Here is a 72,089-nt window from a genome sequence, read left to right as displayed (position 1 = left end):
GTTGTCACTGCTGTGGCTCAGGATCACCCCCTGGCCTGGGAACCTCCTTCTGCCAAAATAAATGAATTTAATTGAATTAAAAACAAGACAAATAATTTTTAAAAAGAGACGCTATCCGATCCGAGGACTCCATCCTCATGACTTCATCTAAAAGTAGTCCCCTCCCACAGGCCCTATCTTCAAATGCCATCATGCTGGGGGGCGGTGTGGGATGGTGACAGTTTCAGTCCATGAGTGTGGGGAGCCATAGTTCAGCCCACAGCTCTGAGCAGAGAAGATAATGGTTTATAATGACCGTCTGGCTATTTGTCCAGCATTCTGCTCCAGTACAAGCACCTAGGGTCGCAGGACTGTAACAGCAGAAGGTGTCCTGCACATGCAGATCTGTGTCTTGTCTGGGTGGATGTGAGGGAAATGGAAAGTTGAAGAGAGTTGAGAAATGAGGGGGAGAGACAGGCAGAAGCCAGTTCATGAAGGGGTCCTGCCTTCACAAAAATAGTATGGATTTTATCTCCTGAATGAAAAGATAGATTCAATGATACAGTCACATGGTTGGCTGTCAGCTTTAAGAATTATAAAAATGTTCACCCTTCTGATCCCACATTGGGGAATTTTCCTGAGAAAATAATCTGGAAGATTAAGAGAGGTATGTACACAAAGATATTTACTACATTATTTACAATAATAAAATTGGGAGAAACCCACAAAGGACTACTTAGGGAGTTACTCAGTGAACCAACAAATACTTCCTGAATATAAAGTGACAATTAAAACAGGGAAGTCCAGATTAAGAGAATGGAAAAATCTGTGAAGTAGGTCAAATAAACAAAATGTAAAATTATAACTGCATAATGGTACAACTCCATAAAATAGGGACAAAAGGTGGACAAAACTAGCAGTAAATCCAGATGAAGATGACAACAGACTACCTCTTAGGTTTGGTGCCATTATGTGCCACCGACGAATCATGTCTACAGAAGCTGCTGCCATTTTTGCAAAAAATAACAAAAACCCCCCACGACCCGTCTTGTAGAAGGGAATCTGCTCGGCTTGTCTGCAGTCTCAGCCTCACAGAGCAGCCTTTGTTTGTGGCCAGCCTGAACAGACACTTGGCTTTCAGTGACACAAGTGAATTGATGAAATATTTGGGGTCAATACAGTGGAAAGAAGGATGCGTTTTATAATGAAGCACAGAACAATGTGGTAGCCGGGGGAAGCAGGGTGAAGGAGGAAGAGGATCTGACCTGTTCAATGAACTACACGCTTCAGGCCAAAGCATCCATTAGGTGCCATGTTGAGGATGAGAAATAGGGCTCTTGTGTATAAATAAGCCAAGGGGACCCTGAACAGCATGACGACGGCGGAGCAGAACGTGGGCTCACCCTCCCTGCAAACAAGTCCCGGAAAGAAAGAGCTGGATACGGCCGCAGTGAAGACATTACTGGGTTTTGCCGTGATAGATGATGGGTAAGATGTTTCCCCAAACTGGAGTTGTAGAATTTCAGAGCAAGAAGACGGGTTGGGTGATTCAGCAAAGGTCACACAGTTGATATATATAGCACTGAAGTAGAAACACTTATAGGGACCGAGTTTTAACTCCAGAACAATCACTTTCTTGCTATGTCTCAATCTTATGCTCCCTTGAAACCCCCACTCCACCACAGCGTGCCAAGGGCTATTAATCCCCCCCTACTACCAGGGAAGGGTCTTCGTTGCCAGCTGGCCAGCAAGTGGTCCATCCCTAAAATCCCATTTGATTATCTAATTGATTAATTTATTGGCCATGCCCACGGCATGTGGAAGTTGCCAGGCCAGGGATGGAACCCACACCACAGCAGTGACCCAAGCTGCTGCAGAGACAATGCTGATGCTGTATCTTTTTTTTTTTTTTTTTGCGTTTTAGCACCTCCCTGGCAGCATATGGAGGTTCTCAGGCTAGGAGTCGAATCAGAGCTATAGCTGCCAGCCCATATCACAGCCACAGCAATGCCAGATCCAAGCCACGTCTGGGACCTACACCACAGCTTACAGCAATGCCAGATCTCCAACCCAATGAGCGAGGTCATGGATCGAACCCGCAACCTCACAGTTCCTAGTCAGATTCGTTTCAGCTGCGCCAAGAAGGGAACTCCACAGTGCTGTATCCTTAACCCACTGCACCACCAGGTAACTAATTAAATTAATAATTTAATTACATTATTTTTAATTAAAGTACAGTTGACTGACAATGTCGTGTTAGCTTCCGACGTCCAACCAAGTGGTTCAGTTACTTTTTTTTTTTTTCTTTTTACAGTTGCAGCTGTGGCACATGGACGTTCCTGGGCTAGGGGTCAAATTGGAACTACAGCTGCCAGCCTACACCACAGCCACAGCACCACTGGATCCAAGCCATATCTGTGACCTACACTGCAGCTGTCAGCAATGCCTGATCCTTAACCGACTGAGGGAGGCCAGGGATCGAACCCACACCCTGTGGACACTACGTTGGGTTCTCAACCCACCGAGCCACAGCAGGAACTCCAAAGTGGTTCAGCCATACAGATTCTTTTTCCATTATGGTCGATTACAAGATATTGAGTATAGTTCCCTGTACTATACGGGAGGACTTTGTTGTTTACCTATTTTACACATAGTAGGTTGTATCTGCTAAATGTATTCTAATTTATCCTTCCCCCTTTGGTAATTATAAGTTTGTTTTCTATGTCTGTGAGTCTGCTTCTGTTTTGTAAATAAGTTCATTTGAATCATTTTTTAGGATTCCACATATAGTGATATCACACGGTATTTGTCTTTCTCTGTCTAGCTTACCTCACTCAGTATGATCTTCTCCAGGTCCATCCATGTTGCTGCAAACGGCACTATTTCATTCTTTTTTAAGGCTGAGTCACTAAACTTCCATTTCAGGGTCGGTTTCCCAGGACCACTTCCAGTACCAAATGCTTTGGACTGAGATTGCTGTGAACGGGCGCTGAGGCAGAGGGTTGTGTGTTGAAAGTTTGTCAGGGAGTGTTTCCGGGGGACACACCTGTTGGAAGCAAGGATGTCAGGAATGGCGGAGGGAGAATCTGGGAAAACTGTCACTGTGGTGAGCTGGGGCGGGTGGGAACCAGTGACAGCAGACATGCTCCGGGAGTAGTATTTCTGGCACTAGGGAGGTGAGAGGGCTAACAGCAACTAGAAGACAACGGCACTGATGCTGCAGAACACCGGCGATGTGGAGGAAAGAGCAAACAGGCCCCGGATGAGATGAGGAGTCGGGCTCTCATTCTGTGGCGTGGATTGGGGCAGACACGTTGACAGGCTGGAGCGGCAGTGGCTGCTTCCCGATTATGCTGGCTGCCCCCTAGACCAGGACAGTGGCACTACTGAGCTGCAGCCAGCAGCTCTCCTGGCAGTTCGGGTCAGCAGTGTGGCTTTGGTACTGGTTCTGGAAGCTCAGGCCAGCTTCATTTTCTCAACCCTCGCAAGGATTCTGCAGTTGAACACTGGGCAATTCCAACCACGTCTGTCTGAATTCAAAACCCAAGTTCTGTCCTCAACACCATGTAGTGACTAGGAGAACTGAGCTTTCCTACCCAGAATGAACTAAATCAAAGGGAGGACACATGGCTGGAGAAGAGGGCTGTGGGTAAGGAAAGGAGGCAGTGCAAAAAACAAAAGCAGCCATTTGGACATAAAATACCAGGGCTCAAGTCCCTAACTCTACACCATATGAGCTGTGTGATGTCCGGCAAGCTACTCAACCTCTCTGTGCCCGGTTTAGGAGTGAGCTCTCAGAATCTCCCGCTCCTGGCTCCAATCTTTGGTTCTGTTTGATGGAGAGTGAAGTTGCTTCTTGCCTCATGTTTGCAAAACGGCTTTTCACAGCTCTGGCCATGGTGTCCTCCCCTAACTGTGTCAAGACAGGAAGAAAAGCCAGAGAGTGGGTGGGAAAGAGGGCTCTTTAATTCCGAGGCAGCTGTCTCCAGATACGCTTCAGCAAATGTGTCCTCAAGTCTCCTTGGTCAGGACCAGGGACATGGACACCGGCAGTTTTGTTGGAGTCGGAACAGACCACGCTTACCACTATCTTGGAGCTTTTTGGGGGCAGTCTCTCTCCTTAGAATGTTCTTTCTCCAGAGGTGTTTTTTGGTTTTTTTTTTTTCTTTTTGTCGTTTTAGGGCTGCACCTGCAGCATATGGAAGTTCCCAGGCTAGGGGTCCAATCAGAGCTGCAGCTGCTGGCCTACACCACAGCCACAGCAATGCCAGATCCTTAACCCACCGAGTGAACCCATGACTTCCTGGATACTAGTCGGGTTCATTACTGCTCAGCCACAGCGGGAACTCCATTTCTCCAGACCTTGGAATGGCTTGTGCTCTCATTTCACCTTGGTCTCTGCTCATGTCCCATATCTGACTTCCTTAACCTTCTCATCACTCACTATGTCCTTACTCCAACCTCGTAATTTTTTTACAGTGCTCCTCGGTTGATTGCCTGTTCATTCACTTGGCTTCTTGAATATACACTTACGAGAAGGTAAAGTCCACAGTGCAAGGACTGTGACACACTCACCAGCACATCTCTGTGCCTAGAGCAGTGCCTGGCCCCCAGAAGCGCCTCTCGTGGAAGGACACACAGGGGATGGATGATCCTGCCAACAGCCGCTGAGTCATGGGAGCACAGAGGAGGTGCCACCACTGTGAGGACAGAGGAAACAGAGGCTGGGGACTGTCCGGCGGCTGGTCTGAGCTTTAGCGTAACCACCGTGAGGTCTCTAGGATTTGTCCTCCACCTAAGACACCTGGTCTAAGAGCTCGGAAATCAGGCTTCCTGTCCTGGCTCTGTGGACAATTTCCTGTGTGACCTTGGGCAGATTAGAAAACGTGAATTTTCGAAGCCTTGTTATTTCAATCACGTGAATAAAGGCAAGGGCGTTTTTTTTTTTTTAATCTTCCAAGTCCTCACCAGCCTTACCTTTTTCTTAATATCAAGTTCACACTGGTTTGTTAATCACTGTCGTATTTGCGTTCTGCGTTGGAACAAAGAACGCAGGAAAGGGTAATCAAGACGCAGACATGCATCCCAGGGTCTCCTCCCCCTTACCAGCCAAGTCTGTACTGGACTCCCTTTTTCTCCCTGGCAAGGGACCCGGTCACTCCGTGTTTGCTAGACAGCTGCGGCCTTGTCCTTGCTAGTTCTCTCATCTTGGGCAAAACATGGGGCTACTCTAAGCTTCAAATCTTTGCTGTGAAGATGAAGTGGGATAACACAAATAAGACAGCTGAAATTGCTTGTTGCTTGGCAATTGTTACAGTGAATACTGGGCACATACTGACAAAAGGGCCGTGATGGTGTTAGGCTTTGATGATTGCTCTCGGAGACTCCTATATTAAAAATACTGTTTGGAGTTCTCCTGTAGAGCAGCAGGTTAAAGGATCTGGCATTGTCACTGTAGCAGCTTGGGTCGCTGCTGTGGTGTGGATTTGATCCCTGGCTTGGGAACTCCCACATGCCACACGTGCGGCCAAAAAAATCCAACCAACCAAACAAACAAAAAAGAGTGCTTAAGTGTGGAAATACAGTAAAAACAGGATTTACGTTATTTTTTTCTGAAAAAAAAAATTATTTAAATATGCAATCTCGGAGTTCCTGTTGTGGCACAGCGGAAACCACCGACTAGGAACCATGAGGTTGAGGGTTCGATCCTTGGCCTCACTCAGTGAGTGGGTTAAGGATCTGGCATTGCTGTGAGCTGTGGTGTAGGTTGTAGGTCCCAGCCGGGGCTTGGAGTCTGCGTTGCTGTGGCTGTGGTGTAGGCTGGCAGCTGTCGCTCTGATTTGACCCCTAGCCTGGGAACCTCCATATGCCGTGGGTGCGGCCCTAAAAAAAGTGCAATCTTGCACAGCTCATCAAAAGCAGTAAGAATACAACCTTGAACATGATTCATATAAGCAGCATAGCTTTTGCTGGCCAGGGTGGCGGGGGAGACCAAGCAGCAAACACCATGTTGGATGCGGGTACATACACGCTCCCATGTGGTGCTGGATAGATACTGCAGACAGAACAAACCCCTACCCCCCATAGGCAACTGTTCAAATACATCTGATGTGCGTTTGTTTCATTCGTGCGTTCTTGAGAAAAAAGTCTGTGGTTTGGATGCGTTTAAACGAATAATATTTGTTACAGATCTCATTCTGCTTTCACGTGTTATCACTGAGCATTATTATGCTTAGAAGATGCGTCTGTGTTCCAGGATAGAGGCTTCGCTGTCGCTTCAAATGCTGCCTGTCACCCCAGGGCCCGTCTTCATTTTGCTCATCCCGCAGAGCTGCACTTTGCGACAGGGTATGGACCCCCGTGGGCACTGCTGGGGGGAAGGCAGGTAAGCTGGGATGACCACTCTGGAGAACAACCTGGCAGAGCGCCCGGTCATACCTCCTAGGATGGGGGTGGATACCATGGAGAAAACATGCAAAAACACCGCAGTCTTCTTGACTGCAAATCCAAGAGCTGCAATGCTGGAAACTGCTGTGCAACTCATGAGGGACGTGGTTAAATTTCCAGGAATTTGGTGAGCGGGGTCTTACATTCAGCCATTATTAAAACTCAAATTATATAAATAATACATACGTATATACAGTAAAACCAAAGGCAATTATTACTTAAAACTCCTCACTTCCTAAACTTTTTTCACTGTTTCACTATCCCAGGCCCTAGAGGTCACGCCACCTACTGTAGGGTGGAAACACTTCATAATATTGAGTACCCCCCCTCTGCCCCCGTGTCCAGGAACAGCCCATGGGCAGCTTGAAACGGGCCATGGTGGGAGTAATTACACCATGAAAATCAGCAAACATTAAAACCAGAATTTTTTTTCTTTTTCTTTGCCCCGAGAGCCAATTTTATTTTATTTTTTTAATTGTTATTTCCCCAATGCTGAGAGCCAGTTTTAAATATTCACCAGTTCATGGGAGACTGGTATTCTCTCCTTTACAAACGAGGAAAATGAGGCCCAGACAGGTTAAGAAACTTGCCCCAAACCACACAACTTTTGAGCAGGAAAAAGGATTCAGACCCAGATGTGTCTCAGACTTGGTACCCGGATGAAAATTAGACATGAGTTAGACCATTCAGACTCTAAAACTCTTACCACTATCAGGGCACTAATTGCTTTTTTTTTTTAATCGATTGGCTGCCAGCACCTGGGTACAGTGTGAAATCAACAAAAGCAGAGTTTCTAGAAACATCTGCTTACCAGTTGCGCTTCATTAACTGCTCACGTGAGAGCTCCATCCCCAAACACAGGTGCTGCGGCTTTATGTAAGTATGAAAAATAAACGAGCTGCACATCAGGTTCATGTCTCGAGGCTGCGTAAACTAATCATTCCACATGGCAGCTGAGCTATTTTAGCTACTGTTTAACTTTACAATGTCTGTGCACTGGAGGCTTCGACCTCGTGCCTGTGCGGAGCGTGTTTATGTACCTGGAGGTTACTTCCTGAGTTTTCCTGGGAGAGCAACTTGAACTTGGGCCGTGTTTTGTTCTGTCAAATACCTATTTCTTCCCTCATTCAGCCATTCGGTTAGTTCTCAATGAACTTTTTTTTTTTTTTTTTCCTTTCTAGGGCTGCACCTGAGGCATATGGAGGTTCCCAGCCTAAGGGCTGAATCAGAGCTGAGGCTGCTGGCCTACGCCACAGCCACAGCAATACAGGATCCAAGCCACATCTGTGACCTACACCACAGCTCAGGCAACACCAGATCCTTAACCCCCACCGAACGAGGCCAGGGATTGAACCTGCATCCTCATGGATACTAGCTGGGTTAACCCGCTGAGCTACAATGGGTACTCCAGACCATCATTCTTTTAAAAAAGCGTTTTTAGTAAGGAAAATTTCAAAGGTACACAAGAGCACAGAAAATAGTATAACAAATCTCCATGTACCTACTACTGAGCCTCAACCATTTTCAACTCACAGCTATCCTGTCTCATGTATACCCCTGATATCTGGGCATTTCATTTATCCAATTTATATCCATCTTAAAAATCTCCTTTATTCTAGACACCATGTAGGACATGCATGATTCCACCAGAACAAGCAGGCTTTCTGGTGCTTCTATAGTAATTGTCACCATTCATTTTCTAAATTAAACCATTCTATCTTCAAACATCCTATGCAATAGATACTACTGTATTGCAGATGAAAGAGCTCAAGTAGAGGGTTTTTTGGTTTTGATTTTTTTTTTTCCGGCCGTGTCCTCGGCATACAGAAGTTCCCAGGCCAGAGGTGGAACCCATGCCACACCAGTGACCTGAGCTGCAGCACTACCAAGGTCAAATTCTTCACCTGCTGTGCCACCAGGGAACTCCATAAAATGGAGTTTTGTAACTACCTGTCCAACATCCCCCAGTGGGCTGAGCGCCAGAGCTGGGATTCCAACCGAGGCAGTCTGGGTGGGAGGCCATGCGATACCCAAGACACCACAGGTGCCACCCAGGAGTTCACTGTGCTCCACTGGACACAGAACTGCTCTCTCAGCTTCCGCAGCAGCACTGCTCCTACCCTGCTTCTCCCAAGGTCAATGACTAGAACTGTCCCTAAAGCCCTCTTCAGATGGTCCCCCTTCCCCCAAACAAGACAACAGCTTACTCAATGCCATATTCTAATATGTCTGAGTTTTTGAAACACCAGCTTCCTTTTCTTCTTTCCTTTTAGGCAACAAGGTTTCACAAATCTGCGTTTTTCCTAGGGCATGCTATTAAAAATAACACATTTAAGTCTTCTTTTAAAAAAATGTATTGGCGTGTAGTTGATTACAATGTTGTGTTTGTGTTCTAAACAAGTTTAGAACTAGATTAAGTGTTTACACTTGCCCAATTTTATCCTAATTAAATAATTTACAGGAAGTGCCTAGTATAGTCCCTAGCAGAGTTCACTATAATATTAATTTCTTCATTTACTCTAATAAGTATATAAAGTAGGTTGGACAGGCACTCGTAATCAGATTTGACAGTTGAAGAAAACTGAAACACAAGGAGGCATCTTTCCTTGGCTGCTCCTTAAGACCCAGTCCAACATGAGGTCTCCGGTCCACCTCAGTGCCTGTTAACCAACACCTCCGACCCTTTGAGTACACACGGTATCTCCCGAAAGAAGGAGCTGGGTCGTCTTGCTTGGGCTGCGCCTGACGTGACGGCTGGTCTGGAGGAAACAAAGGAGGTAGAGGCAGATCTTAGGACGAACCCCACCTTGTGAAGCTCCTGCCTCTAGTGGTGCCTTCGCAGTGTCTGCAGCCAGGGAAGACCACTCCTCTCCAGGAAGGAGGAGGGACAGTTCCTGGGATCCGAGGAATGTGGGGTTCAAGGGTCTCAGATTTGTCCATTCAAATACCCTTACCCCATGTCTCAAGGTCTGCTGTTTCCTTAGCTGGGCCCCGACACTGACCTCAGAGTCTCCTTAAGGCTGTGTTCTCCTTGGTAACCGAGCTGTACTCACAATTAAAGCCTGGGATGAATGGCAACTATCTTCCTAGGGCTGTTGGGGGGAGAGGGACATTTCTCTGTTGTCCTGGAAACTTTCCCAGTTGCACAGCATTCCTTGAGGTTGATAGTTGGCCAATCAAGCTGCCATTTTCCTCTCCTTTCACAAGACTTCTAAAGACCAGCAACCAGAGTCAGCCAGCTCTACACTCCCTATAATTAACATTGACCACGTATTTTTTTATGAATTGCCACTACATAAAGCAATGCCTCATCTTCCGAATTCATCATTCCAATTCACTGCTGGTGAAAACCTCAGCAACTGTGATGCTGCTGCGTGCCAAGGGTTAAGGTCACCCCATTTACCAACATGACTGGGATCCTTACTGGATCCAGTTGGTCCAATACTAGAATCCATTTGGACGGTTTGTTTGTAGAACTGCTGGTATCACCAAGCGTCTTAGCCTGGGTCCACAAAGTAGCAGGGTTGAGAGAAGTACTTTGCATGCAAGAATTTACTCTGGGATATGATTCCAAGGGAAAATGAACGGGGTCTGGGGAGAGCAAGACAAGGAAGGAAGACAATCCAATTCAATGTTCTACTGAGCTGATCTCTGCTGAGAGGAAATGGGCTTTACTTTTCTGGGGACTGTCTGAAGAGCCATGTAGAATCAGCCACTTGAGGGTGACGTGGTGATTATTTTTCTACTGCTTGGTTCTCATCCTGCACGAGTTAGGGATTGCCCTCGGGATTTTAATGTGTTAAAATCTCTCGCCGTGATTGTACATTTATATATTTCTCCTTGTAGATGATCAATTTTTGCTTCATGTGTTTTGAAGTCGTAAGTAGAATCTAGAATTAGTAGATATTTCTGGTGATTGGGAATTTTTATTATACAATGACCTTTACTCTAGTGATGCATTCTGCCTTAAGTTTTATGTAATAATACCTACCACGGCGTAACTTAATTCCATTATTTCAATCTACTGGTATCCGTATGTTTTAGATGTCTCTCTCATAAAGAGCATATGGTTGGACTTCTAAAATTTTAGTTTGACAATTCTTGTCTTTTTTTGGCCATGCGTGAAGCATGCAGAAGTTCCCGGGCCAGGGATCAAACCTGTGCCACAACAGTGACCTGAGCCACTGCAGTGACAATGCCAGATCCTTAACCTGCTGGGCCACCTGAGAACTCCCTACAATTCTTGTCTTTGAATCGGAGCATTTATTCTATTTACATTTGATATTAATATAATGTCCTACGTCCCACCCACCCCCTAGATTTTTGTCTTTCTCCATCATCCCATTTTGGACTGTCAGTTGAAAGTCATATATTTTTATCCTTTAGTGGTCACTTACAGCAAACCATGCATTGCCGACCTATCAGAGTCCAATGTGAGTTAATACATTTAGTCTCCTCTCAGATGATGTGAGGACTTGGGTAAACAGTTGAAGTTTATATGATTTATATGCTAGTGTTGTCGTGTGTTTCAGTTCTCTGTAAATATTTTTAACTACACAAGATGTCACTTTCTTTGCTCTTCAATTATTCTTGCATCATTAAACTTCAATCAACTTGGATATTATCTTTGGAATTTCCTTTGGGCAGGTTTATTGGTGATAAACTGATTTTATCATCTGAAAATGTATTTCTTCATTCTTTTTTTTTTTTTTGTCTTTTTGCTATTTCTTTGGGCCGCTCCCGGGGCATATGGAGGTTCCCAGGCTAGGGGTCCAATCGGAGCTGCAGCCACCAGCCTACGCCAGAGCCACAGCAACGCGGGATCCGAGCCGCGTCTGCAACCTACACCACAGCTCACGGCAACGCCGGATCGTTAACCCACCGAGCAAGGGCAGGGACCGAACCTGCAACTTCATGGTTCCTAGTCGGATTCGTTAACCACTGCGCCACGACGGGAACTCCTATTTCTTCATTCTTGAAGGGTATTTTTGGTGTGTTGAACTCTGCATTGGCAATGAACGCCTTTTAGCCCATTTCATCACTGTCTTTTGCTTCTCTTATTTCTATGGAGAAATCTATTTCTCTTTCTTTCTTTCTTTCTTTTTTTGCTGCACCTATGGCATGTGGAAGCTGTTCCTGGGCCAGGGACTGAACCCAAACCACAGCAGTGACCTGAACCACTGCAGTGTCCACGCCTTCCCCCCGCCCCACTCCTTGACCCACTGTGACACAAGAGAACTCTTCCTCCTCATTTTCTTAAAGTACAACGTGAAGGTGAGACTCGACAACCACTAGGGTCCCCACTCCTGTTCTGACATCTTGAGGAAAAGACTTGGGCTTGCTTAGCTGTGGACTTCAGTAGCAGCGACGTAAGAAGCCGCAGGGGAGCAGCTCTCTTTTAGTGGGTGGAATTCTCATCTAAGCCTCCTCTCTCTGCTCTGCCGAGGACCACCCTCATATCATTGGGAATAAATAATGATGGTTTAACCATTTGCATGTGTTCCACTACGCCCATTTGTGGAATGTTTTGATGGAGAATAATATCTGCACATCCAGATAATTACAGTAGGGTATGGAGAGGCTTGTGAGTGAAGCTTATTCCGAGGGTAATAAATTCCATGTCTTGGCAGGATAGGCTCTCCTTAAGATAAGAGAAGAAACAAATGGAGCTCTGGAGAGTGAAATCCTCTTCATCCTTAGAGAAAAGTCACACATGTTCTCACTTGAGGATGCCATGGAAAGAGTATTTGGAATCAGGGATTCTGGATTTAGTTAAGTCCCCTGCTACTAATTAGCAATGAGACTTTAAGTCACAAATCTATTTGGATTTTAGTTTTTTTCTGCTGTAAAATGAGGATGAAATGAGAGGTTGCAGACTCTTTGTAAATTCCTGAATTACTATCCAAATGTAAATTATCATCTTTTTATACAACATCGGTCTGGGCACTGAACAGATTAGTGATGGGGGGAGCCAAGGGGGCAGGTTTGCTCGTTTTCTCCAAAAGAAGGAAAGAGCTAGAGAGAGGAACATCTTAGAGCACTTCTTTTGCTTCCATATTTAGATAACAAGGTTTCTGACTACAGGGTCATTGGAACACACTAAAACATGGGGCAAAAATGGGGATTTAAGCTAGATGAAACTTGATCCATCCCCTATTGGTGCCACATGCTGTGTAAGCGGGAAAACTGCCTAACCTCGCCAAGACTATCAATGTAATGGGGATAGCTTTTCAATGCAGTGGAGAAGACTTCTTGAGACACCTCATGAAAAAGTGCCTAACCATGTTTTGAACATTCTAGATGCTCAATAAATGCGAGTTCCATTCTCTCTTTCACAGAGGGGAGTGGCTGCATTTACAAATTAACTTTTGTTAACATTTTACTGAGAGTTCCTTGAGACCCATCAATTGAAATACTCATGGAAGGGGAAAACTTAAGTAGAAAATCTCCATAGAACTTTTTGCTCTGTGAAAATTATCTGGGGGAAGACATGCGCCAATTAGGCTAAAAGGAAAAGGAAGGTTAAATATTATCTGAGTGATTTTGAAAACTGTATTATACCATAAAATAATACCTATTAAGTAATGTAACTTCCCATCCATGCCATTCCACATTTCATTGGCTCCCATCATCTTGCAGCACTCAAGGATATGGTTTGCTGTTTAAAAGGGGGGGGGGGAGGCAAGCAAAACGATGTATCATGGGCCTTCTTCCTGCCAGCTTTAAATTACCCCCACTTAACCCCAGAAGAATCCAAAGAGCAGCATCTTTTAGCTGAAATTTCAGCTTAAATGTTTCTATAGCTTCCCAGCTGACTCGCCATTCATAAGCCTTTTAAAAATTAATTATTAAAACCATTTCCATTAGTCTTCTGCTTGGCCTTCATGCAGTCATTCTTCTTCTGCTGTTTAGCAAGTGACAAACCACCAGCATTAGCTATAAATACACGGCACCAGATATGGGAAGAAGGCATATGACTCATGCTGGACCGCTCCCCAGGGCTAACTCAGTGATGACTGTATTCTGGGAAGTGGGGTCAGGTCCACACTTAACCTACAGGCAAATTCCAAAGCAGCCGGCCCTAGGAAGAGAATTCCCTTCACCAGCAGTTCCTTCTACTCCGCTTCTTGGTTCAAGGCACTGGGACATTTCACTCGCTTGGCTGTTGGTAAATTCCTTCTATCTGTCTGTCTGTCCATCCATCCAGTAAACACTACTGATGTTCTTACCAACCACACACCTAACATAGGAGGCAGAATATCAGATGAGAATGGGCTTCTGTCCTCAAAAAGAACACACCTGCAATGTGGGAGTAAATAGCCATTACAGTGTAGAGGGACAGAATGGAGAGCCCGGGTCGCCAGACAAGGATATCAGGAAAGACTTCTAGGAAAAGGTCGTATCAAAGACATCAAAATAAAGATTCAGGAGGGTCCGGGAGCATTCCCAATACAAGAGCAGCTTAGGCAAAGGCAGAGGACTGCAAAACAGAAGGACTTCTTGGAGAATGAAACAGGGTGAAGAATGGCTGGATTGGAAAGTTCCTTGAGGCCAGCGGTCAAAGCCGAGGCAGGCAGGGAAGGTGGGCTCACATTCGTGGCAGCCTGGTCGTGCCTGTCCCATGCTGGGAACAGAGACTACGGAAGCAGCCTAGCAGGTGGCCTCACAGGCAGGTGCCTCATGTTTGGGCGCTGGTGAAAGACTTCTTCCAAGAATCTGTTCCATTATAAGAAATATCTGGGAGTTCCCGTCGTGGCGCAGCAGAAACAAATCCGAATAGGAACCATGTGGTTGCGGGTTCGATCCCTGACCTCACTCAGTGGGTTGAGGATCCAGCGTTGCTGTGAGCTGTGGTGTATAGGTTGCAGACACAGCTCAGATCTGGTGTTGCTGTGGCTATGGTGTAGGCCAGCAGCTGTAGCTCTGATTCGACCCCTAGCCTGGGAACCTCCATATGTCATGGGTGTGGCCCCAAAAAGACAAAAAAAAAAAAAAAGACTAAAAAAAGGAAAAAAAAGAAAAAAGAAATATCTGAAAACCACTGGTTTAGAGGAGGAAGTGTCTGTGCTAAGTCGAAGAGTCTGATCCTTTTCCAGTCCATGTTCAGAGGGGCAAGAGCCAGAGACTGTGCTGTTTCTGCCTCATTCCCTGAAGACTCACAGAAGTGAATTTCAATGAAAATTTAGATCATGAAGAACCTGTGGGCTGTTTTAACGATACAAACCACAGGAAGTGAAATCTAACAAAACCGGTTGGTGGAAAAAAAAAAAATTTAAACAATCGCCCCCTCCCCCCCACCAAAAAAAAAAAAGAAAGAAAAAAAAAATCGGCTGGTGGAATGTGGGTTAAAATGTTACAGAGCACGGCTGGACAGGTAAAAGCAGTGCCAGATGCCAGGAAGGTGCACGGACCTACTCGTTTGGTAGCTCACGTGCCGTCCTGACTCTGGAAACCAGCGGAGAACGTGCAGGGTGGGGAATTTTCCATCTATATTTTCATTAACCTTGTTATTGAAAACATGAGCACTGAGCAGTTACAACACTCATGGTGCCTTACGTCCGAAATGAGGCTCCGGTTACCACGTTTACTTGGAAAGCTGGGCTGCCAGAACATGCTTTAGTTCTCTTTAAAAATCATTGCCAAAAGAAATGAAAACTACACAGAAACCTATTTTAGAAGCCATTTAAAGTTATGGGGGAAAGCCTTTAAGATCCGCTTAGAGCATGTGTTTTGATAAACGCCCTACGATCATCTCTGCGGCAGGAGTGATGTCAGCGCCGCTGGAACGTGAAACAGCCTTTACATCAATCTTCGGCTTTTTTCAAAGTACCCTCACATCAGTTATTTTATACCCACAAAGGTAGGACCAATGGGACTGAGAGGCAAATACATCCACGTAATTTATAGGTGCAGATAATAAATGTATGTAATCAGTGAATCGTGCTAAGGAATAAGGTACAGTACTCAGGTCCACTAAATTCTACCGCCCTGTTTCAACCCCCCCACCCTGCCCACCCCACCTCAACAGCTACTTTATAAAGGCTTTTTTTAAAGTACAATCTCCTCCTTATAAGTAGGTATAAGGTACAGCATGGAGACTATAGCTGTAATACATACAGTATAGTTGAGAGTGGCTAAGACTGTAGATCCTAAAAGTTCTCATCACAAGGAAAAAAACTTAATTAAATTAAAAAATAAAAGGACAGACTTAAGGAAACAAACAAGCCAGCCGCCATCCATGAAATGTTTAAATGGTTCCCTCATGTGGTATGTTTACAAAATTATGAGTGTTAACAGCGAAGGCTCTATCCTGATTATGGGCTGGGCCTTGTTCTTGGGTTCTGGAAATGAGAAGAATCTTCTATCACTTCTCGTTGCCATTTGAGGGAGTAACGCCCCCATTCACTCCCCCCATCTCTTGTCCTGGGACCAAGTGACTGTGTTCTCAGTTCCAGGATGCCCACTGTTAGACTTAACTAGGTAGGGAACCCAGTAAACGGTAACCATAGTTACCACATCCCCTTGTTGACAATATTCAATTCTTCTTCACCTATCCAATTCCAGCTACCCTCCAAGGGCCTCCTCGAAGTCCTCAGAGGCCTCCCTAACCGCTTCCACCCACCCTAGTGTCTTCTTTCACTCATCTCCTCTACCATAGGTTCGCTTCACTGGATTATTTAGCATTTGGATCCTAGCTTTCTTGTATGGTAGGTTGTTTTTCCTTCTTCTTCTTTTTTTTTTTTGGCCACACCTGTGGCATGTGGAAGTTCCCTGGGCCAGGGATCAAACCCACATCACAGCTGTAACCAGAGCCACAGCTGGGGCAATGCCTGATGCTTAACCTGCTGGGCCACAAGGGAACCTCCTGTAGGTTGTTTTTGAAGCATATAATTTTTTTCCATTTGAAACAAGGATAATACCTTGTTAGGCAAATATGAGAACAATTAATATATTAAGTTCTTAGCTCCTCTCCTCCTAACACATAGTAGGTGCTCAATAAATGCTGAATTGGTAAAAGGGGCAGGAGCTATGTCTCTTTTCTCATCTCTCATGCAACCTGATATGGGATGCAAAGAAAAAGCTAGAGGAGTATTAATCACTTTTCGTATTTGTAGCTCAATCAATTCACCTCTGGTCTCAGGAAACCAAGAAGGCATTTTTTCTCTTTCACAATTATAATTAGCCCACGCGAGTGTCATCACAGTCAGGGTGATGGTACTACCTTTTATAAGACTCATTTACACAGTATTTTCACATTTATAAAGCATTTCTTCTTTTTTTAAATGTTTATTATCTCATTTGATTCTCCCAGTAACTCCCTGAATGTTAGTAGGTAAGGTATTAAACTTATATACTAGAAATCTGAATTCAGTGTGGTTCGTGGTAGTACCACTTTACCCTAATTTACAGTATACACAACATTTAAAAAACCATTTTCTTATTTGATGATTACTTAAGATCTTACTAGTACTTAACTTTTTTAAATTCTTTTTTTTTTCTTTTTATAGTCACACCTACAGCATATGGAAGTTCCCAGGCCTAGGGGTTGAATCAGTGCTGCAGCTGCCAGCCTACAGCACAGCCATGGCAACACTGGCTCCAAGACACATCTCTGACTACGTCACAGCTTGCGGCAACACCAGATCCTTTTAACCCACTGAGAGAGGCCAGGGATTGAATCCACATCCTCATAGAGACTAGTTGGGTTCTTAACCTGCTGAGCCACAACTAGATCTCCTTAACTTTTAATACCTTTTAAACTGTCTACATATTAGCACACACTTAAACTTGGCATGATCTCTACGACTGCTTCAAAGAGCAAAAGAAATTTTAAGAAAATACAAATTAGGTATATTGCCTCCACTGTAAACCTAGAGTGCATTAAGCAGCTCACCCCCAGCATAAAGGATACTAATCCCTGAGGCTGTGCATGCTTTTCTTTGTTTTTGGCTGTGCCCAGGGCTGCAGAAGTTCCTGGGCCAGGGACTGAACCAGAGCCACAGCAGCGACAATGCTGAGTCCTTAACTGCTAGGCCACCAGGGAACTCCCTATGCATGCTTTACTATCTGTAAAAGAGCTAGCTGCATGAATTCTCAGAATGTATGTTTCTCTTTCTTCCATACCTATTTCTCAATAGTCTTCAATTTATAGATGGACAGAATTAAAAGAGAACTTGATATAGCTCTGGAATGTATTAGCATAGCCCTTATTCCTTTAAGAGGTTCCCATAGTTCAAAATTACTGACCCTGCCAGCACTAACATACTTCCTACAGAATGGTCTCTTTAAACAAACAAGAACTCAGAGTTCTCGTCGTGGCGCAGCAGAAATGAATCCGACTAGGAACCAAGAGGATGTGGGTTTGATCCCTGGCCTCGCTCAGTGGATTAAGGATCCAGCGTGGCAGTGAGCTGTGACATAGGCCGACAGCTGTAGTTCCCATTCAGCCCCTAGCCTGGGAGCCTCCATACGCTTCGAGTGCGGCCCTAAAAAGCAAAAACAACAAAACAAGAGTTTATCATGACTTTGGGCAATTCACTGACCAAGACCTGTGCCTTGACGGAGAACCTGAAGAATGGGAGGCCGCCGAGATCTTTATCACAATCATTCTACAGTTCCAAGCTAAGCTGATTGGGGAAAGAAACAAAAGAGTCAGTAAAATAAACTCTTTTTATTTGTTTCATGAGATTCAGTTATTTCCCCTGAATCTCTCTTTTTAAGGATGAAATCTGACAAATTTCTTACCTTCCATTCCGTTTTTTTCCCTGGAGCTCAGGACAATCCTGAGGTTCCTGGACATCCTTCTTGGTGCTTTTTACATTTTACGTACACATTTAATCATAACAATAGTTTAAGCTACATAAATAGTATCCTACTGCTTTATTCTTCTGCTACTTTTTTAACTTAAAACAGTTTGAGATTTATTTACATAGCTATTCATCCATTTTAATTGTTATGTTTTCAATGTGTGAAAATAACATAGGTTATTTATTTGTTACATTTCTGCATGAGTTGGAAACAGTTTTCTGCAAAGGGCCAAACAGCAATGTTTTAAGCTTCTCGGGACACATATGGTCTCTACTGCATATTCTATTTATTTCTTTAAAAATGTATTTTACTGGCTGCATTTGCCTAACTGCAGCTTGCAGCAACACCAGATCCTTAACCCACTGAGTGAGGCCAGGGATCAAACCCACACCCTCACAGAGACAATGTCAGGTCTTTCACCCACTAAGCCACAATGGGAACTCCTGCATATTCTTTCTAAAAACATAGTCCTTTAAATATATCATGTCAGAGGCCCCCAGATTACTCTCTAGTTCAATGACCCATGGAACTCAGAAAAGCTGTCGGGCTGACAGTTACAGTTTATAGCAAAAAGATAAAATTTAAAATCAGCAAATGTGAAAGGCACCGGGAAGAGTCCAGGAGACCCGCACAAGCCTCCACGTTTCCTCTCTAGAGAAGCTGCAGGGACCGAATTTAATTCTTCCGGAAGTGATGTGGGACAACACGCAGAGCATCCCGTCAACAAGGGACACTCACCTGAGACTCCGTGTCCAGGGCTTCCACTGCAGTGCAGGTCTGGCAGGCATGGAGCACCCACTTGGCTGGCCTTATTCAGCTTCCGGCTCCTCCAGAGATCAAGGTGCTCCTGTGAGGTGCAAGGTCCCCCCACCCCAAAATCACTGTTATCATAAACTATGTGATGTGGCTCAAGGCTCCAAGTAAACAGAGGCACACCCAGGAGGCGGGATATTCTAAGAACTTAAAAGGTTATCTCCTAGGGAGCTGGTCAAGGGGCAGGCTTATCTTTGGAATGTGCAGGATTTGATAAGCTAGACCCTGCACACCTGGTAAAACAATTCTTAGCTTAGAGGCCACGGACTGGATTTGACTAGAAACGCTAGTGCTAGGGTCATGTAAGTTAGTTTTTTTTCCCCTGTTACTTCAAACATTGCCGTAAGAATCCACCCTGTGGATGTCTTATTGTTTAGACAATATACTGTGGGAACAATAACTTTTTCTCAGAAATAAAATTGTGAAATTAGAAATACGTAAAACACGCGACTCTCTTTAAAAAGGAATCAATCGATAATGCTAATCACTACAACTCTGAATATTACATATTTAGATGCAGTACTATAAACTCTCAGGCCTTCTTAATATGGAAAGTGAATTTTATAAATATAAAATCTGTATTTGGGAGTTCCCGTTGTGGCGCAGAGGAAACGAATCTAACTAGTATCCATGAGGATGCAGGTTCGATCCCTGGCCTCGCTCAGTGGGTTAAAGATCCAGCATTGCTGTGAGCTGTGCGGTAGATAACAGAGGTGGCTTGGATCCCGAGTTGCTATGGCTGAGACATAGGCCAGCAGCTGTGGCTCCCATTCAACTCCTTGCCTGGGAACTTCCATATGCTGCAGGTATGGCCCTAAAGAGAAAAAAAATACATGTATTAGATACTATTAAAGTAAAGGTTTTAAAAAGACATTAAATTTGAGTATATATATTTTATCATAAGCAACAAGTTGCCCCATTGTGTTTTTCTGCTGCTACATATAAAGGAAATTTTTTCCATCAGATTATTTTATTACATATTCTCTCCTTGTGTGAATGAATGTCAGTTATGAAATAAGTCTTAGGTATTGTGTAAAGTCAAAACATGACCAATGGAGAAGACAGTGGTAGTTCACAAACTGTATTTATTAATATCATCAAATGTACCTGAATTTAAAACAAAATATTAGACTTTATTTTTCTATCTAGAGCTAAAGCTTTGTTTTACAATATCAATGCAATTTTCCAGATTTCGGAAAAAGCAATTCAATTTTCTATCTCTCTGCTACAAATGTCTATAACAAGCTTCAAGTTTCAATAATTTTAGAACCTAAGTATGATGCAGAACTTTAGTAAAAACACTCACCTGTGGAATCACTGTTGTAAGAAAGAGTAATTTCTTCCTTCCGTCCTTCTTTCCTCCCTCCCTTTCTCTCTTCCTCCCTTCCCTCGTCTTTTTTTTGGCTTTTTAGGGCCACACCTGAGGCACATGGAAGTTCCCAGGTCGAATCAGAGCTACAGCTGCTGGCCTACACCACGGCCACAACAACGCAGGATCTAAGCCACCTCTGCAACCTACACCACAGCTCATGGCAATGCCAGATCCTTAACCCACTGAGCGAGGCCAGGGATCGAACCCACATCACCATGGGTATTAGTTGGATTAGTTTCCACTGTGCCACAAAAGGAACTCCAGCAATGCGTACTTTCAACTTTACTAAAGTAATGAAAAGGTTTTTTTTTTCAAGATTTTTGCCTATCCTTGGTATTATATGATTGTATAAAATGGTATCTAATTGTACTTGAATTTCCCTGGCTAGTTAGAGACCTAAAACATTTTTTTGTTAATTGACTTTTTGATCTTCTTCGTATATAATTTTTTCCCCTTAAGTCAGCCTTTATATAATCTGGACACTTCAACTGCCAGTTACTGGTAGATAGATTCAAGTACGCTGCCTTTTCATATTGTCTTTTGTCATATTTAAATTTCTAAATTTAATACAATCAGATGCATTAACCTTTTTATGGTTTACTTCGTGTGTGTATCACAGTCAACTTCTTTCTTGCACTAAGTTATAATATTTTTCTGTATGTCTTTCTCTCTTTTCTCTTTCTGGCTGACCCACAATACATGGAGTTCCTGGGCCAGACATCAGATTGGAGCGGCAGCTGCAACCTAATGCCGAACTTGCGGCAATAGTATCCTTCAACCCACTGTGCCAGGCTGGGGATCAAACCTGCATCCTGGCGCTGTAGAGACACCACGGATTCCACTGTGGCACAGCGGGAACTCCCTGTATATCTTTCTAAAATAGTTTAAGATAGTTCTCAATCCACAAAGTTTTTTGCATATGGTGTGAGAAAGGTATATGATGAACTTTCCCCCCACACGGACATGAGACTGTCCTGATGTCATTTATTGAAGACTCCTTCATTTTCTCCACTGTCATATCAAGTTCTCATACATCTGTATACCAGAGATCTATACATCCATCCTTGCACCCCTACGGTGGCTTTATTACTGAAACTGTTTAAGTCCTGCTATTTTGTAGGATAGATGCCCCTCCCCCTACTAAGATCCCTTCTTAAAAAACCACCTTGGCTCTTTGTCTTTCCACATTGTTAGATTTATTGAATTCCATGAAAAATTCTGTTGAGAATTTGTTTGGAACTTCAGTGAATTTATAGATTACTTTGGCAAGAACTAATACTTTAATATTGCTTGCTCCATTTATTGTGGTCTGCTTTTATAAAATTCTTGCACATTTACTAGGTGTATTACTAGGTGCCTTGTAGTTTTTACTGTGAATGAAACTCTTTTAAAAGACTATGCTTTTAAATAGACTGTTTTGAGTGAAAAGGAGCATTACTGATTCTTGCACGTTGGTCTTACATCCTCAGACCCTCAACTTCCATATTTGTTATAATACTTTGTAGTTTACCTTGGACTTGCAGGTAAACAATTATCTTGCCCCCTAATAACGATTGTTTCTTACTTTCCAACCCTTATGGCTATTTTTTCTTCTAATCTTATCGCACTGGCCAAGATATCAGTGCAATGTAGAACAGATGCACAGTAGCCATTCTTTTTTATTTTTTTAATGCTTGCACCTGTGGGATATGGACGTTCCTGGGCTAGGGGTTGAATCAGAGCTGCAGCTGCAGGCCTATGTCACAGTCACGGCAACGCCGGCTCCTAGCCGCATCTGCAAACTACAGTGCAGCTTGCTCAATGCCGGATCTATAACCTACTGAGTGAGGCCAGGAATTGAACCTGATTGAACACAGTGTCAGACTGATTCTTAACCCTCTGAGCCACAAAAGGAACTTCCCACAATAGCCATTCTTGTTCTGTTGTTGACTTTAAAGAAACATCTCTGAAGTTATACCACTGTCATGTTAACTGTAAGTTTTTAGTAAGTTATCATTTATCATACTAAAGAAGCTTCTGTCTATGTGTAATCTACCAAGAGGATGTTTCATTTGATCTTTAAAATGAGAGTGTTGCATTCTGCTGATTTGTTTCCTCCTGCAATCACTGAGTTGGTAATATAGCTTTTCTCTTTAACCTATTTAATATGGCATATTGCATGAAAAGATTTTATGCCATTCTCCCATTCTGGCAATAAATTTTATTTCATTTTTTTCAGGGGGGGGGCTTTTTGGGGCCGCGCCCGCAGCATGTGGCTTTTCCCAGGCTAGGGGTCTAATCGGAGCTGTAGCTGCCGGCCTAGCCACAGCCACAGCCACGTGGGATCCGAGGCATCTGCAACCTACACCACGGCTCATGGCAATGCAGGATCCATATCCCACTGACAGAGGCCAGGGATCAAACCCGCAACCTCATGGTTCCTAGTCGGATTCGTTTCCGCTGTGCCACAACGAGAGCTCCAACAAATTTTATTTTAAAAGAAATAAACACATTCATCTTTTAAATGAAGGCATTTTAATTGGTGAATCTGAAATGCTAGTATCCTGGCTAGTCTGGCCACGTCCAAAGAGTGACGACTACATTACTTCTCCCTGCACATGTACCCTATGTGACTTTAATATCGCAGTTGAGTTTCCCCTCCCCCTTTAAAAACTCTCTACTAACAGTATTTATAAAGATTGTTTCTTGAAGGTTTAACAGACCACACTATAAACCATCTAGATCTGGTGGATTACTTGGGAGTAGATTTTTAAAAAGATTCAAATTTAGTGCTATTTTATAAACATACATTGATCCATATTTTTAAAATATCTAAAATTTCAAATTTATCCACATAAATTTGCAACAGCTTTGCCATTAAAAAGCTTAACTATATCCTTATTCACAACTTCTTTTTTCATATCAAGGTGTCTTTTTTATTTGGCTGCACCCACAGCACAGATGAGGCAATGCCAGATTCTTACCCTGCTATGCCACAGTTGACCTCCTGTCTTTTTTCATTGGAAAAAAGATCTGCCAGGATTGGGACAACCTCTATCATGATTCCATCATCGCAAATTAGCTCAAAACCTTTTCCCCTTTATGCTTTTATGTCTTTTGTTGCCTATCCCAAAATATAATCCCCTGTTTCATTTATTTCCCCTTTCACAGTTAGGCTATATTCCATATGGAACTGACTTTTCTGTCTTGTGTGAGGAAGGGGGTCTAGATAATTTTTTATTGGAAAGACCATCATTTCATCCATCGCAATGGTGTCCATTAGTTCTAAGTCAGACGATCTGTGTTTGCAGATCTGTGCCTAGGCATCCTGTAACATTGGTCTATTTGTCTATCCTTGTGCCAATCAACTTTACAGTCACAGCTAGATAACAATCTAAGCATTTATTTACATGTTTTCAAGTTTCTCTCAAGGTTATGATTTTCTTTCAAAAACTTATCTTTAGGTATCTGATATTTTATGCGAGGGTAAATTGCATCATTTTAACGATTTCAATTTCTATTTGTTTCTGATATAAATACAATTGGTTTTTGTATACTTTGTATCCAGCGACCTTGATAAATTATTTTGTTCATAGATTCTTTTGCACTTTCTATGCACAATACTGGCTATCAATAGTGTTATTTCCTCCTTTCAAAACCGATGCCTTTACTTCAGGCCTTATTTTATTGGTTAGGATTTCAAATATAATGTTAAACAGTAATCGTTGTTGTTATTGTACTTCAAAGATCTGACTTGTTGGCTTTGTTGATCTTCTCATAAATAAATCTGTTATTTCATTCACTTCCGATCTTTTATTTTTCCTTATTCTTTTTCTAGCTTCCTGAAAATAGGAGTTTAGGTCACTGATTTTCAGCCTTGCTGCTTCTTTTTTTTTTCTTTGCCACATAGTGCAGTGGCTTGATATGGAATCTCAGTTCCCAGACCTGGGATAGAACCAGGGCCGCAGCGGTAAAAGCTCCCAATCCCAACCACTACATCATCAGGGAACATCCCACTTGCTTCTTTTTTAATATATGCACTTAATGCTAGAAATTTCCCTACATACATTGCTTCAGCTGAAACAAATTTTGGTATCTTTGTTACTATTCACTCAAAACATTAAAAAAACATTTTTTTGACCCAGAGTGTTTCAAAACGTACTACATCATTTCCAAGCAGTTGGGTTTTTTTTTGGGGGGGGGGGCGGTGGACGGGGGCAGGAGTTGCCTGCAGCATGTGGAACTTCCCAGGACAGGGATGGGAACTGGGCCACAGCAGCAACCTGGGACGCTGCAATGCCAATGCCAGATCCTTAACCTGCTGTGCCACAAGAGAGCTCCAGTTGGGAGTTTCTTTAGCCATCTTTTTGTGATTGGTTTCCAGCTTAATTCCAGTGTTAGGAAATACAGAATGAAGGCTCTTGATCTGTTGCAATTTGTAGTCTGGTTTGCATTATGACTCACTCAGCACAGAGTCAACCTTGATAGCTGGCCGATCATTCATGTTTACTTAAAGAAACTGAACTATGCCTTTTTGATCAAATGTTCAACATACGCAAATTAGTTGAAGTTTAGTGACTGCATTGTTCAGATCATCTGCAATCTGAGCTTTTTCCTTTTGATCTGAATATTCTGCCAGCTATTGCAAAATCTACGCAAAAGTTTCTAACTGTGGTTGGGGATTTACTTATTTTCCGTCTCATACCATTTTTGCTTTATATAGTTTACATTCATCCTGGGCATATACACATTTAGGATTATGTGGTTTGCATGGCTTCTTTTCTTTCACCATTACAAAATGTCCTTTTTATCTCTAGTGATGCTTTTTGCTTTAAATGTCTTTGCCTGATAAAACCAGTCACGTTGTTTCCATTTTGGTTGTTTGTCCCTAATATATCTCCCTACACACTTATTTTCAACTTTTTTGTGATCGTATAGTTGTATCTCTTGTAAGAAGTCTGTAGTGGGATTGACTCGGCTATCATTTTTTCAACTTTAATTCAAGTTGAATCACTTAAAGTGTTTGGGTTTGTATTTTGCAATTTAAAAATCTACCCAGTTTTATGCTCCCTCTTCCATTCTTGTCTTCTTATACTTTACCCTCTATCATTAGACATACATTCCATTGTTATTTTGGTGTTTAACTCAGAGATTATAACATACTTCCTTTACAGTCGACTAGCAGTAACAGTTCTACCAATCACCAAATGCTAGAACCTGAGAGCAATAACTCCATTTACTCTCCTTGTCTTTTGATTACATATGATGCATTTTATCTCTACAAATACTTTAAACCCTAGTTTTAGCTAACATTTATATTTACACACACATTTACCATTTCCATTGCTTTTCATTTATTCCTGCATTTCTGGACTTCATCTGGGTCATTTTGCTTCTGCCTGAAGAATATCCTTCAACATTTCTTCCAGTGTATAGAAATTATTATTTTTTCTGGTAGGTCTTTAACTCTGTTATCATATTTGGAGTGTATCTTGCCCTTGCTCCTCTTCCTCAGCTGGAATGTGGGCACTGCAGCAGCCATCTTTCGATGAGGACAGAAGCCTGGACTACACTGACCTTGGAGGAGCTACTGACCTTGGACACCTGGACAGCCTGCATATGAAAGAAAAGTAAATCCGAATGGTTTAAGCACCATTCTTAACTTTGGTTCTGTTCTAAGACAAACATTCCTGATACAATGTCTTTGATCAATTCTGGAAGCTTCTCAGCCACTTAGCTCTTCCAATGTAGCTGTCAAGATATCTTTACATTTCAATAGTCCAGCATCTGTGGCACCTGTTACTCATGTAGCCATCACGTAGGTCCTGCTAGCATTCTGATCAAGGAAGTATGGTCCAGGATGATCACCTCACGCTCTAGGGAATTCCTAATTCAGAGGAAAGTTTCCTAGGTGCTGCTGTCTACTTCTTGACCATCATATAATGCTTTGCTAATTTAATACTAAATGTCAGCAATTTTTATTAGTAGATTTAGTGGTCTGTTAAGTAGAATGATGAACTTCGAAAACTGGCCCCCAATGGTTAAAGATTTCCATTATATGGATTGGCTAAAACTGGATTTGCACAGCCCACACTTGCCAGAACAAGTCAAAGAATCCAGCTTGATCTGTAGTCCTTACCCTTTGAAAGGATGTCCTAATATAATCCCCTAAAAGGACCTCTGTCCAGCCATGAACACAGGCTTCGTTAAGAGCAAATAAACTCTGCTTCTTGAAGGAAGCTTTTAGGCCAGGTGGTGGCGAGAGCATCTCAAAGGGCAGTGAACAACCTCCTTAAGCCTGGAGAACAGGGAGTAAGACCTGTTCTCTTGCTTCGTTGTATCTGTATAGTGACTGAAGCTGGTGTGAAATCATTCTCATTATACCCTGGCTGTGAGGAGGTGATCTGGGGGCAGGAGTGTGGGTGGGTGGGGGGCCGTCCGTGGGTACCACTGTTTATACATGAATACATTAGCCTAGGTGAGTTCACAACTGCCTCACCCCCCATTCTCTTTTCTCCTGCTTAAAATTCCTGAAATATATATGTAGACTGGAATTTCCACATGTTAAATCTTTCCTTTTTTTCCATCTCTTTTATGCTCTATTCTAGCTTACTCCTGTTTGTAGCTTCAAAGTTACCAAGGGTGTCTGACGTATACATTAGTAACTTTTTTTCCCAATGACATTAGAAGAGAGGCCCCAAGAGGGCAGAACTCTGTTCTGTGGCTGTACTGCCAGCACCTTATTGTGCCCAGCATATGAGGGAGCTGCTCACAAGTCATTTTTAAGCTAAGCTTGGATACTGTGAGAGCAAGACTATAAATATAAAGCACACTTCAATTCTTTCTCAAGGAAATCTTCCTTTCCTCTCATGTTCAGAAGCTGTTTGCAGCCCTGAGGCAGAGCTCTGCTTCTGCCTTCCGGAGGCTGCAATACCCTCCAGGGTCTGTTTGCTGCAGAGGTTTCGGTCCCACCTTCCCTGAATTTCAGGTTACGTCTCGCTGTTCAAGTCCCAGAGCGCACTGGTGAGGCTCTGAACCAAGAGGATAATCTGCAGGTCGGAGCCACTCTCAGCCCCTCCGCCTCTGCCTACCACTCTGTTTTCTCTTCGTTTCTGGCAGCTGGGGTTTCCTTCTCTTTTGCAGTCAGCTGTGTGTATTTGTTATGTTTTATGTCATATTCTGAATGTGGAGCTATGGGCTGGTGGTGATAGCAAGATTTATGTTAGTTCAGTCTTCCCCGCCACCAAGATTCCTGGGATGAAATTGTGTGAGGGTAAAAAAAGAGACCATTTTGGAGTTTTTGCTTTGGCAAAGGGGCTTAAGGATTTGGCATTGTCACTGCAGCGGCCCAGGTCACTGCTGTGGCACGGGAACTTTCACATGCCACAGGCATGGCCAAAAATAAACATCTTAAGACACTGTTTTTCAGTTTTCTATTACACTGTAGTAAAATTCACTTAGTGTTACACTTAGAAAAGTAGAACAAATGAAGAAAACCCCAACTCTGGCATTCCCATCGTGGCTCAGCAGTTAACAAACCTGTATCCATGAGGATGCAGGTTTGATCCCTGGCCTTGCTCAGTGGGTTAAGAATTAAGTGTTGCCATGAGCTGTGGTGTAGGTCACAGAAGTGGCCTGGATCTGGCGTCACTATGGCTGTGGTGTAGGCCGGCAGCTACGGCTCCGATTAGACCCCTAGCCTGGGAACCTCCATATGCCATGGGTGCAGCTCTAAAAAGGCAAAAATAAATACATAAATAAATAAGAAAACACAAACTGAGAGTTGGAAGAAAATGTTTATTTAGTTAAAAATTATGAAGGTACTGGCTTTCTAAGCCAGTAAGAGTAGGGAGAGGAGAAATTACAAATGAGGGATTCTGCGGGATTCCTTTAAAACATGTTTAGTGAGGAAGTGATTTGGACAAAACCTTTCCAGGCAACAAAGGTTCATATACCAACACCACCTCACTGAAAGGCATCTAACAACCAGCTAATTTTATCAGTATCAGCAGGGCTAAGAATAACTTTCTCTACACCTTTGCTAAGGAAAACACCATCAATGAGGACCTAGTTGGCTTTAATGCTTTCAGGGTCTCGGGTTCCCAAAAATTAACTGTAGGATGAAGTAGAGACTTGCTTTTGTTTTTGGCTCCATCTGTGGCATGCAGAAGTTCCCAGGCCCAAGGATTGAGCCTGAACCTGCACCACCGCAATGACAATGCCAGATCCTTAACTTGCTGTGCCACACGGGAACTCCCTAGACCTGCATTTCTGTGCTGAGAAATAACTGAGTATCTTCTATCAAGCAGGCACAGTGTTGGGACTACACGAATATTATCTCCTATTGATCATTCTAAGGACTCTAGAAAAGACTTGTGCTCTGGTCTATCCGGAGCACCACCAGAGGACTATCTCTAGTCCCCTTCACAGCCTCCAGTCTACTTTTCTTACTGTTATACCAAGCACCATGAAATAGGACCACACTGTAGAGTGAGAGAGAAAAAAGTCTTGCAGCTAGAAAATGGCAGATGCTGTAGCAGGAACCCAGCACCTTGGCTCCAAGATCAACCTCTTTATACTGTCATTATGCTGCCTGCATGCAACTCTGACTTTTATTCATGTTTAGTGGATAGCTCTCCACCTGCCAGTTACTTTCTTACTGTAACTTTTTTAATAAGGAAAACCATGTGAAGAAGCAAAGTAAAAAAACTATCTAATCCTTGGGAGTACAGTGGCAATTAAATAGCTGTTTAAAAAAAAAAAAAAGTGGTTTGAGAACATGACGAGAATTTCCGAGAACATTTCTACTGGTCACCTTTGCTACAGCATTATCGTCCACTGAGAGAGGGAGGGGACCCTATTTAAAAACAAGAATACAATTTTATTCTTTCAGCAAAATTTATAAAGTCAGACACCGAATTTATGAAGACAAACCTGTTTCTGTCCTCAAAGGGCTCATAATCTAAGAGGAGAACTATACATGCAGATAAACTGCTGACAATTTCAGGACTGGTGACAATTTCAGGACTAGTGGCAGTGCCTAACTAGAAAGTTAGAAGACGCACTTAAGGCACAAAGAGAGGACCGAGGAGATCCAAGATCCAGGTAATACTAAGACACTGGAACTTGAGTTTTGAAGAGTGGATTAGTTCCCAAGGGCTTAGTTTGTGTCAGGTAGCGTGCTAAATGATTATCTGGATTATCTAATTAAATTATCATTACAAGTTAGGAAATAGCTAACTCCATTTTACAGGTGAATCCAGGTGGTTTAACATAGAACTCAAAATGCTAAATATTGCAGGGAGTTCCCATCATGGCGCAGTGGTTAAATGAATCCGACTAGGAACCATGATGATGTGGGTTCGATCCCTGGCCTCGCTCAGTGGGTTCAGTGGGTTAAGGATCTGGCGTTGCCGTGAGCTGTGGTGTGGGTGACAGACGTGGCTCGGATCTGGCTCGGATCCTGCATTGATGTAGCTGTGGTGTAGGCCAGCAGCCACAGCTGCGATTTGACCTCTAGCCTGGGAACCTCTATATGCCGAGGGTGCGGCCATAAAAAGACAAAAAGAGGAGTTCCCGTCGTGGCACAGTGGTTGATGAAGCCAACTAGGAACCATGAGGCTACGGGTTCAATCCCTGCACTTGCTCAGTGGGTTAACGATCCGGCGTTGCCGTGAGCTGTGGTGTAGGTTGCAGATGCGGCTCGGATCCCGAGTTGCTGTGGCTCTGGCATAGGCTGGCAGCTACAGCTCCGATTAGACCCCTAGCCTGGGAAACTCCATATGCCGCGGGAGCGGCCCAAGAAATGGCAAAAAGACAAAAAAAAAAAAAAAAAGACAAAAAGACAAAAAAAATGCTAAATATTGTAAGCTACTGATATACACAAACACACAATAAAACAGATCACTGGATGAAGTCAGAGGTAAAGGAACTTACCACACTATAATGTTCTCATTTACAAACAAGGCAAATGAAATCAGTCTGCTTCAGGAATCAGCCAAAGGTCACACAACAGAAATCGTCTTTTATTCTCTCCCCAGCCTGTCCCTTGTATGACTGCTTTTTCCTGAAAATGTTATTCTCTTCCTGCTTTTCCCTTTATCTCCTTCAAACATCCTATCACTGAAAGTCACCCCAGGTGACATGTCAAGGGCAAAGTCATTAAACGAGTGCAGCACAAGGACACACGGTTTGACAGGTGAGCCTATATTTAAAACAAGGTATTTACTGTAAATATCAGTGCTTTATAAGCAATGATCTGAAAAGACTGAGAAACAAGTAAAACAGGTCTGTCAACGTCTATGAACACGCTTCTCACATACTCAACTCACTACACACAGAAGTAACGACAAGGCCGGCATTCCAATCCCAGGACGTCCACACAGCTTCAGGGAAGACTTTGCTCTGGTCTACCCAGAGCTATTGCCAACCCTTACGGTTACACGCCCTGTACGGTACGCCTACCTTCAGTTTCCTAAGCACCTGGCTTAGTCTTCCCAATATCAGCCCTGTGAGATTTTTTTATCTGCCCTATGTGAGCTGCTTGCGATCTATTCAATCTTTTTTTTTTTTCAAATATATAAACAAACAGTATCCTGTTTAGTTTGAAATGAAAACTTCAAATACTTTTGTGGAAATAAAAAGTTTAAATTTCCTTAGGTTCATAATCATTCTTATTACATGTGCAGTTTTTAAAACATACTTAAAGTTTCCATGTAGACAAATTTTTTTTTTTTTAATCTTTTTAGGGCTGCACCCGTGGCATATGGAAGTTTCCAGGGGAGGGACTGAATCGGAGCTGTAGCCACTGGGCTACACTACAGCCACAGCAATGCCAGATTCAAGCCACATCTGCAATCTGCTCACGGCAACACCAGACCCTTAACCCTCTGAGCGAAGCCAGGGATCAAATCTGTGTCCTCATGGATACTAGTCAGATTCATTTCTGCTGAGCCATGATGGGAACTCGCAAGGTGGACAATTATTAAGACTGGCTGGGGTTCTAATGTAGATGACTGCTCAGGGGGATGATCTCTCAGTTTAACATACAGATGGAGAGGATGGTTATGCAATATTCTTGGTATCACTGTATTTAATTCCCACCTTAAAGTGAAGACGCAATTGTAAGTCCTACTAATTCTAGAACTATAGCAATAGGAAAATTGGCAGGTGCCAAAGAATATCAGTAAACTTATCAATGAGAAAAGGGCAAGGAGATGACTGATGGCCTAGTAGTTAAGGACCTGGTGTTGTCACTGCTGAAATGCAGGTTTGATTCCTGCTCCAGAAACTTCCACATGCTGTGGGTGCGGCCAAAACAATTAAAAAAACTTTTTAGAAAGGACAAAGTGAAGATTTACCTGGCAGCATAGGATATGCTGGTTCTGAAAGGTATGAAAATAAAAATCACACATTTAAACACACACTTTTAAAAATTACAGATGTTCCATTCTAGATTGACTGTGTATCTAAGGGTAGATCTCTCCCATGTATTTATTTTTTTAATCTCCACAAATGTCTCAGACCCATAGTGGTTGTAAGAACCACTTAAGGTACCCAGAGCACTTGCTCTGAGGTCGGGGGCCTCCATCACGTTAACTGCTCTGTGATCAAAATAAGCAACTTAATTTTTCTGAGCTTCAGTTTCCTCAACTGTAAAATGCATGAACAACACTTACCCGAAAGGGTTGCTGCAAGGGTTAGATGAGAATGTTACGAAAGTACCTAGACAAGCACTGGCACCATAACAGAGGTCCCATGTGCACAGTGGTATTCACCAGTAGTCCTCATGAAAGAGAGTACCACAAACGACAAACTCAGGGGAATACCCATGGTCTAAGAACTGTTAGTGCAAAGATGAAGAAACTTTCCTTTTCATATGTTTCATGATTTTAAAACACTGATCAGAATAAATGTCTTAAAAGAGATCTTTAGCCAGAAGGGCCATCATCAAAAAGTCTACAGACAATAAGCGCTGGAGAGGGTGTGGAGAAAAGGGGACCCTAGGACACTGTTGGTGGGAATGTAAATTGGTGCAACCACTGTGCAAAGCAGTATGGAGATTCCTCAGAAAACTAAACATAGAACTACCATTTGATCCAACAATCCCACTCCTGGGCATCTATCCGGAGAAAACCATGACTCGAAAAGACACATGTACTCCACTGTTCACTGAAGCACTCTAAATGATAGCCAAGACATGGAAACAACCTAAACGCCCATCGACAGAGGAGTGGATAAAGATACGGTACATATACACAATGGAATATTACTCAGCCATTAAAAGGAAAGAAATAATGGCATTTTCAGCAACATGGATGGACCTAGAAATTATCAAGCTAAGTGAAGTCAGTCAGACAATGAGACACCAACATCAAATGCTATCACATGTGGAATCTAAAAAAAGGACACAATGAACTTCTTTGCAGAACAGATACTGACTCACAGACTTTGAAAAACTTATGGTTTCTAAAGGAGACAGGTTAGGGGGTGGGGGGACGCACTGAGGGTTTGGGATGGAAATGCTATAAAATTTGGTTGTGATGATTATTGTACAATTATAAATGTAATAAAATTCATTGAGTAATTCAAAAAAGAGATCTTTAGATAAGAATAAATAAAATCTGAAAGGATGAGAAAGTACTCTCTGCATTTCCCAAGGTTTTTTCTTCTTTCTCAGTACATAAACTACTGGTGTCATACAATCAATTGCATTTCTTAGCTTTGATGACACATAGTTTTAAGGAGTTCCCCTGTGGTGCAGCGGGTTAAGGATCCAGCTTTACCACTGCAGTGGCTGGGGTCACTGCTATGGAGCAGGTTTGATCCCTGGCCCGGGAACTTCTACGTGCTGCAGGCATGGCCAACAAAACAAAACGAAACAAAACAAAACAAAAAATAAGAGCTTGGAAGGATCACCACTGTGTTAATGATTCCGACTATAAGAAGGAAGGCTGTGGTATGTGACTGCAAAGAGAAGAATGTTTTACATATTCTTCACATTTACTCTAAACATCACAGACGGAATGACCGCACATTTAGAAAGTTACCTGAAAATGAAGAGTTTGCCAGTACCGAGTTCCCAAACTTTGTTTCTCATTCATACCCACACCTTACTTGAAAATAACTCAGGGAGTTCCTGTAGTGGCTCAGCAGTTAATGAATCTGACGAGCATTCAATGAAGATGAAGGTTTGATCCCTGGCCTTGCTCAGTGGGTTAAGGATCTGGTGTTGCTGTGAACTGTGGTATAGGTCGAAGATGTGGCTCGGATCCTGCATTGCTGTGGCTGTGGTGTAGGCCAGCGGCTGCAGCTCTGATTCAACCCCTGGCCTGGGAACTTCATTATGCCACGGGTGTGGCCCTAAAAAGCAAAAAAATAAAAAGAAAGAAAAAAAGAAAATAACTCAGTAGTCTGCTTTATATTGAATCCTTCCGTGCACTGCCTACATACAGAAAATAATTTTTTTGGGGAGGATATGATGAGATGAGAAAGATATGATGAAACAGGGAGAAGTTAAAAAATTTATGCCAAATGCATAGCAAATAATTATGAGAGTGCAAATCTTCAAACTTGACAGAAAATAGTTGGAGTTTAATTTCAGAATATATTCAAATATTATCCAAAAATCCAACTTTATACTATGTTCTCAATCAAATAACAAATGCTAAGTGGAAAGTAAGGGGGTGGGGACATTTTATCATTTACCTGGATTCTAAAACATTCAAAACTGATAAGTACATGTTCATCAGAAAAAAATTTACATTTATAATAAATGTATAATTTTCAAAGAAATCAGGGCATGTATTTTCTAAAGGGTGGTCGACAGCTCAGTATAACAGAATATTTTACTGTATTAACTAAAACAAGGTAAAGTGAAAAAAATTTTTCACTTAACTATAACTCAACTTTCTTAGGGAGCTTTTTCTAAGTAATAAAGCGAGGCAAAGCCGAGAGCCCAAATGATCAGAGATCCCATTATATAATCAGGAAAGTGTGTATATAAAGATGTAAACACAGGACTATTAAACAAAAGAAAAAAAAAACAATACATTTAAACACTATAATTAGGAATTTAACCCATAGGCCATTTGGGAGACTAAACCACACAATATGCTAAATATTTTTTTCACAGAAGTTCAAAGGAAAACTGATGTGGAACTCTCAAGTATGCTTACTCTGAAAAATGTATTTCATAAAACTACTCTTAAGTTACATGATGCTTCCATAAGGCACTGTGATATTTCTCTTGAAGTACTACAAACTATAAAATAACCTAAGCACTTGACAAGTTTCAAATGAACATACAGAACTCACTAAAATATATATGTGTATATATATTTTACATCCAAGTACATAACAGAACAGCTCCCACTTGATAAAAAAAAATAATTAAAACAACACCATTAGAGGAGTTCCCGTCGCAGTGCAGCGGTTAACGAATCCGACTAGGAACTATGAGGTTGTGGGTTCGACCCCTGGCCTTGTTCAGTGGGTTGACGATCCAGCGTTGCCTTGAGCTGTGGTGTCAGTCGCAGATGCGGGTCGGATCCCGTGTTGTCTTGTCCTCATATTTTTAATTGTGAATTTCTCATACACACAGATGTCTTCCAGAGAAGTATCGAACGTGAATTCTAAGTCAGGATCTAGGCACAGACAAGAGTTTACGGATACGTGCCAAGCTGCCAGAATAATATGTACTTCTTATATAATTTTGGTTTCATGGTTGTTTGCTTTGTTTTTTACCTAAACAGAGTGGGTATGTGTCATCAAAAAGTGAAAAGTAAAGCTGATTTCATGGAGTTGAGAAACAATATTACAGAAAATTTTATGCGCAAAAATTTTCAATAAGAGCATGAAATTTGAGAGAAAATTTAAGAGCACTTAAACTAAACAATACATATCTAGAATTAATTATCAGGTATTAGATTATCCTCAAAAATTGTTTACAAATGTATGGCACAACTAAAACCTGAAAAAATAATGGATGACAAGCTTTTTTTTTTTTTTTTTTTTAGGGCCACACTTGGCACATATGGAAGTTCTTAGGCGAGGGGTCAAATATGAGCTGCAGCCTCCGGCCTACGCCACAGCCACAGCAACGCCAGATCCAAGCCGTGTCTGTGACCCACACCACAGCTCACGGTCATGCTGGATCCTTAACCCACTGAACAAGGCCAGGGATCGAACATGCATCCCCACGGGTATTAGTCGTATGCATTACTGCTGAGCCACAAGAGTAACTCCCGACAAGCGTGTTTTTAAAACAGTAGTAGTAGTAGTAATAGCAGCCACCATTTACCAGGAGCTTAGTTATGTTACCATTCTAACACTTTACTGGTATTAACTCATTCATAATATTATTAACTCACTGAACCTCATAACAATCCTACTAAGCAGGTACTGTTATAATCTCAATTTGGCAGGCTGAAGAAATTGAGAGAAACCAGTAACTCCCCCGAAGTAAGAGAGCTCTGGGGGCAGGACCAGCATACGAGTTCAAGAAGCTGGGCCTCGAAGCGCTGCCACTGAAGTACAGTGCTTTTGAAGATTCAAACTATTTCCATTAAACCAGAAGGTTGGTATCACCTTTACTTGTTAGAGTAACAATGAGTTATATCTACTTTCAGTATAACGGCACTGATTTACTGACCACCCAGAACATGCTACGTGCTATTATTAGGCACTGCAGCCAGCATTAGCAGCAGCTAGTGTGCTGGCATTCCTCCGCAGTTAACGTGCGGCCCTGGCTAATGGCCCACTTCACATCCATCGCCTAGGCCAACCCCTACCACGACCCGGTGAAGTGGATACCACACCTACTTTGCAGGTGAGAAAAGCACCTAGTGTGAAACAGTGCCTTTCCCTCCTCCACATCAGAGTAAACTGACCGGTGAGGCCCAGGTGGCTACTCGTCTGACACCAGAGGCCTTGCCTATCCAAGCTCATTGCAAGAGCCACCAACCACGTAAGGACATTCTTCTGCATCAGTCTTATGCCATGTGAGAAATGTAATAACACAACTGAAAAGATACGAGAGCAAGTTAAATTTATAGTAATTAAATTAAAAAACCCCTCAAGTCTCTGTATACAGTTTTTGCCAAATCCTGTATCAATGATAACGGTTGATATTCCAAGTCAGCTGAAGTAAACATCCACCTCCCAGCCAATCCATGTATTACAGCTGAGTGTAGGATGTTTACACGAACTGAAAACTCGGTTTAAAGAAGGACTTACAAAATCCTTTACTGTGTTTATATTGGCCCTTTACCTGAGACTCATTACTATCTCTAAAAACGAACTTTGTAGAATCTGTTGAAAAAATAATAGGAAGGAGGTAGTGATTGACATAAATGAGACAAGAGTCAAATCAAAAGGTATTTTGAGACAAACTTTAGAATCCAAAGGAAAAGGCACAAATGACATTTTTTTTCCCCTCACTGGAATAATTTATGGCAATATAAGCAGACATCCTGCAACTGTTCCAGATCTAAATGTGGCTGATTTTACAGCCTCTCATCTTGCTTCTCTCCAAAATAACTGAACTTGCATTTTTAGGAAGCCAGCTGATGGCCTTGGATGATGCTCTGAGGAGCTCAAAGCTCAGCTGTGGCCTTCCTTTTCCTTCCCTCTTCCCCTCTCCCCACCTCCTCGCCCACACCCCTAATTCAGGTAAGTTCACCTCAGTTCACCACACCCATCTCCTTCCACCTCCTACTGTCCTGGTAAGGTTGCTAAGGTGCAAGGTGCCTTTCAGAAATCCCTCCTCCCTCTGCTTTCCTCTGAGTAAGAAAATGCTACCAAGGATACTTCTACTAAGCATTGTAAGTGCCTGGATCAATATACCTGCATCAAGAAAGAGGAAATGCTCAAATGTGGGAGTAAAATTAAATACAAGAACCACTTCCAACAACTCTGAAGATCTCTGGATTTTCACAGGCATCCCAGGCCTTTCAGGAACCGCCTAGGTTGTGACCTGGCATCTTGCCCTCTTCAGGCTGCATTCCCCTAAAGCACCAGTTCTCAAGATTAAACATGCACATATTTTTTTCCCTATAAGTATATTGTTTTTCTGTCTCAAGTATTCCACGGGCAACACTATTTTTTCCCTTCCGCTTTTCTTTGCAAATTTACTCAAATAGGTTTTGTGGGCTAGACAATTAATATGAAGCTTTTTCTGGGAGAAAAATGGGTCTCAGGTTTCCAACAAACCTTTTTCAAAATAAACTTCTGGATTACTACATGTTTTTGGTTGGGGATTTTATGTGTATTTTTGTCCAGTCACTAATTGGGCATAATACCAAACAGGGAAAAGAATGTAAGATGAACTCTGTGCTTCTGAAAGCCTGGATCCAGGACAGCAGCATCAGCAGCACTTGGGAATTTAAGAGACCAATGCACATTCTCAAGCACCCCAGGCCCCCTGAATAAGAAACTCTTGCAAGGCCCAGCAATCTGTATTTCATTAATAATCCCTCCAAGTAATTCTGATACATGCTAATATTCAAAACCAGTTTTCCCTCGCTATGCTAGAAAGCCAGAGCAAAGACAGCAGTAAATATTAAATTGTTAGAAAATTTATAATATACTACAGATTTTTTTTTAAAAAAAGGCAATGTGTCAAAACACTCATCACGTGTCCACTTATGATGAAACAGGCTGGGGAAATTGTGGCAGAGACTGCCTGAAACAGCGTAATTCTGAAAAGTAAGTTTAGACCAATACACACATTTAAAAATGTGTTTCCTGACTACACACAAATAGAGGCACGTTCTTTGAATGAATGAAGTTTCAACCAGAGGAGTGGAGGGAGCCACAGTGAGAACATGCTGCATGCAATGAAGAAGGCACGCTGGGATTTAAAGTTCACTTCTACTTCTGGGCCACTCCAAGCCCTTGCAAAAGGGACTCAGACCTCGAGACCAATCAGGATCTGTCCAACAACGTAATTTTAACCAAGAATATTTGTACACAAGTACATCTAGTTGGAAATGAACTTGAAGACACAATTTTGCAGTTGCTTTAAAAGTAGTCCCTGAGGAATTTCAAAGCAAATACTAAGGAAAAACCCTGTCATTTTCAGAATGGTATTCAGTAACTTAAAATGCTTTACTTTTAATATTAACTAGATCAAAACACCTTAAATAGTAAAGAATTTCTGAGCTTCCTAAGACCTGTCAATAAAGACCACGGACTTCTTCCTAAATACTAAGTCAAAGGATGGGAAAACGAGCTGTTACGGTTTACTAACGATCTAACATTTGAAAGCATTTCTTCTGTATAATCAATTGCTAAATTGGCAGGCCCCAGGGAAGTCTGTGGTTCCTCCACACTAAAATGTGAAGACGTCATCTGCAAAGAACTAAAAAGCTGTACTCAAATACACTGAAGCAAGGGCATCCAGAATTAAAGCTGACATGGTCTCTGATTCGCCTCTTTAGGGCAGCACAACATGGACAGATGTTACGCTACACAGACTGTACATTAATCCTGAGCATCCAGGGAGGAGTGGACAGCTTTGCACAGGACACCTACCTTTCTTTTAGCATAGATCTGGATTCTCGTTTTGCAAAGTCTTTTAAATTCAGCTAGGCAAATCACTAAAACAGACAGTTTCTACCCATCTTACTGAATTCAAAACTACCTAACAAACATTTTCATTGGAAATAATACGTCACCTGGTTTGGCAAAAATAACCCTATTACCAAAGGACCCTTTCTACCTTTCCAGGGGACACTTTTGGGCTCTCAGAAATGGCTCTATCTCATCTGCTGCTATCTGGGATCTGAGGCTTCCAATGTGCTCAATCAGAGGGCTAAAGAATATACAACAAGCCTGCGTTATGAAGAGTTTGGCAGGAAGGGATGCTTAATGCATGATAATCAATAAGCTCGAAGGTTATACTTCAAGTTGCAAAGCTCCCCAAGTCTAAAGCAACTAACTACTCTTCTCTTCCTCTACCCCGGCCATCTAAGTCTTGTAAACTAGCACTGTAACAAAGGAGCATTTAAGAATCAACGTTGTAGTACACATACATCTGGGTAACTTCATTATGACCCAAACTGTCATTTGCTCATTTGTGTAAAAGATAAAAGAGAACAGAAGAGACTGCTGCAACAAAACAAAACTGTTAGTGGAGTCCTCTACATGCAAGGTGCTCTAGCTGATGCTGAGGGCAGGAAAACAGAGACAATGGCCTCGCCTCAGAAAGCTTATGACCTCATCAAGGAAGAGAGGCGTGTAAAAAATTAGCAGGAATTTTACCTTTTGGTTTAATTATGCACTGAATCTAACACAGTATGATGCTTAGCAATTTAATATTAATGATAAAAATATCAGTGCTTTATTGAAGAAAAAGATTTCGATAAAATAGTGTCTAAAAGACAAACAGAAATAAGACAAAACGGTCAGAAAAAAAAAAGCTGTTATAAAATTACACATTACCAAGAGTCTGCATTAAATATCATCTATGAGAAAAGCCCTGTATTGTTCAGCTCTGTGGGGAAACAAAAAAATAGATTCAGTGCACCTGCTCACAGGGTGTCACTATTCTAATGAGGAAGAGAAAAAGGCAAATGGTAACCTGAAAATAATGAGGAAAATATCCTCAGTAAATTAAGACAAATACAGCCATGGTGAATGTTATAAATAGGCTCAGTGGATTAAAGTCCTGCAAGTTTTTACAGGGGGGTTCTGATCAGGAGCTGTGACACCATTCAGGGCGGAGAACAGGAAGTTAGGGGGTGGGAGGGTTGAGAGGAGAGAGAGAAAGTTCACACACACATCTCTTCACCACGAAGAAAACTGCAATTTCTAGGCTGTATACTGCTGGGTGGTATATCACTGGGTGGGGGGGTGGTGATAAATTTACTCTCATGAACGTCTACGGAATTTCTAAAGGAGGAAATCAGTCTTCTGAACTGCTGCGGAGTTAAACTCTAGCCTACTTGGAAAGGCAATAAAGAATAAAAGTTCACTGACAGGGCAAAAACAGAAATAAGAACCTGTAGTGGAAAAAAGCCTGTGTTAAACTAAATTCTCGAAGGCCCAGCAGGAGCATCTTAAGTCTGGGAAGCTCCGATGGCATCTGGCACAGGATATCTTGCTCCTGGGCTGGCACCCCCCGCGAAACTCTCCCACAAACCACGCGCGCTCAGTGAGTGCGGGCAGCCCGAGACGCCTGGTGGTTTCCACACATTTTATGGCCCCCCCAATTCCACTTCTTAGATATAATTATACCGAAATGATGCCTGTGAAGAGCCGGTGGCAGCAAACATCTGACTGAAAGCTTAGCTATGTCTTACAGCTTCCAGTCGGGGATGTTTACAACAACAGACTTTCTAGACAACAAATTAACAGGAGGAAATGACATAAACGCTGCCAGTCACCAACTTCATCTAGTGACTGACAGGCTTTCTAGTCCTGAATAATGTCTGTGACATCTTGGGCCCAAGATGATAAAATTAATGCTATTCCTTAGCAAGAGATAGCGTCATCAACAGTAATTTGTCCTAAATAAATCACAAAGTACGTATTATAAATTTGCCTTGCCAAATATATAACATTAAAGAGTTTCAGAATTAATAGTAAACAACGCACCACAACGACAAACCTAGCAATCAGAGTGATCACACATCCGGCCCAAACAGTCCCAAGTTACGGCTGTTGCTCTAATATTATCAACAAAAGTGACTCTCTTCATAACGAAAGTGTCCTACCTTAGACGCTGATACAGTGGGTTTTTCCGATAGTGGATCTACACTGAGTAAGACTCTAATATGTTCTTCCCCTCTCCCAAGCGGATTTAGGCTAGGGATGTACAGTCCACGGAAATGAACAAAGCAAAGTAGATGACAATAAGCAAACAAACTCAAGACACTGGCTTTGTTTATAAAGCAATAATACACTGAAACCATTTTGTTTCCCACACCTCTTTTCTTGGAAGAGAGAAGGAACACTAGGTGAAATATAAAAAAAATTTGCACTCTACCAAAACCAAGATTTGCTTTAATCTAAAACATGTGAAATTACTGTTTATTAAAAAAACAAAAAATTAAACAATTAGCCTACAATTAAGTTTCAGTGATTTCCAAGAAATGAACATACATGAGCATATGTACACCCCCCCCAAAGGATAACAATTGAATGCACCAATATATGCAATTCTGAAAGGCTACTAAGTTTCTTTTTTTGTTGTTGTTTTTTGTTTGTTGTTTGTTGTTATTGTTGTTGTTGTTGTTGCTATTTCTTGGGCCGCTCCCTCGGCACATGGAGGTTCCCAGGCTAGGGGCCGAATCGGAGCTGCAGCCACCGGCCTACACCACAGCCACAGCAACGTGGGATCCGAGTCGCATCTGCGACCTACACCACAGCTCACGGCAACGCTGGATTGCTAACCCACTGAGCAAGGGCAGAGACCGAACCTGCAACCTCATGGTTCCTAGTTGGATTCGTTAACCACTGCGCCACGACGGGAACTCCCAAGTTTCTAATATTAATTAATTTCTCTGAGAAACTATGGAGTAAGTGATTTCAGTCACTGATGTGTAATGTGTTTATCCTTAAAGCTGCTTTCTGATTTTTCTTTTTGGTTCAAGTGTCATAAATAACTCTACCCATCACAGAAATAAGGCTCGGAATAATGAGGAAAGTGCATGTGGTCTCTAAGGATACAAAATGACCTTCATTGTTTCTGAAGACAGATACTTAAATAAAAAAACAGAAAAACCAAAACCCAGCAGCTATTTTCAAAGGCTATTCAAGCTGTTCTCCAATTGAAAATTTCCAGATTTAAATTAGGAAAAAATAGTTATTTCATGCCTAGGTAGGCACATGATACTTGGCTAATTAAGATGCTACACATTAAGTTGCAATGAACCAGTGATTACAACTCTCTCCTTCAAACAATTTCCCCCTCTGTTCTCAGTTCAAATTTTTTAAAGGCTGATCAAAAGACAGAAATTTTTATCAGAGCTACTATATTTAACCTGCACACATAATACATAGCATTTTTTCTTCAGAATTATTAGGGAAGTTTATCAAATGATATAATATGTTTATGACGTATTTTTGAAGACAGGTGAAAGTTAAATGCACAGAAATTGAATGTTATAAATCAATTATGAAAAACATTTTATAATTATAAAGAGTCTTCTAGACACGATCTTTTTTTTGGCTGCTTCAGTGGCATGCAGAAGTTCCCAGGCTAGGGAGTTCCCGTCGTGGCGCAGTGGTTAACGAATCCGACTAGGAACCATGAGGTTTCGGGTCCGATCCCTGCCCTTGCTCAGTGGGTTAAGGATCCGGCGTTGCCGTGAGCTGTGGTGTAGGTCACAGACGTGACTCGGATCCCGCGTTGCTGTGGCTGTGGTGTAGGCCGGCGGCTACAGCTCCGATTCGACCCTAGCCTGGGAACCTCCATAGGCCGCGGGAGCGGCCCAAAAGAAATAGAAAAAAAGACAAAAAAAAGAAGAAGAAGAAGAAGTTCCTAGGCTAGGGATCAAACTCAGGCCACAGGAGCAACCCAAGCCACAGCAGTGACAGTGATGGAGCCTTAATCCACTAGGCCACCAGGGAACTCCCACAATCTTTAATTATAACATACAATCTATTATTTCTTAAGGATTCTTTTTGTTATTTGAGAGCTACCTACTGTTCTTGCTACTAGCATTAGCACTTTACTCTTTCATTTACAAATTTTTATGAAAACAGGCAAAACATATACTAGAGCCCCTACAAGCCATCTGCTGTCCAGATAGAAGGGGGTATCAGTGAACTGCTGCCTGGAACAGTGGTACTGAGCAGAAAACTGCAAATGTCTGTCCAACCACTCTGTCAAAGACAGTCTATGAGAACCCATGTACAATGCGTGCCCTGCCACTACGGATTCTGTCATACCACAGATCTCCCAAGTACCATGTGGAAAACAAGTTAGATACCTAATACGTTTCTTTCACTGCAACATCCATAATGAAGACATTATTCTTCAAAAGCACAACTGACCCTTGAACAAAAGGAGTTCAAACTACAGGAGGTCCACTGATAGGCAGATTTTTTTCAATACATACATACATACAGTACTACAAGATCTGCAGTTGGCTGAATCTGCAGATAATTGGCACCATGGACAGCAAGGGCCAACCATGGGACTTTAGCATCCGTGGATTTTGGTGTCTGCAGTGGATCCCGCAATAAATGCCACAAAGAGAGGCAACTATATCATTATAAGGAATTTTTACTGGGTTTAGGAAATTTTACTAGTTAACAAATATCATTGTGTAACTTAATAAGAGAAACATGCTGAAAAACAAAACAAAAACAAATGAAGTTCTCCAATGGCCTAGATTTTGCATCCTCTAAGAGATATCTATTACTCTGCTGAAATTCAATGGTGCCTCGGGAATTTCTTAGAAACGGTATGCCACAACTTTGACCCTGAACTTTGCAATAGACAGGGAAGCTGAAGGGACCAGTAGCAAGGGGTTCATGCCAATTCTTAAACGAGACAGGGTAATGATGGGGACAAAAAGGTGACAAAAGGCAAGAATTTATAGCCCACTAAAAATCAGTAATGGAGCAGAAAACACCCAGATTAAAAGAAACCCCACCCCCACAGACACCCCAAAAGATATGCTATTCTTATTTTCAACCTATTTAATATTTATCATCTTCTATACGCTCCATGTTAAAAAAAAAGAGATCTAAAAAAGAAAAGAAAATGATATCTGAATTAATAATTCAATTACTTGAAAAGTTAATAAAGTGGCGAGGTGCTTAGGACAGAGATGAAAACAACACATTTCCTGTTCTTTGAGGCTTATTTATGATTTCTTATTGCTAATTGTCATCTGTAACAAAGGTTTAATGTGTTTTCATACAATTTCTCAACTTATAACTAGTTAAGATGAGGAAGAAGTACAAATTGGAGAAGGGATTTGACCAAGCTCAGCCACTAAGGATTATGAGCCACTACCTAAGAACTACCTACATGGCGACTACCTCCAAGGACAAATAAACCTGCAAACTAAAGCCTGTGAGGCTATGACCAAAGTCACAGGGAATAATTAGGACATATAATAATAGTAACAATAACAATAATCATAAAGCAGCCCCACCTACACGCTTGGATTCTCAAAATCCCTGAAAACAATCAACGAGCTGATGAAGATGACAAGCAGTGCTCAGTTAGAAAGTACACACCAGTCATCCCCACGACATCCTGGGTTTGCACAGCATGTTCATACCCTGCGCATGGGTTCTCACCACGGTCACTCTGGAGAAGCAGGCAAGGTGAGTGCTATTGTCCCTACTACATCCAGCTTAAATCAGTTCTGCTGTAATGATGAGTATGCGTTCTCTGGCACTAATGACATGTATCAGATACTTTATGGGAGATTCAAACTGATTATACAGTTTACCTAAAAAGTATACTCTAATGCATATGTGTGTGCCTGGGTAGGACTTGTTTGGACTTTTTTCGAACCTTTCCCCCATTTCTGTCACCTCTCGCAGGACCAGGTCTTTTTTGTGCTACATGATCACAGCTCAGACACACAAACACCTCTGGGGATAATGAGAGCTTGCGCGTGTAAGGCAGAGAAACAGATCCTTTTCTCCACAAATCTGAATAAACATCACCATATACTCACAATGTACAGGGCCTGATCTAAGCCAGTTGTCCTCAGAGTGTGATCCCCAAACCAGCAGCATCAGCACTACCCAGGAAACTGACAGCAAAGCAATCCTCAGGCTCCTACCCCAGACCTACTGGATCAGGAATTAGGGAGAATGAGATCCGGAAATGGTGTTTTACAAGCCTTCCAGGGGATTCTGAGGCACACTAAATTCTTTTAACCACCGATCTATAGTAGTTTTAGCATAGTCCTAGTAACAGGCCTATAGCCCACTGACAGCACAGCCCTGTGCCAGGGTTTGTCTGGGACTGAAAGGGACTCAGTTTTAAAACCAGGACAGTCCTGGACAAACAAAACTAACTGGTCACCCTCACTGCCATTACAGATCAAAGCTGAAAAAACTATTCACTTAAAATGGAGCAGTGATATTATGGACTAAATGAGATGTGCCTTTTGGGTGGAGAGAGAAGGTTATATTAAACCCCAGGAAGCGTTAATGGATAATTCGGTTTACCATTTCAGTGTAATCATGCATTTTCTCCATTACTGCTTGCTCGGAACAAAGGAAGTGTACCTTTCCACCATATGGGTGCCATATATTTACATACAAGCACTGATTTTTTATGCACTTACTGAAAAAAAGCTTGCCTGGGAATGTTTCAAACCTGAGGGAAGGTGGGGCAGGACAGTGTTTTGGATAAGATGATCAAGCACTTTTTATTAAACTATAGAGTAATCAGAAATATGTATTTTTTTTAAATAAAATTCCCTGCCCATAATCAACACGGATAGTGAGGTGAATGGTAGCCAGAGTTTTAGATTCCTAACTTTTAGATTCTTAAAATACTGCCCACTGAAAGCCCCAGGTCATAAACTGGGTAAAATTAGTCATCAATGTCACACAGAGAACCGAGTATTAAGACCAAGTAGATCAGGATAAGCTGAGCAGGTCTGAGGCGCCACAGCACCCAGGAAACTAAAAGGCAGAACCTCCTCGGCCAACAGGATGCGAGAGGCTCCAAACTCTGCTTTATAGACTTAAGGAAACACTATGAACTGCACCCAAAACAAAACTGGTAACTAGTGTAGACCTAGAGTGCTTTCCACAATTCACATATTCAGAAGCCAAACTACAACACTGAAAACTTCCCGTGTTCCTGGACAGTAGCACCACACAAATGCATCATGACAATGCAATTCACATTTCCACAAGTGAACTTGTGTACTTCATTTTCAAAATCCACAATCTGGAGGAAAATTGCCAATTTTTTCCTCAATATTCAAGCAAAAGATTTCAGTAATTAGGGATCCAAGAAACCCTAATTGTGAAACTCAGTGATACAAATACATACACATGTGTATATTAGACATAGCTCTATACAGAAAACCTCAAATAGATGGCATGCTTCTTACTATGTATATCCTAATTTCAAAGCTGCTTCAAACTTCAATCGATTCATTTATATCTATTTAGTTTTAAGTACCATTTGCAAGGTATTCTAGTAAGAAATCTATTTGATGCCATACCTGAGAAAAAGAATCCTCTTCTAAAGAGGTAGGAATGGCTGTCTTAGTAACTCATCTTCCATAAAGTCTGTTTACATTGTGTCCTTGAAGCCATACCTGCTCAATAAAATCCTTGTGTTTCCACTGTACACTGGCTGTGTGACTCTGAGTTACTTAACTACCCAGCATCAGTTTTCTAATCGGTGAAATAAGAAAACCCTATAACATGAAATTAAAAATAACCCTCACAAAGTGGTTGTCAAGTTTAAATAAAATTATGTGAGTATAAAACCATCCTGGACAAATACAGCACTGTCGAGATGTAAACCGCATTTACACTTTCTTGAAAACCTTCCCCAAACTGAAAGCAAGAAAGACCTGACACGACTCATGAGGATCACGCTCAGTGTAAACACAGCAGAGACCTACAGAATCCTCTCTGAGGTGGCATTAAGCGACCTGGCAAAAAACAAAAACAAAAACTCTCCATAACACTGCCTTCTTTCACACCAGACAGGCTACGTGGGCCCATCCATCAGTAGTGATAGGACAATACTATGAGAAACACTACTCTTTGTTTTCACTTTAAGTTAGGAAAAGCTTTAAAATCTAAAGTTATAAAAGATGAACTTGGTTTTAATTATATTTTTCATAGTTCATGGATTGGTCAGCCCATAGCTAACCTGAATGCTACTAAATGGAATACCGGCCACAAAAGTACCGAACACATTACAACCTAAGTGAACGCAGAGGAGACTTCTACCTGAAGCTGGGAACCCCCGATGACTGCCCCCGACTTCGGAGAGCAAGTGGGCAGTGGCACGCTCTGCAGTGGGCGGCTCAAGGAAGCATGCAGCTTGCAGGGCATCTTCCTGCCTGTGCTCAGCATGTCACCAGTCATTATGCAGAGAACTTAGACTCCAACTACTCTCAGTGGAGTCCTGGATGCGCCAGGCTCCATCTGGCCACTCCAAAAGTAGAAGGCACCCAGTACTTCTCAACACACCTGTAACCTATTAAAGGTAAACCTAGGATCCATTTGTGGGAAGCCCTGGCCTACAGTATTTATGGAATGCAGGGAGTGGTGAATGGAGCATACCACCTGCAAAAGGAAGCTACAAGGTTGAATGAAGCATGTCAGGGATTTAGACAATACTGCAGGCAATGAAGAGCCAAAGAGGATTTTTAAGACACAAGATTTAGATCCCTGGTTAAGAAAGATCAGACTGCTGCTGATATAGATGATGATCTGAAAGGGAGGAGGTGAGAAGGATAACCAGCTGTAAGACCACTGCATCAGTCCGGACAGATCATGAAGGCCTGCTTCAAGACGACGCGGATGATTAAAAACAAGTACATGGACTTTCCGCTGTGGTACAGCAGCTTAAAGATCTGGCGTAGCTGCAACTGTGGCAGAGTTCACAGCTGTGGCTTGGGAATTTCCATACACTACAAGTGTGGCCAAAAAGTAAGTAAATAAATAGATAAAGAGTTCCCTGGTGGCTCAGTGGATTAAGGATCTCGCATTGTCAGTGCTGTGGCTTGGGTTTGATCCCTGGCCTGGGAACTTCCCCATGCCATGGGCATGGCCAAAAAATAAAAAATAAAAATAAAACAAAAGGTACCAATAGGAGATTTACTTAAAAGTAAACACCTTCATAGTTTCTTAGAGCCTACTAATAGGTGTTAATGGTTAGTTGATAAATCCTGAAGGTTTTTGCTTTTTCTTCTTAAATTTTTGGCTAAATCTGATATCTGTTTCCACATAATGTTTATTTTTCTTAAAAGCAGAGAGAAAGACAAATTCTACACAAAGATCCTAGTTACCAAGATTCTAGTTCATTTTAGTCTGATTCTAGTTTTACAAAGGCTAGTGCCTGAGGTGTTTTTGCTACATTCTTTTGGAAAGAGGAGTTTTAGATAGTAAAGAAAAAGCATTAAAGCTATAGAGGGGAAAAATAGCCCTTAGCTAATTAATGGATGGAAGTATTATCTGGGGACAAAATAATTTAAAAGGTGAGTTAAGGCCCGTGAGATATTTGAGATGAAATGTAGGATGGAATGATGAATTCTATTAAAAGTTCAAAAGGAAGACAGTGTGACAAGGTAGTGAGAAGACAGAAGGAATAAACAGCAACAGAACTACGATCGTCCTTGTTATGCTCCAAAAAACCTCACAGCCAAGAAACCCAAAACGCTGAAGACTGGGAACCAGGACTGTGGACTGACTTAGGACAGAGGGAGCCGCAAAGGGTACTCGAAAGCCTCAAGCGTGTGAAAAGCACTGACGTCCAAAGGTCAATCAGGATGCTGCCAGGGAAACTGGTCTAATTTCTTCATAAGAAAAATGATAAAAACTTCAACAAGCAAATGTTGCCATTCTCAGCTCAGAAAAAAACAAACACCTCCACGCTCCTAGAATGACGGGGAACAAGGATGTATTCAGTAGGCACCAGCACATGCCTTTCTCTCCAATCTTCTGAAAGACGAGCACACCCAATATGCAGAGTCTCACTGTGACAAAGTGCTCACATGCATCCCTGGTATCACAAGTCTATGGATGTCCACAGTGCCACCCCCAGAACATTCAGCCTTTCAAGTATTTTTGGAAATCATCCTGATAGTCTGCTCTTAGGAAGGACGTATTGGATAATAAGAATCTGAGTTTTACAGTCAGAACTAGGCTAACCATTTAACTTGGTGACTTCAGGAGAGTGACTTTACTCTTCTGTGGCTACTTCCCCATCTGTAAAATGAGATTTTAAAATACCTGTCTTGTAGGGTTATTGCGAAGACTGAATAAGATTACATAACACACATCAATGCTGAGCTCTGTGGCAGGTGCAAAGCTAGTAAGCAATAAAAGGAGAAAAGAAAGGGAAGAGATTCTTTACCTCCTCTTTGCAACTTTTTTCATACAGCTTCCTCCATTTAAAATTCTCTATATTCCATTTTTATAAATCCTGTTTATCCTTTAATACCCAGTTCAAAGGCCAAACTCTATGAAAACTTCACCAATAAAATCCGCCACTTAGGAATTCCCATGGTGATGCAGTGGGTTAAGATTCGGATCACAGTGCCTCAGGTTGCTGCAGAGGCACAGGTTTGATCCCCACCTGGTGCAGTGGGTTAAAAAAAAAAATCCAGCATTATTGCAGCTGTGGCTGGGATTCAATCCCTGGCCCAGGGACTTCCATATGCTGCGGGTGGAGCCATTAAAAACACAAACACCCCCCACCATCACTTAAAATGTATTGTAGATATGCATCAATTATAATAAGAGTTAACACTCATCTAGAGTTCTAAGTGCTTCACATATATGAACTCATTTAACCTTGCTAGCAGCCCTATTTGGTGGGTACCAGTATTACCATCTTTTTATAAATGAGGAGTGTGAGACAGAGTAGTCTGCCCTGCCTGGAGCAACACAGGAGCTGGTGGGCTGGGCTCTGAACCCCACAGCCTGGCTCCAGAGCCAGCTCTCACCTGCACTACAGGCTGTCACTGTCAACTGAGAAGGATAAGTAATCACTGCAGAGACCTTCAGAGAGCTGACAGTTTTATATTTAGTATAGCTGGAGATGTTTTCTGTACAAGCTAAAATCACTCACTATGAATAGCTTATTCACCTTCCATTGAAAATATCCCTATAGCCCAGTTCCTCAAGCTGTACAAAATAAAAGGGGAAAAGCTGTTATTCACACACAATTTGTTTTTACCATTTTCGTTTTTTTGGCTGCTAACTGGAGTCCAATTTTCTCAGTTCACACTTCTAAAATTCTAGTTCCCTTCTCTCATAAGGCCCAGGAGATGGATGATGGAGATGGATCATTTTATCCCCGTATGACCCAGAAGATGGAGCACGCCAGATCACCTGTTACATCAGACTGTCAAAACTGGTTGTCATCTAATACTCTGCGCAAACGGTCATCAGGAATTGGTTAGCTAACACCCTTGGCGATGTGTACCATTTCCAAGTTTTGATTTTACACACACACACACACACACACACACACACACACACACACACACAGAGGCAAAGGTACTACTTATAGACAAAGGCTTGATATCACTCTTCAAACTAAGGCAGGCTCAGGAATATGAAATTGAGTCTTACCAAAAAAACAAATACAAATATGAACTTTCTTTGTGTGGAAGACAAAAAGTTAATATCTTCCCATTTTAATCAAACTTTATAACACAGAATCAGAGCAAGAATAAAACATACCTGTCCAAGGGATAATGTCTGGGTTCTATAGAAAATTATAAGTTCTTGAAAGAGAAGGGCTTAAAAGGAAACTACTGTTTCTCCATAATTATAGCACTGCTACTTTATCTACCTGTTCTCTGAATGCATTTTGGTGCCTTATTTTAAGACCAAGAACATGCTGTGACATCACAATGAACTTCATGTGCTAGTTTTCTTAGGAATGGCCAATCTTCCAAAATAAAACACCATAAAAAGGCACATGGGACAAAGTAAACAGACAGGAATAATCACTGTTTCTCAGTTTCCTTTAAGAATTTTTCAAAAAATTAAGAATTAATAAAACCTGCGTCACTTGAGAGGAGAACTACATCAAGTTCAAATATTCTTAAATTAGTCTCTAAATGGGTTTCTATTTAAAATTAGACAAGCTGTCACTGGTAGCTTATCACTGGCCATGGGTCCACGTGAGGCCTCGAGGCTCTCAAGTGGCAGGAGCAGAGCAGTGCAGTTAGACAAGTCTTACTGTCCGAGATGGCACGACCTTTGACCTCACTCACATTTAGCTCAGGTTATGGCTGGGAGGCAAAAAAGCACAAGAAAGGCCAATTAGCTAAGGTATATATAATGCGTACCACAGTAAAATAAGGGGCTAAGGACATCCAGCTCTGTAGGTAAACAGAGTCTGAACTTAGAGCCACTTAACAGACACACCCATCAAGACAGGCTAAGCTCCCACAACAGGCTGAGCCTGCCTTTATCATGGCATTTAACTTGTAGGGCAACTGTTTGTTTACCCGTCTGCTCCCTGCTAAGGGAGAGCTGTCTGATTCATTCCAATATCCTCAGTCCAGGGATAAGTGTAAAATAGCATAGGTGTAAAAATAAATGAGCAACGGAGAAAAAGGCAGCAAACATAAAGAAAATTGTTGTCCTTGTCTTTTCCCTGCTTCCATACTTTGCCTCAAGAATCTCTCTTACACCTGGGGGGATAATAAAAACCAAGCTTATTTTATTTTTTTTAAGTTTATGTAATATGAACCATTTAACCTCTTTGGATCTGAGTTGCCTCTACTATAAAAGGAAGGAATTGAGACCAACAAATTTTTTTTTTTTGGTCTTTTTGCCTTTTCTAGGGCCACTTCCTGTGGCATATGCAGGTTCCCAGGCTAGGGGTCTAATCTGAGCTGTAGCCGCCGGCCTACACCACAGCCACAGCAACACCAGATCAGAGCCGCGTCTGTGACCTACACCACAGCTCACAGCAACGTGGGATCCTTAACCCACTGAGCAAGGCCGGGGATCAAACCGCAACCTCATAGTTCCTAGTTGGATTCGTTAACCACTGAGCCACAACGGGAACTCCAAGACCAACAAATTCTTAAGGGTCCATTCATCTCAATAGTTCCATGATTCTAAGGATAGAATCATATTCTAGTAACAAAGACTGGTTAATATTTACTGAATGCTTCCATGGGGTCAGTAATTATGCTCATATCTGAAACCAAAGTCATGTCTTTACTGCTACACTAGTTGAATTCCATGTGAACTTCTGAAAGGGAAAAAAATCCATAAAACACTATTTTTGAAGATACATAAAAGTGCACATGAAGACTTAGTAAAATTTGAAAGATACAAAATTGTATTTGCTTTGGATAATCCATACTTGCCTTTGATAGAGTCTGACTAGGATCTTTACATCCAGGGAAATATGCAGTCTAATGCTTCTTTGGCAACTGGGAATCCAAGTCGCAGTGAAGTATGCAGCGTGCTCATGTCCCAGAGCTGGGCTTGCAGTTCCAGAGGCCCATGGCAATAACGCCACCTTACGGGCAGGTCACTTCCTCTCTGAAAGCCCTCCAGGCACCCCCTGCTCTTGGACTAGCAGGCTCTCTCCTTCCCGTGACCCCTCTGCCTTCCCACTTCTCGCCACTAGCGTTCCTGGCTTCTCTCAATTCCTCCACTTCGCTGAGTCTTTCCCACTTCAGAGGCTTTTGCACTTTTTCCCCCTGTCACACGCTTTCATATAGATCTTTACATGCTGGCTCCTTCATCTCCTTCTGGGGTCTCTACTCCAACATCACTCCTCAAGCAGCTCCTCCCTGCTGACCACCCATCACATTCCCTTTGACGGTCTTCAGTCCTCATCTCGACTGGAAACTAAGAACTCCACTGGAGTTCCCATCGTGGCGCAGTGGTTAACGAATCCGACTAGGAACCATGAGGTTGTGGGTTCGATCCCTGGCCTTGCTCAGTGGGTTGCTGTGGCTCTGGCGTAGGCCGGCGGCTACAGCTCCGATTGGACCCCTTGGACCCCTAGCCTGGGAACCTCCATATGCCCCGGGAGCGGCCCAAGAAATAGCAAAAAGACAAAAAAAAAAAAAAGAACTCCACTTATTCCCTAACTTGCTTACTGTCTGCCTCTCCTGTTGTAACCTGTCCAAACGGAAGCTTTATGAGAGCAAGGATCTTGCTTATCTTTTTTACTCCTATTAGTTCTAGAGTGTGGAACAATGTCCATAGGCTTTTTTATTTTTTTTTTAGAATTTGATAAACTTCTAAAATTCATTTAAAAATGCAAATATAGGGAGTTCCCTATGTGGCTCAGTGGTTAACGAACCTTACTAGGATCCATGAGATTTTGAGTTTGATCCCCGGCCTCGCTCAGTAGGTTAAGGATCTGGCATTGCCATGAGCTGTGGTGTAGGTCACAGACACAGCTTGGATCCTGCGTTGCTGTGGCTGTGGTGTAGGCCAGCAGCTGTAGCTCCAATTCAATTCAGGCATTAAACATTCATTGAATAAAATAATAATAGCAATTGGAGCTATTCTGTTTAAGAGCACTATTCCACGCTCTTTACACGAAGCATCCCACTTAACTTCATGAAAGACATTATCATTCCATTTCACAGATGAGGCACTGAGGCTCAAAAAGTTGATCAGAAAGAGAATGGCATAAAGGTGATGCTTATAATATAAACTTGAATCTTTTCTCTTAAAACTTTTGTTTCTTTTTTGGGTATCAGCAACTCTGCTCTGCAACTATCTAGGTTCTAGACCCTAAATGCATGTACATCTTTAATCTCTAAAATATTTAAGAACTGTTACAATCCTATGATTAAAAAAAATAAAAAGACTGGCATTCCCATTGTGGTGCAGTGGAAATGAATCCGACTAGTGTCCATGAGGACATGGGTTTGATTCCTGGCCTAGCTCAGTAGGTCGGGGACCCAGCGTTGCTGTGATCTGAGGTGTAGGTTGCAGGTGCAGCTCGGATCCCACGTTGCTGTGGCTGTGGCAAAGGCCAGCAGCTGTAGCTCCCATTAGACCCCTAGCCTAGGAACTTCCATATGTTGAAGGTGTGGCCTTTAAAAAACAAACAAACAAAAGCAATAAAATACAATAAAATGAAAGAAAAACTGATTTAAATGAAGTAAGACAAGATTCTTAAAATCAAACTGCCATTTCTGTCAGATGATTTCGATAAACAAGAGAAGTGAGAAGTAATGACATTATGAAATGTCTACTATCATTCCTATTTTTAAAAGATATGTCCAAAAAGATGGAAGGTAATCCTAAACTAAAATGGAAATACTACTATTCATCTGTTTAAGAAAAGTGAAAAGGTGGCCACTGTTAAAAAAAAATAACAAACTAGTGAACCAGCAACAATGAGAAATGGAACTTTAAAAATATTTATCATTTACAATAGCATTAAAAATATAAAATATTTAGGGACTCTAATGGTAAAATTTTATGTGTCAACTTGGCTAGGCTTTGTGCCAGCTGTTTGGTCAAATACTAGTTTAGCTGTTGCTGAGAAAGTATCTGCAGATGTGATTAACATTCACAAATCAACTGATGTTCTGTAAAGGAGGTTACCTGCCACAGTGCGGCTGGGCCACATCCAATCAGGTGAAGGCCTTCCAAGCAAAAAACCTTAAGTTTCCTGAGGAAGAAGGAATTCTGCATCAAGACAAGAACAGAAATTCTGCCTGAGTTTCCAGCCTGCTGGCCTACCCTGCAGATATTAGACTCAGGACTGCAAAGCACCTTTCCTGCCTGATCCAGACTGCTGACCCATCGTACAGATTTTGAACTTGCCAGACCACGCAATCCTGTGAGTCAATTTCTTAAAATAAATCCCTTTCCCTCTCAACCTCAACCTCTTCGTTCCTCCCTCTCTGGCCCTCACCATGTGATTCAGCCACTCCACTCCTAGGTATTTACCCAAGAGAAGTGAGGGCACATGTCCATACAAAGATGTGGACATAGATTTTCCCACCAGCTTTATTTGTAAAAGCTAAAAACTAGCAACAGCCGCTACCAAGAGGTGAATGGATACACAAACTATTTTATATCCATGCAATGGAATACTATTTAGCAATAAAAATAAACTATTAACACAGGCTACAAAATGGATAAATCTCAAAATAATCATGCTGAGTAAAAGAAGCTAAACCAAAAGAAAAACAACAAAGGGTGCATACTGTATTCTAGGACATGCTGACTAATGTAGAGTAAAAGAAAATAAATAGTAGTTGCCTGGGTAATAAAGAGGGGGATTACCAAGAGGGGGTTGACCACAGTGATGGTTTTATGGGTACACACACAGGTCAAAGCTTATCAAATGATACATTTTTGATATATGCAATTTACTGTATAACAATTATCTCTCAATACAGTTCTTTAAAAACAAAATATATTTGTCAAAAGTGTTCAGGAAATATGTTAAGACTTCCAAATGCCTTTTCAACAAAAAGAATAACAAATGCCATCTCCTTACTTGGAATCAACTGTCAACAGATAACATAAAGAACCATTTCTCTCCTATCTTGAGTCAGCCTTTTTAATTAAGAAGAATGACCTTTAATCTGGGAAGGGTAAATAAGGATTAAGGGGGAAAAAAAGAAAAAGAAAAAAAGCCTAAGATAGGAAGGAGACAGCCACAGAAGGAGGAACTGCTTTAAATTCCTATTTATAGACCAAGAAAAATCACATCCTAAGACATTAAATGTATCTGAAAACTGGGTAATTTCCAAGGAATCATAAAGAAGTGCCATGAAAATGGATGTAGAATCCATGCGAAATTCTAGAACTGATTTTTGAAAACCTAAGAAATAAGGAACTGGCTTCTATAGCGTATTTACTCCCGGTCCTCAACCCTTTCTAATTACTCCTTCTCGGACTTCTTTTTAGGTCCTTGTTTCACCTGTGCCTTAAATAAACCCTGGCGCTCTCCAATCTTCCGGCTGCTTCTATTCTCACTCCACAGCAGGGTTCATAACCTTCCAGGGGAGTCATAATTCTCTCAGATAATATGATGAAAGCTACAACTCAGAACAATGTAAACCTACAGGAAACTTTACATGCAATTATTTCAAAGGTTTCAACAGTTCCCCTGAACCCCGGCCATGCATTCCTTAGTTTCTAGGGATAAGGAAATTCCTCAAAGAATCCCAGTGTAGGCTTTGTCTCTGAAAACCCACGCAATGCAATGGAAAATCCGAATGCCAACAAAATAAAATTCAAACAGGACCTAGGATCTCATGATATTTTTCTGGAAATGTTGGAGAAGTGGTTCAACTAGGCAGATTCTTAGGTGACCTTGCGAATGCTAATTAATAAAGTTTATGAAGGAAGTTTCCAATAACTGCTGTAGAAGCCCATCCTCTTAAACATTTAAGAAAGGTGATCGAATGAGGATGTAGAAAGCAAGATTTTCAAATTTTGGATGACAACAAGTTGTGACAGTGAGTGGCTGGACCACAGACCCAGGATGTAAAACAAACTAATTCAGCCAGGGGTGAAGTCAGGAAAGAGCCTCAACTTCAAAGACCTTTTCATATATATACTCTCCTCTTCCTCAACTACCACTAACTGATGGAAATTCAGTGCATCCACCAAGACCACACACTCCTGGAGGACAAGGCCAAAGTCTTATTTACCTTCACCAGCACCCGGAGCAATGGCGGTATCACACTCTGGGCTGTATTATGTTACGGTAGCAAACAGCTCCAAAACCATGGTGCCTACAACACCAGGACTTATTTCTCACATTAAATGACAAACGTGGGTTGGCTTCAGCTCTGCTCCACCACTCTGGAACCCAATCTGAAGGCGCCATCATTCTGGGACCAGCCTCAGCTAAGGCAGGCTCATTCCGTGACTAAACCACCTGATGGAGTTTAAAACATCTGCTCAAACATGGAGGGACAGGTCACTTCCTCTAACATTTTACTGGTCACAGAAAGCCAAGTGTCCAAACTTGATGTCAACGGAGTGGGAAATACAATCCTCTGATAGAGGGACCCTGGCAGCGAGGCAACAAGTACTGTGAACACGAACACAGTCCACCACAGTGCCTTCCTAATAGAAAGTGTTCAGCAACTGGCAGTCATTATTCATGTGCCAGGCCATAAATACCACAGGGCAGAGACTAATCCGTCTTGCTCACTGACTCACCAACACCACGGTTCGGGCCACACGGCAGAGGACATGCTAAACGCTTACGAAGTGAACAGTGATAAGATAAGCATGGGATCTGGAACCAAAAAACCTGTGACAAAGTACTATGTCTGCCAATTCCTGACTTAGTGGAAAGCCATTTTTCTCCCTTGATTCTGGGACAGTTGCTGTAAAGATTAAATAAAAATATACGAGAAAGCACCATGAAAACTGTGCTCTTTTATACAAATGTTATATCTCCAAATAGTCAAATGGGATGAAATCTGATACAGAGAAATTCAAATGTCTCTAGTAATGCAATACATAATTTCCTGCATTTATTTTCAAAGCATCAACTGCCAAGTAAAGAATGAGAAAGATTAGACTTAAAAGAGTTCACATGAAAAAGAGACGTTTTAGTTGACTATAAGCTAAATACGATCAAAGAGTAATGTTACTGCCAAAAAATGTTAATGCAAATTTCAGGCCACATAAATACAAGTACAGTATCCAGATAATAGCTTCATTGTATTCAGCAGTGGGCAGTGCACATCAGAAGCAGTCAGTCAGCTCTGGCCACCATATTGTAAGAGGTAAACTGACAAACAGACTTTGTCATGAGTTTAACAACGTGCATGGAGAAAGGTGCAAACCATGTCATGTGCACATGGTTTGAGAATTAGGGCTTTCCTCCCCTCAGTGCAGCAAAAGGAAGACTCAAGCAGGATTTCACAAGCGTTTGCAAACACTGGAAGAGATACTATGTGTACGAAGAATAGGTTTCATATATGTTGCCCTAGACCGCCAAGGACTAGTAAGTGAAAGTTAAGAGAGGAAAAAGATCAAGCTCAAGGAGAAGTTATTCCTAACAAGTAGAAACCTTCTAAAACAAGGAAGGGTGGATGACAACATGGTTAGAGAGGACTATTGAGGGGACAGAACTGGGTGTGAGCTGAGTTGGGCAAGTCTCCTGCCTCTAAGTAACCAAGCATTTTCGAGGCATTTGAAAACGCCTGAACAGTATGTCTCTTTTCTGATAAAAATGATATCAATACTGCTAACAACAACAACAACAAAGAACGAGAACTGAGGTAAGAAGTAAAACAAGAGGTTGTCTGGCCTAACAAACACAGAAAGGCACGCTGTTGAAGGGAAATGAAATTTCAGGCTAGATAATATTAAACATACACACAGTGTCTAGGTCTGCACAGAGGAAACAGGCTTAGTCAAAACTGTATTTCTTCTAGAAGATGGTTTGCTTGTATGACCTAACTCCTATAATTATCAGGGAGGGGCAAAGAACTTTTTATTTATTTATTTTTATTTTTTGTCTTTTCTAGGGCACATCTGCGGTATGTGGAGGTTCCCAGGCTGGGGGTCTAATCGGAACTGTAGCCACCAGCCTACGCCACACAATGCCAGATCCGAGCTGCCTCTGTGACCTACACCACAGCTCACGGCAACGCTTAACCCACTGAGCGAGGCCAGAGATTGAACCCACAACCTCATGGTTCATTAGTTGGATTCGTTAACCACTGAGCCACGATGGGAACTCCTCAAAGAATTTTTTAAAAGTTCCTACAATGGCAGTTAAGCAAAAATTTGCTAACACTGAACTAGTGTTCTCATTACAAGATGATACTAGTGTTACTGATCCAACTTCCTGTGGCAGACTATCACACTGCATGCCTGCCAATGGCATTTAAAAATGGTCCTTCCCTGGGAGTTCCTGCTATGGTAGAGCGGAGACAAATCCAATAAGGAACCATGAGGTTGTAGGTTCGATCCCTGGCCTTGCTCAGTGGGTTAAGGATCCGGCATTGCCGTCAGCTGTGCTGTAGGTTGCAGACACAGCTCGGATCTGGCGTTGTATGGCTGTAGTACAGGCCAGAAGCTGTAGATCCAATTGGACCCCTAGCCTGGGAACCTCCATATGCCGCAGGTGCAGCCCTAAAAAGCAAAAAGAAGTCCCTCACTAGTACCTTATTTTGTTGTCTTAATCTATTCAAAATCCAGCACTTTTCCAGTTTCATTCCCAGCTTTCAATTCCCACGTATTCTCCACATACTCTAATAGGTCGTAGGTAGTAAAGAGAAACGCTTGTCTTATCTTTATATCCTGGCTCCTGATCTTCAAATCACCCACAATGAGCATAGTAAACACTCACAATTATCTGTTAAATTCCTTCCTTTAATGAAACAGCACAAAAAAATTAGCTACAGAGCTTTTCATTGTATATTAATTGTTACATGAGAGAAAGTCAAAGCAGGTTGTATGGACGCACTGGAAATTATGTATCTGTTACAATAAGTGAATAACCACTCTTTACAAGGTACCTTGGAAGACAAGTTTCTTCTTCCTTTACATTTTTCTTTGCCTCCTAAAAGGGCAAACAGAACAGGACTGCACGGTACATGGGGTTTTCACAGCACGGACACAAGTTAATCACACTATATTTACTTCCCTCACTATAGGTACATGTGCAAGAGAGCTTAAAAAACAGGTTCATTGACTTATTAAAAGTAAATTTGTATGTGCCTTTCTGGAATAAATGTAAAGTCAGATTTTAAAAATCTATCCCTCTGAGCCAAAAAGTAACAAAGAACTGTAAAGGAAAAAAGCTGAACACCTATCCTCTGCTAAGAAGTATGAAAGTTGAGGACTTACTTGGTACAGGTTAAGGCTTGCTGAGGAACTTGTCACTGGATTCCTGTACTTGTCATCTCTCTCCTGCCTCTCTCGCGGGTGCTGTTAAGAACTGCACAGGTCATGGGAACACAACGCTCTGCTGCAGAAACTGGGAGAACACAGTGTCAAATCTCCCATGTCAACCCAACGGACAGAAACAGGCTCTATCCCCCTGGGAGAATGAGTCAGTATGGAGATAAAACAGTTGCCAGTTTAAAGATATAGTAACTAGAAATGTTTATTTTCTTTTAAATTAGACATTCATGTATTTAAGCAATTATTCTTAAATGATGTAATTTCCATCATATGTACAATGAAAACACTGTTTAAATAAGAAGCCACTAGAAGTTAATTACAGCTAACATGTATTGAGTGTCTTCTGTGTGTTGGGCATTCTTCTAAGGGCTTAACACACATTAACTCTTTTTACCCCGCATCACAGCCACAGAAGGCAGTATTGCTGACACCCTCATTTTACAGATAAGAAAAAGGAGGCACAGAATGGTTCAGTAACTTGCACAAGATCACAAAGCTATTGACAGGCAGGAAAGGTATTGGAATTCTAGCAGGACAGATCCGAGGCTTATTCTTTAATCTTCACGGGTGGGTATCACTATGTTATACCTTGATATTTGACGGTCTTTTTATCAGGGCTGCATGTGTGGCATATGGAAGGTCCCAGGTGAGGGGTGAAATTGGAGCTGCAGCCACTGGCTTACACCACGGCTCACGGAAACGCCGGACCCTTAACCCACTGAGCGAGGTGAGAGACCGAACCCACATCCTCGTGGATACCACCTGGGTTCATTACCACTGAGCCACTATGGGAACTCCTGAAGCTCTTTCGGAGTCTATCAGCATCAATGACATATAAAGAATTTTTTTCACAGGCAGTCAATACAGTATGGAATTATTACTAAAATGCTTCCAATCTACATGGGAAAAGAATACGAAAAAAGAATGGATATGTTTGTGTCCACAACAATCACTTCGTTGTACAGCAGAAATTGTCACAGCATTGTAAGTCAACTAAACTTCGATGAAACTTTAAAAAATGGGGGGGAAATCTTCCACACCCAACTTTGAGGATTACATGTCCAATTATTTACATGTCCAAAGTGCACTACTTCATTTAAGCCACTAGTACCTCATCTAACTTTCCATATAATGTATCTTTTGGCTTTGTCATACTTCCTGATAAGCACAACTAGGTGCCTCTTACATACTCATCATAGTGCCTGACAAGACGTCACTAAAAGTACTTTTTTAGACTAGACCTGTGATGTTTTATTCACATGAGTGTGCATTAAAGTAATTCTTCGACTTCTCAAGTTCTAAATGCTTTCGTTCAACAGACATTTGAATACTTAATGAACACAAGTAGTGTGATAAATTAGATGGTTTCTGTTCTCAAGGTTGGCCACAATTACAAAACAATGAAATAAGTGCTTTTATGAAGCTATGACCAAGGTTCCAAAGGAACTGAGTTCCCTCGCATGACCAGAAGGGCAGCAGCTCCACTCAGGTTCCATCCAGGGCGAAGGCATGGAGACGTAAAAGAACATTCTCCTCTTAGGAAATATCAAGCAGCTTAAGTGGAATTAGAATGTGAAGTTTACATGGAAAGCAAGGGAAACGGTGATAAGAGATGAAGGATGAAGCCGGAGCTAGATAAAGTCACAAGAAAAAGACTCAAGCAGTGCAAGGATTGAAGCAGGACACTGATAAGATCAAATATGCTAACAATAGTGGTTACACCACAGTTTTTAAACAATAGTACTCTGCTCTCCTGATACTCCATGCAGAGTTCCACACTTAAAACTGATCAAAGCGAAAGTGCACTGGTTGAAATTGGAATGAATCTACTTGACTTCTTCCAGAACCCCTTATAGAATACAATTTCAAAACCACTGCTCTTAGAAGGAATTAATATGGTCACACAATTATGTTTTATTTACTTCATGTCTCTCCCAATGTGATTCTAACTTCTCAGGTGCCAGCACTTATTCTCACAGTTTATCTTAAACTTCAGAACTAAGCAAATAGTACTAGGCTTTCAATATTAATGATAAAAGTTATAATATAGAAAAAAGGAAGATAAGATTATCAGCTTTTCCACTGAAGAGTGTAATTTAAGTGACTACATTTTCTAACCTAAAAGTTAGGAGTTATGATTAAGTTAGTGTATTTATGGCCACAGAATATTCAAAACTGCCATAGTGTTGGAAGATATAGGAGATATGATTGTATTTGGTATAACATAATTTTTAAAAGATTGGTATACTTGTTTTAACAATGAATTCATATCTGAAAATGCCTCCCCATCTATCATGTGAAAATCTGTTCTCTCACCTTATAAAATCTGGAGATCTAAATGAGATCTCTGAAAATGATGGTCGGTGTTATACTATTTATTTTCCTCATAGCCATCTAACAGGTTCCTAGCAATAACATGTAAAACTGATTAAACTGAGAGGCATATGTCGCTCCTGGCAATTCACTACTCTCGATTCTTCACAGGGAGAGGAGCTAAGAGAAAGGTAAGTTACAAAGAAACTGGAAAAGGTATATAATGATTAATTTAACATGTCTCATACTGAAACAATTAGATTCACTTTTACAATTTAATCTAATCCATACAATCCTCTCTGCCTTTCCTCGCCACTGTTGTTGGGAACATAACCACTTAAACAGCCTGGAGAATTCTGGTTTTCTCCTTATGGCCACACCTGTGGCATATGGAAGTTCCCAGACTGAAGCGGAAGTGATAGCTGCAGTCTATGCCACAGCCACCCCAACACTAGGTCTGAGCTGCATCTGCAATCTACGCCCTGCTTGCGGCAATGCCGGAGCCTTAACCCACTGGCGAGGCCAGGGATCAAACCCCCATCCTCAGAGACAATGCTGGTCCTTAACCCACTGAGCCACAATAGGAACTCCTAAAGAATTTTTAAATGATTATTCCCTTTATAAACACTCTGATTAAAAACAAATGTTCAAAACAATGTTTCGCACATATTAAAAGTTAAAGAACAATCTCACTTCATCAGATAAAAGACAGTGGGAAGAAACCAACAACCATCCTGGGCCACTCTATCATGCATTCAAAATCCTCTCATAGTATGTGGCTCAAGCCCAGCTAGTGACAATTATTAAAAGGAAGAAGAGGGGAGGCAGGTACAGGATATAAATTAAATTCTCCGGAGTTCCTGTCGTGGCGCAGTGGTTAACGAATCCGACTAGGAACCATGAGGTTGTAGGTTCGATCCCTGGACTCGCTCAGTGGGTTAAGGATCCAGCGTTGCCGTGAGCTGTGGTGTAGGTTGCAGATGCGGCTCGGATCCCGAGTTGCTGTGGCTCTGGCGTAGGCCGGGGGCTACAGCTCTGATTCAACCCCTAGCCTGGGTACCTCCATATGCCGCAGGAGCGGCCCAAAGAAATAGCAAAAAGACAAAAAAAAAAAAAAAATTTAAATAAATAAATAAATAAATTCTCCAATATATCATCTGGCCAAAATACAATATATTCACTTACAGGCATACTTAATAAATGATCCCTAAATAGAAACATGATAAGTGTTATTATTAGGAAAATACCTTCTCCATGTGATTTTGTAAAACCAGTCCAACACTGAGCATTCATTCAAAAGATCATTTCTGGGCACACTCTACACTTCCTAAATTTGCAAAAATAGTCCACTATTCTGCTGTAAATTTGCATGGGATAAAGATAACTCTCTTCATTATAGCAAAATAAATTTTATCACATGTCCATTTATTTTAGCTTAACAAATTACTAATTTATATTTTTTCAAATATAAAAATCGAGGATCCCCAAATAATCATTAAGAACAAAATAACTTAATAAAAAACAAAAGCTTTTTATAAATAAAAATATACTTGAAAGTACTCCTGTGAAAACATACAAAATCCTCATTTGTAACTAACAATCAAAATAATGCCTAATATCAAACATTTAACTATATACATTAAACTACATATTCAATTAGACTCAGAGGAAAATTTCCAGCTCTTTCCTACTTAAGGACAAGTTTTTTGAAAAATATTCCACATGTAAATAGATATTTTGTTAAAAGACTGTACAACTACTATGTTGAATTTAACATACAACAAAATTAACTTAGAACAGATGCTAATAGTTAGAAATATTATACAGTGTGTAATTGCCCCTGAAGGAATTAAAAAAATTTATAAATTATCTTAAGATAAATGTATATTTTCCCCTAATTTGTGAAAGCTGTAATAACCTTTCTGTTTAGAATAACTCCTTATTAAACCACATTCTCCCAGATGGAGCAGCTGGGAGAAAATAAAAGGTAGTTTTTACAAACGAACTTTGATGCTATAGAAAAGATAATTCAACATTAAAAACAGCATGACTGTAGTCTGCAAAATAAAAACATGTAACAGTGAAAGAAAACCCTTTAAGGAGAATGAGGAAAATGCAATTTACAGGATCATCTATGACTAAAACGCTGAACCCAGCTTTTCTAATTTTTAAAATTCTACCCAAATTTGTGCAGATTATGAGTTCTAAAACTTTTTAAAATCCTATATAGTGGACTTATTAGTATAAGGTAATATTTTATGCTTAATAAGTCTACCAAATATTATTTAAAAATCCAATTTTATGAAAGTATGTTGCATGACTGACTGCATTTTATAGCAATGTTAAATGACATTTAAAAAGTGACATTGGGTTAAATAATGAAATTGAGAATATAAATCAGCCTTAAGCTCCAGCTAAAATTTCAAATTATTATCTCTATCCTCACAGATCTTGGCACAAATACTTTTAAAATGCAGTAGTCTACTTATTTTTTTAATAACTTAAATTTGTAATTTAAAAATTTTTAATTACATGCTCTCAATAAAAATAAACCCAAGTAATTAAATTTTTACCTCACTATGCTCTAAATTAGCAATCCTTTGAGCCAGTCCCTTGGGATTAAAAAAAAAAAACAAAAAACTTCAAAACTTGTTTTTAATATCATGCTTTCAATCTTCATTTTTATTCATTTGTTCAATAGAGGGACTGAGCCTATATTAAAAAAAAAAAATCAGTGGCATTGTTCAAGCTGTATAATAATATTGCTCAATTTGTATAATATTCAATTACACTAAGCGGAATAAAACTGCCTGTTATCCCAAAGTTGGGTTCTCAATCCACATTCAGCACGAAAATAATTTTTTGCTTCCTGTCTAATGCACAGAAATAAAACAAAAACTATTAACGTGCTCAAAAGACACTCTGAACCTTACATACCCACATGCTTAACTCTTTCTTATCCTTTAAATCCCCTCTCTAAGACTTCTCTAAAACTGGGAGGAAGGGTATCACTCTTCCAAAGGCAGGCATGATTAGCATAAAGCAAAGTAAATTTGATTATCCTTAATTAAGTTTGCGTCGGTTCCTCTCTTTCCCCCTTATCCCAACATGAAGTCTGAGCTAACCTACAGGCAAGTTCTACGTATATTAATTCACACCCCTTTTGATGTCACCAAAGCCAGATGATTTCAGAATGAAAACTCCAAGTAGTTTACACAGTATCTCCTGCAATTCCAAATAAATCCAACTGCACTAACAAAAAGAGAAAAAGAGCCCCCTTGAAAGTTTAAAGACTATGCAGTTGTTCTTTTATCAAAACAGATTTTTCACAAGTGACCCAAATAGAATTACAGCTTAGGAAAATCAAGCCTTTAATTCTGAAGAATAATTTGCACCTAGAGAAAAATTCAAGGTAATGGTTTTCACTGCATGTGGACTTTAGACCAAATCTATTTATTTTGATTTTGCTTTAGTCTGGGTATAACCACTGGTTGGCCTAGGCTGCAGGACCACCATCCTAGTGAGAGCATCTTACAACAAGCTGCTTTTGATACCTTAGTGACAAAACTACTTTGGATAGGGTTCCAGACAAGCCTGACCATAAAAATTTGGCATTTTAATTAGGTTTCAATGTGCTCTGTAAATGGTACGGCACAAACCCGATGGCAATTTTTTCATTCAGTTAAAACCTTAATGCGCATATATGTGGCAAAACTTTGTGTTTCTTTTTGCTTTTTAGGGCCACACCGCAGCATATGGAGGTTCCCAAGCTAGGGGTCAAATCGGAGCTACAACTGCTGGCCTACACCACAGCCACAGCAACACCAGACCAGAGCCTCGTCTTCCATCTACACCATATTCTTAACCCACTGAGTGAGGCCAGGAATCGAACCTGCATCCTCATGGATGGGAACTTCAGTGACACAACTCTGAATTTAGAAAGCCTGTAAATACTAACTTCGTCCCCAAACACTTTGAAAAGGGTCAATTTAAGGAACACACCGATAAATCTTAACATTATGCCAAACCTCTGTTCCTAAACTGTTGTATGACAACTGACTCTTCATAAGTCAAATCATATTTGATAAGTACCACGTAAAAGGGATCATTTAAAGGCAGCTTTGAGTCAATTCTTTCTGTAAAATTCCTAATTCTCCTATCATAACCACGACTTGTTTTGTAATCTTATACTTGCAAAATATCAAGTTTCTTAAAGCAGAGCACAACTGCTTGCATAGGCCAAATTCATCCCAGCATGGCGACCCTTCTCTCTCTTTCCCAGGTCTTAAAAATGTCACCCCAAAACCCAGCTGTTCATCTGTGGTAGAACATACAGCACTAGAAAAGTTGAAAAAAGAAAGTAAGTGAATTTTTAAAATGTGAAATAGAAATGTATGTATTTCCCCAAAAGAGGTCAATGGATTATTTTTGACAATGATCACAATAAATGCTCGATTAAAAAAAAAATTAAGATACGCATATCCCAAATGACTTTCCCCACATGCCTCTGTCACCTGGAGGAAACTGCTCCATAACTGTTTATCTCCATGAACACATGACCTCCACGATGGCACCAAGGTCAATGAGACATACAGGAGGGATATGCTTAGCAAGTGCTGATTTGCCCAGCTCTATGGTTCTCTTCAAAAAGAAACAAGGAAGAACAGTAACAATAACAATTTATGTATATATTACAGATTATTTATATATTACATATTACAGTTTATGTTTTAAGTCTTAACATTCAAGTACCCCATTACAGGATTCTGTAAAGACATGTGCCAGCAATAGCCAGATATAAAAGGGGGCATCACAGGACACAACCAGGTACAAAAACTGCTGCACAGAAAGAATTAACAAAGTGCCAGACTGAAGACTCCCCCCTTACATCTTGTACTGAGAATCTATGGTACCCTGGGTACATGCTACAAAGACTCAATTTCAAAGTGAGAGTTGTCTGTTGACAGAACTTTATGAAAATGACAAATAGCCAAAGATCCATAAACAACAGAAGAGGCAACCCTCACATCAGAAATGCTTAGGTAAGGAGTAAGTCTGTTATCTGCTGAGGCTGCCAGTTAACATGAAATTCACCAAGTGTCCTGGTGTCCCCTTACTCTTTACCAAAGACTCCAGACACTTCCTCCACTGTCACAATCCTGCACCTTTCACAACCGGAAGTTTTCTTGGATGAGATTTAACCTCTAAACACATCACCTTGGTATAATCTGTTTAAACTAGACATACTCAAAAAATTCCTTATCGTCTGAAACGACTATATTTAAAATTTCCAAATAACTGTCAAATATAAAAAAGACATCTGTCAGAGCTAGCACCTGAGAAGTTAAAAGCGATTCAGTGGAGAGCAGTTCAACTATGGGTAATTCATTCTAACGTTTGCTAAACAGACTGCATGCATTACAATAGTGGAAAACGAAAGAGGGGGGAAAAATCGGCAGAAGCACTGGTTATTCACAACCAGCGAGTCCTGGGCTGAGAGCAGTCTTCCAAGTTACTTCCAGGGAAGCTCCTGATTGGTGGGCGGCCCTGGGTCAATGTGATTACTTAACCCTGGCAGTTATAACTAAACTCCACTTTGACGGGCTCCAAAGCTTATTACAAAAAGACGACTGCTTGAGCATATCAAGTACCTCGGTGTCCTGCTTCTATTTTTCTCTCACAGAACCCGGAGCCTGACACCTGAAACTCATCAGACAAAAACATTACCTCGTTTCGGGGCTTTAGAGTTTTGTATTTATTACTCTGCAAGTCCACTGGGCATAGATTCAGTTGGGGGGTGGCGGTGTGAAAGATTAACCCATTTCCTGCATACACAGGGAAGAACTCATGACCATTCAAGCAGTTCCCTCTCTTCCAAGTAACTTTTTTTTTAAAAATCATTTAGTCCAAAAATAACCATAAGCAACAAACATTAAACACTGGCATGGCAACGTGTGCACACCATGCCCTAGTGCTACCCACAGGCAGATTTGTTCAAGTCCGGGTCCCCCCAGGAGGGTCCTCTAGGTCCTTCTTCCTTTCGGGGGCCAGCCAGGCTTCCCCCGAGTTTTTCTGTAAAATCCGCCGCTTTCGCTGGCCCGGGCAAAAGCAGGGCGCCTCGTCCCCCGGGCAGAGTTTCTCCCAACTGCCCAGCAAACACGTCGTGAGAGCTTCCAGCGGGCCCCCCGCGCGCACCTGGCCCAGCCCCTCGCCCCCTCCCCGCGCTGTCCCAAGCCCCAGAGAGGGGCCCACCTGCCTCTCTTCGCCTGTCCCACGCCCGAGTCGCCCAGCCAACTCCTGCCTGGCGGCTGCACTCACGCCTGTCCCGAGCCCCCCACCACTGCGGGGACCGACCCTGAGGGGCAGGGGCGCCCAAAGGGGCCCCGGAACAGGCTGACCCCGCGACGCCCCCCAGAGGCCGGGTCCCGCGCGCCTGTCAGCGCCCCCGGAAGGGGTCAAGCAAGGGGCTGAGCTCGCCAGGTGCCCTCTCCGCTCCTGACACCCTCGCCCCGCCACCGCACTCACCTGGGGGGCTCTAGCCGAGGGGCCAGGCGAGGGGGTCTGGGGTCGCGCCAGGAGGCCGCCAGCCAGCCGCGGCCCCCACCCTCCCGCGCCCGCTCGGGCCGGCGCGCGCCCCGGGCCCGACGCGCGCCTGGAGCGCCGAGGGGGAGGGGGCGCGTGGACGCGCGAGCACCGGGGGGGAGGGGGCGCGGGAGGCGGGGGTAGGGGGCGCGACGAGAGCCGCGGCTCGGCAGCGGCGGCGGCGGAGAGAAAGCGGCCTCAGCCCCGTCCGTCATGGCGCGCGGCGGCGGCGGCGGCGGCAGCGGCGTCGGCTCCCTCTGGCCTCCCGGCTCCCTCGCCTTTAGTTTGACCTTTCCCTCCAGTGTGTCTGAGGGAGAGCGGCGGTGCACGCGCGGGTGCATGTAGCTCTGTATGTGCGCGCGCGCGCGTGGGGAAGGGGCTGGGTTCGCTCGCCGACGCCTGACGTCACTGCCATGGCAACGGAAGCCCCTCCCTTCGCTCCCCGCTTCCTGCCCCTCCTTCTGTGCACGTTCTGGGGCCTCACGTGCTCACCCGCACGCACGCACGCACGCACGCTCGGAGCGCGCGCACCCAGAGCGTTGCGTGGGGGGGGGGGAGAGGGGAGGGATCGTCTGGGTCTCCTTGTCGCCTCTCTGAGATCGACCAATCCAGTGAGGAGAAGCCGTGGGCGGGGCGGGCTCGGCTGCCAGAGCGGCGTGAAAAATTTCCCAAGGCAGAGCGAAAATTCTTCCTGAGCAATTGAGCGTGCGCAGAGCGAAAAGGGGCGCGTTGCTTGGGAGTTTGGGTGGGAGGAAAGGGGGCGATCCAGTTTTCGAGAGAAGGGAATCCTGGCCAGTGGAAAAGGGAGGTTAACTGGTATACGAACTGGGATTGCGTGGTGATAGAGTGAGGGAACCCCGGATTGCAGTCCGGCTCAGCCTATTTGCTGTGTGACCTTCGATGAGTTACTTAAACACTCTGAATATCTTGGGTAAAATGGGGCTAGCAAAATCTACCATGGTGGTTGTGAGAATTAAAAGAGAACGTGAAAACCACTTCACCTGACATAGACCCTAGATATTAATACGGAGCCCACAACCTCCATATTTTACAAACGGGGACACAGGACGCAGGGAGATTGAGATTAAGTGATATGCTCAATGTCAGGTAATGGTGAAGACCCAGACTCTTTCCTACATAGCCTTCCTTTAGAGGGGGAAAAACACCACAGAAGAACGTGTAAAGAGCTTCTTTTGTTCTCCGTGGATCTGTTTTTAATCCACACCACCCCCTTCCCATCTCCCAAAAGGTTTAGAACTCTGGATGTAGGGGCTGGACTGCCTTGGTGCAGTTTTGGATGGCAGTTGTTTGGTTCTGTTTGACCCCGAACCACCAACGGAATGGTGCTTTCCTTAGCTCCCTTGGGGAGTCTAAGTTTCTTCTGAGGTTTTGGTGAAAGTGTAAACAGTACCAAGGAGCTCCAGGTCCTCCACAATTTCTAGCTACCTGAGGAAAGATTAACTCAGTTAACCAACATTTACCCAGCGTCCACAGCCCACAAAAGGCTCAGCTGTGCAGGCACCTTAAGATTCGGACCCACTGTTGACCTCATCATTCCTTAAACTTGTGCTTCTAGTCCTTTCCTCTGACTTAGCACTTAATCACTTACTGCCTCATGTTAGTTCTAAAATTATGTAGTACTATTTAACTTTAGATTTGCTGTTTACTTTTTAAAAGTATATGTCCGTCTCCTTCCTTGTCTTATAGCTCCTCCTTCCACCACTTTCTTTCCAGGAATTAATTCCCTTAAGCCTTTCAAGTTCTAACTAAAATGTAATCTCTTCTGAGAAGTCTTGCTGGACCTACTCAGAACTAAGCAGTCCCTTTTCCCCAGCACTGGGTACACAGCTGGCTTCTGATGCTGTTGTATACTTTGTGTTGGGTTGTTTATGCACTTCACCTAGAGAAAACTTCTCTGGACATCCATGTATGGTTTGACTCTTCCTATCCCCTGCTCCCATGGCATCTTGTGGTCTAATATATCACTTCACACCCATTCCTTTAAGTCTTGATTTATTTGCCTTCTGCATCAGATGTAAAACTCTCTAATGGCAGGAAACATGTTTAGTTCCACTTTGCATTTCCAGCATCAACCTCAGTACCACAACTCCAGAACAACTAGCTATTGAACGGCTGAATGGGCTCCTTGCCTGTTTCTTAAATTTTTAAGGGCAATCTTTACCTTGTTTGTATTTATATCTCAGAACCAAAGATTTTTTGGGGGAAGTTATAAATTTTGGACTACTTTAAAAATGCCCCAGAAAGTACATGGTCACACTCAGGCAATGAAAGCAGGCTTTGGCAGTAACACAAGATACTGAGCAGAGCAAGAAGTAGGAAGTCCAGGAAGAAGACGTTGTGTTTTCTTAACTGCTGCTGTGGACCTAGAGTGAGAGATTTTTCAGGTGTTGTTAAGGTTAACAGGCCGATTCTCCCAAGGTGTATCAGTGATCTTGCTCCCAAAACAGGGGAAAAGTTACGCAAAGAGGAGTCTTGAAAAAGAGATCAAAAGTGTTCCATTGTGGCGCAGTGGGTTAAGGATCCAGTATTGTCACTGCGGCAGCTCAGATTGCTGCTGTGGCAGGGGTTTGACCCCTGGCCCAGGAACTTCCACATGCCAGGGGCATGACCCCCCCCCCCAAAAAAAAGAGCGAGATCATGCAGTGTTTGCTTACTCTGAACTGGTCGCATTTGTTCCTTTGTCTGATTGGTCACGACATTCTGAAGCCCAGTGGCATTGTGGTGTGTGGTATTGTTCTCCCTGTGACATGCTATTTAACTCCCTATGTGTGTGAGTCAGTCCTTACCAAACCTAGTCCTCTCATCCCTCATCATGTGAAAGGCACTGCCCAACATCCAGCAACAGAGTCATGCTCAGTTTATCGCGTCTCCATGCTGTCAATCTTTGAGTTCTATAAAGGCTTCCTCTTAAATGGCTGTGGTCGCCAGGTACTGTGAGCCCTCACATCTCTTATCTGGACAGAAACCCCCTAATTGGTCTTTTCACCCCATATTGGCCGATCTAGCCCAGCTTCCACCATTCCCCAGACTCCACAGGGGCTTTCCTTTCTTTCTTTCTTTCTTTTTTTTTTTTTTTTTGCTTTTTTAGGGCTGCACCCAAAGCATATGGAGGTTCCCAGGGGTAGAGGTCTAATTGGAGCTACCTCTGCCGGCCTACACCACAGCCACAGCAATGAGGGATCCAAGCCATGTCTGCGACCTAGATCACAGCTCACGGCAACGGTGGATCCTTCACCCACTGAATGAGGCCAGGGATCGA

At 42.1% G+C, this 72,089-nt stretch overlaps 1 protein-coding gene and 1 long non-coding RNA gene across 2 annotated transcripts; both read right to left on the bottom strand.

The window, feature by feature from the left end:
* Nucleotides 1-15,812: 15,812 nt before the first annotated feature.
* LOC125128645 (formin-like protein 3) lies at nt 15,813-69,150 on the bottom strand. The gene is made up of 2 exons (XM_047782848.1): nt 68,753-69,150; nt 15,813-19,081 (listed from the first exon to the last, which is right to left on the bottom strand). Exons 1-2 carry the CDS (start codon nt 69,148-69,150, stop codon nt 19,048-19,050), a joined length of 432 nt encoding a protein of 143 aa, XP_047638804.1. The 3' UTR covers nt 15,813-19,047.
* LOC125129004 (uncharacterized) lies at nt 33,964-58,593 on the bottom strand. The gene is made up of 2 exons (XR_007135380.1): nt 54,626-58,593; nt 33,964-35,043 (listed from the first exon to the last, which is right to left on the bottom strand). It is a non-coding gene; the product is annotated as an uncharacterized LOC125129004 (long non-coding RNA).
* Nucleotides 69,151-72,089: the final 2,939 nt, after the last annotated feature.

Source organism: Phacochoerus africanus, chromosome 6 (genome assembly GCF_016906955.1).
Source record: "Phacochoerus africanus isolate WHEZ1 chromosome 6, ROS_Pafr_v1, whole genome shotgun sequence".
In the NCBI taxonomy this organism is placed as follows: Eukaryota; Metazoa; Chordata; class Mammalia; order Artiodactyla; family Suidae; genus Phacochoerus; species Phacochoerus africanus.
This window is presented reverse-complemented; position numbering and strand designations above follow the sequence as displayed.

What these genes read in the sequence shown, in the direction of transcription:
- LOC125128645 (XM_047782848.1), bottom strand. Translation starts at nt 69,150, where the DNA reads ATGCACCCGCGCGTGCACCGCCGCTCTCCCTCAGACACACTGGAGGGA. An exon ending in CCTCGGCTAGAGCCCCCCAG is followed by an intron (nt 19,082 to 68,752) that starts GTGAGTGCGGTG and finishes TGCACCTCACAG; the next exon opens with GAGCACCTTGATCTCTGGAG.